Raw genomic sequence first — 61442 nt, 5'->3', positions numbered from 1 at the left:
TGCTACACTGAGAAAATGGTCCTTTCTGCATTTCCAACCTTTTCATTGTATAGGTAACTTTATTTTGAAATTTGGCTCCTTAAAGTCTTACAGAAACAATTTACATACAGTATATCTGTGACATTGGAGATATTGCTTTGTAATATTTAGGCAGAGTAATAAATAGAGGGGAAAAAAATATTGTTTATTTTTTTACCTTTGATTTTAACTTTAACTTGAGAAAAATTTGTTGAATAAAGCAAAATAAAATAAAATAAAAAGTGTTACAAAGTCTGAATGCTTTATCATGTGACTCAGTGGTTAACAACTTTTTTGGTTGATTTCCTCAAAGAAGAAAGTTGGAAAAAATAAACATAATTTTGTGATAAAAACGTGTATTTTGTTGTTCTTTCTATTGAGTAAAACCGAATAATTTGCCACAGAAACCAGCAAAGCAGACAACTTAAGTCTTGGTCCAACTGGAGTTTATTCTGAACATTGAAAGACAACAACGTACATCATCTTCTACAGTGATAATTAACAGCAGGCTGTCTCTATCGCCCCCATAGCGCTCATATATTAACTCTCAGATAGCAGTAGTATTATACACAACCTGGAAGATAGACAGTAAGAACGGGTTCAAACTGGATTAGTTTCAGTACAGTGGGGGAGGGGAGGGGGGGGGGTACTGGAGAACAGTACAGAGGGGGATGTAAGACAAATTCATCATCATTCATCATCATCATCATAGTCATCATCATCATCATCATCGGCTTCAGTCTGGGGAAACACACATTCATACACACCTTCCTCCACAGTCAAGATGCTGCAACTGGCTGAGCCTCGCTGACTCCTGATTGGACAGTGGCTGGTCACTAAGGTAACTATTGGTTGTCTCGGTGGCAATTCTGTAGATCACTGTAACCGTGGCAATAAATGAAAAACGACTGACTAAATTTACTAACTGGCCAAGCTAACTAACATATATACAACTCCGCTGAGCAAACACACTGGAATTTTATCTGTACAACTGGCAAACGCAGCGGCCATTTTGAACACTCAGGTTGGGAAAATCTGCGCGGAAGATTAATGCTGCCTTCAAAGTAACTCCTGAGTTTGTGTTTTTCGACGAAAGAAATCGAGTTAACGATATGCATATAAAATCAAACTGTTAAAATTTGTGACAAAAACTGAAAAACAAAAAGCGATGCCTTATCTCTGCTGTCCTTTTAGAAAAGAGCGAAAAGGCTGTTTTTTGGCACCATTGCGAACAAGCTAACACAACCCCCATGTGAAGGCACCGGAAGTACGCAGCTGTACAAACATTTTATTATTTAAAGAATTTAATATTCTTCTTTCTAAACAAATAAGAAACGATCTGATCTCAACAACTGGAGGAATTACTTAACATTTTGATAACGTAAATATGGAGGTATTGACAGGTGCCAGATTATTGCAGGCTATTGCTAACTAGCTAGCGAATTTCCATGCTAGCAGTCGTAGCTGAGGTCCTTCCTACGGTTTCCAAAACATAATTTTCCAAGTCTTATTTAAAACGTGTTAATCTATGGCTCTGTAATTAGAAGACAACAACAACTACTTATGACTATTACTACAATAACTACTGAAGCCTGATCTAAAAATGCAAATACTGCAGACAACCACAAAGCTGAAGGTAGCTTCCAGTTCGAAGCTTTTGATTCTGCAGTCAAGGGAAACTAAATGACAATAATTTACTGAACGACTGATTATGTTTTTGTTTTTTTTATCATTCAACTGATTGTTGAGAAAGGTGTTAGACAAGCTAAAGCCTTAGATTTGTGGAACTTTTATTCTATTTATGAAAGAAAAAATCGGAGATTTCGCTGCTTTTTCTCCATCATGGAAAGTTTTCAGGTTATGCAGGTTTTCCAGAACACGTGATATTGCGTATTCTCGTGATATTTTATATTTTTTCTTTTTCTCAGCGGCTCTCATTAAACGACCAAAACCAACAAGTATTGTCTGTGTATCCACAGCCTGATATATCTCATTCCTCTGAGCCACAGAGCTCCATCGTTTCCCAAAAACTGTTAAAAACACATCAGTGAGCCTCACTGTTGTGCTGGGTGACAAGTTCCTTCATCACCACGAACACACACATTGAAGTTTATTTTGTATCAGTCACACATACAGTGTCCTGCTGCTCCAAATACTCACTAGAGCACCAAATGTGGATTAATCCGCTGCTGAAAATAGTCCCTGACAAATGCAGTTTCCTCCTATATAAGTTACGTTTGCTCAAAATTACAGTGCTCATTTGTTTTAGGAAATAACTGAGCCTTTTAAAAAAATAAAACTATATATTTGTGAGACATTTTTTTTATATTTATGTCTTTAGTAGGAACCAACGGGCTTGGGATTGACAGCTACAGGCAAGGCTAATACACTGATGGTTTTGGTCTGTCATGGGATTTGCTGACAAAAAGAACAACACTCTTCTTTATTATTAGTCGTCTATGTTACATTTCCTACTTTGACTGTTCAAAATGGCAGCTGTGTGTCATATGTCAGTCGAGTCGTATCCTGCTCTGCTCCGATATCAGCGACAGTGTCTGTTTTAAAAGTGCTGGGAGTGCCGACACACAGTAAAATTATTTCTACGCTGAGTTTTTCTCAGGGTTAGAGTGTGGGAATTGTCTAAAATGCTCTTCCTATAAAATATGTGTCTGTAGTACCTAGCATGTTCAAGGGGCCCCCCAATCAATCCAGCTCTGTGCCCCCCACCCTCCCTGATTCTTTCCTGTTTTTTCCCTCCCTGCATAGTGACGGCCACTGTGACAGCTCCACACAGCAGCAACATAACAACAGAGGTTGGATGTGTGACAAACATCACCTAAAAATAGAAACCCCCATGTGCATTCAACATCAGGAAATAAGAAAAAATTAAGACATTCTTCCTTACAGTACCTCAATTTAAAATAGCTGTTACACCTGTTCCCTGTTTCAGCCATGTTATCATCAGCATTATTATAACTGACACATGTAAAAAGGACATTTTGGCATGTCTCTGATTTATGTACACCGGACACTTGTCATATATTGGGAAGTAAAGTCTTTCTATAGTTTCAGCTTATTAGCATCGTTAGCATTTCTCATTTAACCTGTACATATTTAGCACTTCCTACGACAATGTGGCAAGTGTTCAGTGAAGGTCAAAACAGACCAAAATTCAAAACGTCAAGGTCCCTTTACACGCAGTACCTCAAAGCTGAAAGCCTGAAGAGTTGATCTTAAGACTGTGAGAGAGTTGTAAGACTCGACGTAAAAAAAATTAAAGAAAATGTACACTGAACCGTACCATTAATTAGCCTGTACACCTTGACACTCGTACCATTCATTCAAACCAGCAGACCGTCTCACACACACACACAGACACACACACACACACATACACACACACACACACACACACAGGGGGTTTGGGGGTGTTGGGACAAAGAAGGAGGGCTGGGATTGTCACTGGAGTGTCTGTGAGACTGTCTGATGAAGCAAAGGGAGAGAAAACAGTAAAGACCCAGCTGATCTCCAACAGGACTGGACTAAATACTGCACTGGACCAGACTGAAGGAGGCGAGAAGTGAAGTGGACCGGACTGGACCGGACTGGACTGGACTGGACTGGACTGGACTGGAATAGAAACATGCCGTGGATTTTTCATTCACGCTGGGGATAGTTAAGCTGTTAGAACAAAAGACGTCTTCATCTTTAAAAATCTACCATCACACTTTGGATCTGTTTAACTGGGACAATTTAAGACCAGTAAAACAACATTTAAGACATAAAGACACACTGTGTGTAAGACTTGTGTGGCCTGGAATTTAATTTAATTCTAATTTAAAACATTCAGAACCTGCAGACACGTTGCTTTAGGTTCAATATCAAAATCTTAAATCCTGAGACACTGAAATAATAATCCAAACTTTTTAATTTGTGTATTCGAAGGATTTAGACTGTTGTCTAATTATTATAACTGTCAATATAATTTTAATTGTTGCTCCTTGTCGATGCTGGATTCACCTGTTTACTGTCTGGCCTCAGAAACCAAGAAGCTCAAATTATCTGTGTGTCAGTTAATTGGTGTTAATTTGATGAACTGTAATTTAACAGGCAAATGACAATGACAGATACTTTCTCTCATCTGAACACACCGCCCTCCTAACAGCCTTTAAGCACTAAGAAACTGAAACAGACCAAACTACGAGAATCCAGACCAGTCCAGTCTGATCCAGCCAAGCTGTCAGGTTCTCGTAGTTCCTTTTCAGTCCGGTCCAGTTCGGTCCTGTTCTGGTTTTTATGGTTCTTCAAACAGCTGGAGGTCCAGCCTGACAACAATCTCTCCTGTGGGAACCTCATGGAGCAGCAACCGCTTCGTGATTGGTCCTTTGGAGCCCTGGTCCTTCTTTATTTCAGCCAACCGGATCTCTGTCCTGCCCAGGAAGTCTGGGGAGGGAGTCAAAGAGACAATGTGTGGGATGCAAATGTCTCTTCTTGTAGAGCAGGTAATCTGAGGGAAAATCTCTTAAGCGAGCGTTGGATTATTACTGACCGTCAGGTGAGAACTGGTCTCGCTCGAACACAGTGACACAGAGGACGTCCTGTTCCAGGTCCTTTATAAAAAACTGACAGTTGGAGTTCCACTTAGGATTCAACGTGTCCTACAGAGAGAGAGAGAGAGAGAGCGGAGAGACAACAAGCCACTGAAAGGATCTGATACACATACTGGAGTCATTCACACATTATAATAGACATATGTGAGTTTCTGCACGTGTACAAATGAGTAAATACAACAGTATCCTGTGGATCTTTGTCCTCACTAAATCATAAAACATCACTTCCAGCCAGCTGATGCACTGGTGCTTGTTTCGGAGTTATAACAGCAGACTTGCAGACGATGCAGAACCAGGATAAAGAATAAAAACAATGTTTCATCAGTGTTTATATTATAGTTTTAAACGTGCAGTTAACATCTTTACTATTTAAAAATTTAAACAAGAAAAATGTGAAAACAAGAATGGAAAAAAAATGGCCGAATGTTAGCAGGAATTAAGGGGGAAGTCCATTGAGTTCTTACACCATTTTCCTCTCATTAGTGTCTAAAGGAGGATGGAGGAGGAACATGAATGAATCTATACAAAATTCTCTTAATATCTACTCAATAACGTAACAATGTAAAATAAAAACCACACATGCCGAGGCCATGGTCATACCTGTAATGTTTTTGTGATATGGCACTGGGAACCCATGGTCACCTCACAGTATGGGTTACTTTTTCCTGGAAATACAAGACAAACTTTATCTTTATTAGTGTTTTCTGTTTTCTTTTATCGTGTTTTGAGGCGCAGGAGAAAAAAACTAAAGTAATTTCATGCACTTTCTAGTAGAAAAGAATCACTGCACATATTGAACTGTGTGCGTACGTACCATGAGAGCGACAGGGTTTCAGCTCGATTCCCTCCACGATGTTGACCATCAGTCGACCGATACCTGTGGCCCTCTGAGAACGAACTGAGAGACAACGTGGAAATTAGACGCTGTTATTGAAAATCATAAAGTTTGATTTTTATTCATTTAGAAGTATTTTTCTATTGGCTTCAGCGTGGAGCGAAGAAAAGGAGAGATACCTAGATACGCCTTCTCTCTCTTCTTCTTCTCTGTCTCAATGAAGAGCTCTGAAGCCGCCTTAATTTTCTGAACCCACGCCGTCCTGCATGAACACACACACACACACACACACACACACACACACACACACACACACACACAAAATCACATGGTTTAATATCTAAAAATAAGCACAGACATTTTAAGCCAACTTCTGTTTGTTATTTCAAGATCTCAGCAGTGAAGTCGGAGAGTAAAAAGTGATTGTAACCAACAGGAAAGACGGTCAAGACCATAAACATGAGACATGGGATTGTGAAATATGCAAAAACGTATCTGTGTGTATTGTATGTGTGTATTACCTTTCGTTGATGCTCTCGGCTCTGAGTGTGTAAACTCTGTCTATGTGAGAGATGTGGAAGAGAGGCTCATCTCCTGACGGGTCCGTTGGCAGCTTCACTAACACTTCATTTAGGAAGATTGGCTGAAGGAGAAGAGAAGAATAAAACACAGAGGTCACACAAGACAAAATGGACACAGACTTGGAAAGCTAAACCAAGTCTGGGTGTCACTTCAGACAAGGTAACCAAGACAGTTTTCTTACCTCCCGTTTTTTAACTCGACAAAATGCTGAGAAGTTGATTCATGCTTTTATTTCTGCTGCTAGACTTTTAACAAAAACAAGGAGGAGAGAGCAGATCACTCCTGTTCTGGCCGCACCACATCGGATCCCTGGATCTTTTAGAATCGATTTTTAAAGTCCTTTACTTACTTGTATGCAAAGCTCTTAACGGATTGGCTCTAACATCACTGATTGTCTGTCATTATCTGTCCCTCCACGAGCTCTTAGATCGTCTACAGCAGGGCCTCTAAATGTCCCAAATGTCCCACTAAATAAAACTGGGGAAGCCCTTCACCCACTATGCACCTAAACAGTCGAACACCCTACCAAGAAATATTAGAGGGGCGGATGCAGAGGACGTTTTTAACGACGACTGAAAACATACCTGTTCAATTTAGCTTTTAATTAGATCTTTGAGTTTTAGTTTTTTATTTATTTTTTTATGTTTTTGTCTTAAATGTTTTCCCTGTTTTTTTTTAATGATTTCCTTGTTTTAACTTCCTTTCTCTTTTATATTTGTCAAAACACTTTGAGCTGCATCCCGTGCATGAAAAGTGCTGTATAAATAAAGTTTATTATTATTATTATAATTATTATTACTGAGCAATTAATGACTGGTCACTATTTTGTTCATACAGCAGTAAAGACAGAGTGTGTGTGTGTCGTCTCACCGTCTTGTACATGCGGTACTGCAGGTGTGTTTTCGAGGAGAAGACTTTGTCCGAGCCAGACGAGCCCAGAGGTTTGGTCACCTGCGAGAGGGACGGAGAGAAAGATTTAGAAATAACTTCCAGCGACACACAGAGCCACTGCGAGGAGGCAGAGTAACGTCACACTCACCTGCGTCAGCAGCAGGAAGTCATTGAACAGGAAGCCGTAGAGCTCTTTGCTGCTCTTGGCTTTAAATAGTTTCCCGCTGTGGAGGAACTTCCTGGGACCCAGACAGTTGGTGACAGAGTTAAACACCAGTTGCTGAAGGACAGAGAGGGAAAGAAAATGTTTTTCTTCTATTGATGAATTCATCATTTAGTGTATAAAATGTCAAACATGACAATAATATAATAAAAGATTGAAATCACAAGTTACGAGAATCTAAAGTGACGTCTTCAAATGGACTTCTGTCTGTTTCGTTTGGAGCATGAATACTCACACAAACTACCCTGGATAGATTAGGGTTAAATATGAGGACAAATCAATAAAAACTAACAATATATATTATAAATCATCATTAGCTGCAGGAGCCTCCTGGTTAACTGGAAGTCGGTCAGATGAGATCAGAGCAGATTTCTGATGAAATACTGCAGATACTTATTAATTATCCTTTAACTCTGTCTGGATAACCACAGGTTTCTGCTGTTCAGTGTTTGGCAAGATGATGCACGTGTGTGTTGCAGTCACCTCAGACAGGCCTTCACACTGAACATGAGCCTGAATCCACTCCAGACGATCCGAGTTTTCCTTCTCCCTCACGCCCTCGTTCACCTAAAAACACGCAAACGCACGGAAGATCAAAAGACACACACGGTGAATTCCTGTGTCGCCAGAAGTTAAAAACAAACGCTTAATAACAAGGAAACAAAGCCGAGACATTTAATGTGTGTGTGTGTGTGTGTGTGTGTGTGTGTGTGTGTTCACCTGTGAACACAGCTCCTCTGCTTTCTCCAGGGCAGCTTTCAGGTGGCTGTGGTCTGGATGTGACTCTGGAGTATTTTCTAAGGTCTGGAATTAAGAACAACAGAAAAACAAGAAAGAACCAGGAAGTGAAGTGAGCTGCTATGATGTAAAGAGTTTTTGAGATTAAATTCCTTGGGGTTGTGATTGATCATAAACTAACATGGAAACAACATATTGATTATAGCAAATTCTATATAAAGCTAGGAAGCACAGAAGTGTTTAAAACAAGTATAAATTCAATAGGTTCACCACAAAAACGAGCCAGACATATTATTATATGATCACACCAATTAATTGTTTCTAAATTCTCAAACTATGAAAATTTATTGATTTAGTTTATTATGAAAGTTTTTTTTTTTAATACAGGAGAGTAAATATGATCTGAAAGGTGTTTGTAAGTTTATGGTACAAAAAGATAAAAAAGGGATTAAAAGGAATGTGTCTCTATAGTTGGTGTCAAATTATAGAACAACGCCAAAATAAAATTTTAAAATGTGTAATGATGCTTGATCTATAAAGTTATTTTTGAAGGTTACAAATGTGAATGATTTTTCTTTCCTTAATTTATGGAACAATAGAAATATGAATAAAATTTTTTTTAAAAAGTGTAATATCCTTTTGTTTTTGTTTTGTTTATATTTAATGTGTGTGTGTGTGTGTGTGTGTGTGTGTGTGTGTGTGTGTGTGTGTGTGTGTGTGTGTGTGAAACATACATTCTTGATGATGAGCGGGTAGCGTGTGACTCTCTGCATGGGTTTGAGCAGGAAACTGGACAGAGGCATTCCCTTACACCTGGGGTCCATGGCCAACCTCTGACAGAGAGACAGTGAGGGGGAGGGAGAGAGAGGGAGAGAGAGAGAGAGAGAGAGAGAGAGAGAGAGAGAGAGAGAGAGCATTACAACAGCTGCTACATCAATATGTGAATGACAGTGTACTTTAAAATTAAGTTTTTCTGCAAAGACTATCGGCTGAAATCATTAACATTTGACAGTGTTAAACGGCTGCAGTGATGCTTAATGCACAATGTTTAATTATTAGATCTGTTTGCATTATAATATCAAATTATAATACAGTAATTATGATTATAATTGTTCTAGATTAACCAAAGTTCCTGGGGGATTTACTGTGAAACTTGCCTTTTAATCAAAAGTTAACATCTTTACGTACATCGCTTATTTATTTCTTCTGAATGACTCAAATTAAAATGCAGAAATGCTCGACTTTAATGAGGCACCTTGAGGAAATCTTTGATCTCAGGATTGTCGTCGGTTTTCTGCTGAATCAGCGTGGCTCCGTTGAGCTGACACGAACAGAACCTGAGCAACGGGATGGATCAAAGGAGCGGGAGATGTTAGTGACGGTTCAGTTCCCGGCTGATCAAAGTCGAGATGAAACATTAGATCAGAGCAGAGACAGAACCTGATGTAGGGCTGCATGTGAGGCAGCTGGTTGGTCAGGATGTCACCAATCATCTTCACCGGCATCCGATCTCCTGACATCTTCTTCCTCACTCGCAGAGCCCTGTCGGGGGGGAAACGGGGGGATGATGGGAAGTTTGGTCTTCTGTGTCATTAGAGCTAAAAGATAAAAGCTGTATATATATTTAACTGTATGACACAAATGAGCCATGAGAAAAAAAAAACCTATATGTTGATATAAACCCAGAGATTTTTGGGGTTTCCAGCTGTGCCAGATGTGCGTCAGTGCCAAACCTCACTGACTTTTATGTAAATTTGGGAAAAGGCAGTGAAGAGAGAAAACAGGACCTGTTAGTAGCCTCATTAAAAGCAGCTGAACTTTACAATGCAAAGCTGCGTTCGGGGCCGATGTTATCTTTAAAATTCAAATGAAGGCCGCTGTGTTGCGCGTCAGATGCAAATATCTGCACGAGACGTAAAACCACGATCCCGCGCCGCGTGGGAACGAGTGTGTGGCGCTTTACTTGAGCAGTTTGATGTTGCACATGATGAGCTCCTTCCAGTTGACGAAGATCATGGCCACCTCCTTCTCCGTCAGCAGCTCGCACTCCAGCAGAGGTTTGTGGAAAATCTAAACACACACACACACACACACACACACACACACACACGGAGAAAAGTGCATTTTTAACATTAGGTACTTTACTTAAAAGTTAGTTTGTTACTTCAAATCTCACTACGGGAAATCAGTCAGTACTGTCCGAGGATGTTACAGCTTCTTTCATGTGGGACGTGTGTTTTTAATCTTCACTTTAACCATTTAAATGCCTCAAAATTAAAAGTATTTATTGTTTTTTCTGCTCAGGTTAATTCTCAGTAATGTGGCAAAACGAGAACACAAGAACCTAAAAGGAAGAATTTGCAATATTGAGAGTAAATTAAACGTCTTTGGTAAATGTTTTGAGTGTTATACAGTGTTTGAGCCCAGGTGATCACAGGTGTGTATGCGTTCTCTACCTCTGTGACGAGCTGCAGGTCGTTGACGTAGTTCTCCTCGGTGACGATGAGCTCGTGGATGTATCCCTGCCTCTTCCTCTCCATGGGACTCAGCATGTCCAGCAGATGGAGGTCAGCACACCCTGAAACACACACACAGCTGTCAATCAAACATCCTCGAGCACGGAGGGAGTGAAAAATCCTATTATCACCTGTGTTAATACATTACCAGCAACATACATACCTGAGATAAACAAAGAGGGTAACTGTGGTGCGCTCTGGAGGAGTGACTGACCCAAGAGTTTGTCGGTTTTTTAATTTAATGTGAGTCTGTGTTGTGATCAGTGTGTTACTGTGATTGTGCGTCTCACAATCAGATCTCCAACATATGTGTATTGGCATTTGTGTGAGTGTGTAGAGATTAAAGAGTGACGTACATTTGTGAAGCTTCCTATTAATGGCTTCCGCTGGATTCAGATTTGACTTTAAACTTTTAAATACATTTTTACTAGACTAAAAAGTTATTTAGCAAATGCTTGAATTTATTGACACTGGATAAGAAGCAGAAAATGGTTGGGTGGATTAACTAATAAGAAATATAATAAGATTAATAATAATGATAATGATTCTTAATTAATGTATTCATTTTTCATACAGTTTTAGCTTTGGTTGTGCTGACTTTAAAGCTGCATCAATCTGTTTTTGGCCACTAGGGGGCAGAAGAACTGCATAACAAACTGAGAAACACAGAAAATGATGCTATTATTGCATTATAAAATGAACTATTTATACAGCCTCTCTCTTAATCTCTTAGATTAAGTCATTTAATTAAGTGTTCATATAAAATTACTGCAGCTTTTAGCTTTATAACTCACTAATGATAAACTTAATGAAGTTAAAAATGCTGGCGTATTTTTTAAATATGTCTTTAGAAACAGGACCAGAAGTGTAAAAGTGAATGTTTTATCTATAATTGCCAATTTAACAGGAAGCTTCCTAAGGTTTAAAGCAGTTGTGTGTGTGTGTGTGTGTGTGTGTGTGTGTGTGAGAGAGAGAGTGAGAGAGTAACGAGGCCAGTCGACTGCAGTCTGTCTCAGAGCGTTTAATCATCAGGACCAGTCAGATTCACCGCTTCATCAAAATCTCCACCAATAAAACCTCAGGACATTTTTACTATCAACGCTACGCTAACATTCTGTACATTTCATTCACTCCGTCACTCATTCATCCATTCATGTATCCTTTTTATTCCTTTGTGTATCCATCTGACCATTCATGTCCATAAAATTGCTCATTCATGCTTTACTTTCACTCGCTCACTCACTCACTCACTGTTCATTCATGCTCGCATTGACACCAAGTGCAGTCTGGTTACATTTGGCTTGGCTGTTAATCCATTCGTCCATTCATCAGAGTTGCTATTTATATTTCACATGAAGCATCAACCGTTACCATTCATCAGATTAAGCATAGACCATACACAGCTTTTATTTTTTTCTAAACAAACCAGACTAGACCAGAGCCATGCCTCAGAGCATAGATGAGCAAAAAAGTGTGTGTTTTTGTTAAAAATAAAAATGTTAAAATTTTTCTAAATGCAAAGTATGTGCTGCTTCCACCTGAACCGTTCTGAGTCCCCAGATGATTTAAGATTAATGCTAACAGGGACAAAGGTGGCTGCAGATGGGAGCGTTAGCATGTAGTAACAGGAGGAGGTACATTACCAGCACGGCTCTGGTTTAGCTGGGTCTTTGTTCTAATCTAAAATACTCACTCTGACTGTGAGGAGTCTCGACCATCTGTTACCAAACTGACAAAGACTTAATCTCTGATGCTGAAAACCAGGATATGAATTTAAAAAAAAACAAACAAAAACAAAACAAAAAAATGCTCCCAAAACTAACGACCCAGTCTGGGCCTCCAGCCTCAGTTTGTCAACCAACAGATGGTCTTTGACTCATCAGCCAATCAGAGCGCTTCACCTCCAATACTGACATACTGAGGAGCCAATGGGACCCAAGCAAGTTAATAATAATAATAATAGTAATCATAATAATCATAATATCTCTATTGCTCGTAGTATAAAAAGTTGCGTAGTTCCATAATCGTTTCATCCGTTGTTTGTGTTTCTGAGGGTAAACATTAAAATCACAATACTGTCATCTGGATAAACAGAAAATAAAACAATACAAATCTGATATGGCAACCACTATAACACTAGTCTGTTGCTATGGGAACAAAGAGAAGTGTGGCTCTGTTGCTGTAGGAGAGTGGCAAAGATACACCAGGGGGGTGTATGTTACCATGGTAACCGGTGATATACAGTATATATTCTGTTTGAAAGTGAGGCTGTGCTGTTTGTGTCTGTATGTGAGAGTCCGTCTGTCTCTGTCCCTCAACACAGACTTTAAGTCGGTTAAACGATATGAGTGTAATATGATACTTGATGTTTTAAGGACTTGGTACAGCTCTGTGAAGATGTGGCTGCTTTTTTGGGAACACACTGTTAAAAATGTTCAATATGAGGCGCAGGAAAATTGAGGCTGCAAAATCGGATTTGGAAAAACAGCTAGAGTCAGTCTCTTCTCGCTTTTATGTCTAGTCGTCCAGTCCTGCGCCTCAGTAACTACTTCTTCCTGAAGATTTCGTAGGGGTGGAATGATTTTGATATGTTTTGATACAGTAGTTTTGCAGTGCAGGGGGAACTTAAAATCAGCTGTTCTGTGCATGAAGTATGGTGACAATGACTTAAGACACATTCAAATGTGCATCACAGTGTGGAAAATTCAAGGAGGTAAAATTACTTAAAAGTGTCACTGGTTTGTAAAATTAAGCCACAAATAGAAACAGCTGAGCGATTTAAATCAGATGAGAGGATCTATATAAATATAGCTTGAGCCTGGAGTTCATTAGCTTAGCTTAGCTTAGCATGAAACTGGAAGCAAGAGGGAAACAAAAAATACATAAACCAACACCTGTAAAGCTCAATAACAAACACGGTGGATTTTCTGTGTACAAACAGAAAAGTAAAAAAGTCAAGTTGTGGTGTTACGGGGTTATTCGCTGGATTTAAAAGGCATATTTTTAAATTATTTTGAATCACCTCTTGGTTCTAGCTTCATATTTAACATACAGACGTGAGATCGGTGCCAATCTTCCCGTCTAACTCTCGGCAAGAAAGACAATAAATGGATTTCCCCAAAAACTCTTTGTTTAACTGGAATGATCAAATCGTTCCACCCCTACGTATTTAGTACCAAATCTGTCTGTGTCATGTCAGTGTCTAGCCTTCAACAGTGTGACAGCGTCTCATCATCATAGCAACAGACAAAACAATAAACATGTAAACAAACAAAAAAGGAAAAAACAACAACAGAACATAAAACGGTTCATTTAAAGTTAATACATATTCAGAATGTTAAACTACTACGGATAAAAACATTATCACTGTGTCTGAGGGTGTGTGTGTGTGTGTGTGTGTGTGTGTGAAATCTGTTTAAGGTCACGTGCAGACTCCAAACTCTGTACCATGTTGTATTTTGTGTGTGCGTGACATTTGGTTAGCTCGTATGCTCAGCAGTTACAGCATGGCTTTCCATTTTAGCCCTGAGCTACGGGCTGAGTCCCATATCAGCTGCTCGCTCCCTTCTACGCCTCCTTGCCTCCTTTCCTAGCACAGAAAGAGAGGTGGGGAGGAACTAACAGACTAACTGGGAAAACCATAGAGGGTAGCAGCAGTGTGGGTTGAAACTTAGCCTTTAACTGCTGTGGGACGCGTCTCAATACTGCCACATTTTCTCTCCTCTCCTTTCCTTCATCTCCTTATAATGAGGGGGGGCGGGGGGGTGTAAGAAGGGAAGAGGAGGAAAGGAAGCGCGAAGGAGGAGGGAGGAGTCTTTGGCATTGAGGAGAGAAGAGAGGTGAGGAGAGGTGAAGAGAGGAGAGTAAAAGACTTTAACATTGAGACTTGTCCTCCAGCAGATAGTGGGTCTTTCTGTGAAGCTGTGGGAGGGGAGGGGTTAGTGAGGGTTGGGGCGGGCTGGGCTGGGGGGTGGAGCCAGCGCTTGTGACTGACAGGTGAATGAAGCTGCTGAACCAATGGGAGCAAGGTTAAAAAATAGAAATTAAAATAAAATAAAAAGGAGGAGGGAGGGGGGATGAGCTGAGCTACTGATTCTAATGACACATTCTCCCATGAAGCCACAAAATGACCCACTATCCACTTTACCGCACTAAGATAGGGCTGTGTGTGTGTGTGTGTGTGTGTGTGTGTGTGTGTGTGTGTGTGTGTGTGGATATATGTGTGTGTGTATGTGTGTGTGTGTGTGCGTGTATACAGTCGCTGTGATCCAGTCAAAAACATGTTCATCAGTCCAATCTGGGAGAAAGGAGCTCAATAGTCTCGTCTCCTCTTTTGCTCTCCTTTTATCTCCTCCCCTCCTTTCCCTTCTTAGCTAAACACCTTCCGACTGAAAGAGAAGGGGAGCGAGAAAAAGTGGGGAGGAGGAGGAGAAGAGAGGGAGAGGAGGAGAAGAGGAAAGCTGGAGAGGAGTCCTGACTATTGATCTCCCTCCTGTTGAACAGTGCTGTTTGGAGCCAGAGCCTTAGATAAACAGAGTTTGGCCAAGTCCAGTCAGAGCCATGCATAGACAGAGTTCTAACGTTACAGTCTGTCTGTCTGTCTGTCTGTCTGTCTCTCTCTCTCTCTCTCTCTCTCTCTCTCTGGCTTCTATTGGTGGAGAGTCGCCATTTCCGGGTCATGTGACCTCTTGGTGCTGTCCCATTGGTTGAGTGGCCTAGTGGGCGTGGCCTAGTGGGTCTCTTTGAGGGCTTTGAGGAGAGGGGGGTTCTGGGTAATGATATGATCCTAGAGAGAGGACGACAACAACAACATCAACAAAAACAACTAAACAAAACAACAACAACAACAACAACAACAACCAATCGGGTGCTAGGTGGGTGGAGCGTGCAGCAAGACAGAGAGTGTGGAGGTGTGGTCTAACCTAGCATAGAAATAGAGGGTCTAGAGCAGGCAGTGACAGAGCTGGTGTCTGTAGAGATGGTTCGTCACAGTGAAGTGACGTAAGAACGCGGCTGTTAATTGAAACCAGTTAGCTGCGGCCGCCATTCCTTTCTTGTAATATTTAAAAATGAACCGCCAACAAAGAAAGAAAAAAAAAGGCATTTACTGTGAAGACTACAGCTTGTTGCCATGATACAACAACAGGTAGACCCACGTTTAAAGTGTCTGCCTGTAAATTGTGCAGAATTATTAGATTTAAACAATCTCGAAGCGACAGTCAGAGCCGGAGCAACATTTCCTTATGAGTGAAGTACCACTTCATTTATTCATATTATGGCCAAAACATCTTAATTAATCTAACAGATCTAAGTTGATGATTAAGTCTAGCAAAAAATTAATTTGCTGCTTTTCTTTGTTTTATATCATAATAAGTTAAAAGCCTTTGGATTTCAGTCGGTTGGTCAAACATGAATCTGAAGACGTTGTGACAGGCTGCTTTTTAAATTCTTTTTTTTGACATTTTACAGACTAAATGATTGATTAAAAAAACAATCAAATCAAATAACAGATTAATCAAAATGAAAATTTGTTTAAGCTGCAGCCCAAATGTATTAATCTGACACATGATTCAAATTACTACAGTTATATTACAGTACTTAAAATGTTTTGTAGCCAAGTCGAAACTAATATCAAGAATATTTTTCCTCATATCATGCAGAAAATATTTAACTTGATTTTCAACTCAATGACCTGTGTCCTGCTGGAACTTCAGGAACTTATTGTGCAGGAACACACTGTAGCTCCGTGGTGCCTAAAAATACCCACAATTCTGTTCACAGTTATATCAGTTACTGCCGGTGTCTCAGTGCTCTGCTCTAGAAACTCTAAGTCTATGGTGGATCATGCTGAGGGAACACATGCAGGAAGAGGGGGAAACACCTTTGCACTAATGCGTGCATATACACACACACACACACACACACACGCATGCACATACACACCATACAAACACACACAAACACCACCCAGAGATGGTGCATGACTGGGAGGTTTATCAAAGAGGCCCAAAGGAGTGTCAAGGTGAAAGGTCAGAGGTCAAACCAACTCGGGGGTCAAAGACTGAGAGAGGGACAGCATCTCCACACCTGGCTCTGGGGTGTGTGTGTGTGTGCATGTGTGTGTGTGTGTGTGTGTGTATGTGAGGGAGTGAGTGTGTTTCAGTGTGTGAGTGTTACATTGAGAGTTTGTTCATTTTAGTAGATTGTGTGTGTGTTCTGTGATTCACGTTAGATTGTGCGCGTGTGTGTGTGTGTGTGTTTGTGTGCACTCACACTGCGTGCTCGGGTCAGTGTCCGTGGTGAGTTTGACGTAGTTGCTGGGAAACAGACCCTCCCTCCCGTTGAGCTCGCCTTTCCACCAATCACAGTCGTCCTTGTTGAGCACTGTGATCACCTGACCCTTCTGGAAGGCCAACTCGTCATCGTTCTGGGCCACGTAGTCGTACATGCCGATCACCTGACACAGAGCTTCAACACCACAGACAGATGTGATGGAAAAGATGTTAATATTTCCAGCTTTAAGGTCACATGTGACAGTGACGTGCTCTTTTATCACCGACTAACAGAAACAGACATATTTACACACCTAAGAACATATAAAGCTTTTACTAGTGTTGATCAGATCTCATTCAAATGTCAAAATTGATAATGTAATGAAGTAAAAGCAACATTATATGTCAACTTTCATTTTCATGACATCAAATAAACCAATTTTTGTCTCTTAAAGTTTTATCAAAGTTCAAACTTTCTAAAAGAAAGAGGAAAGACAGGAAAACATGTCTGCTTTTCTGAAAAGTGAATAACAAGTGTACACGACGTTTTTAATTTATTTAGCTTTAACTGCATAGGGTGTAAGCAAAGAAAAATGAGTGTGAAGGAACTATGATGTAACATTTTGTTGATTTTTGAAGTGAGGCAAAGAAATATTAAAATTTCTTCACCTTGAAAATCAACAAAATATGTACTTTGTTCTTTTTGTGCACAGCTGTATTTGCAGTCCACCCCGCGTGTGCGTACCTGTGCTCGCAGGGGCCAGTTTAGGAGGCGTGGGCTCGGTGGGCGTCGTCTTGCTGGTGCTGGGACTGAGCAGCTTCACGTAGTTTGCTGGAAACCAACCTATCTGGCGTTTTTTGCCCCGAGCCTGAACCAGCCAGAACACAGAACGCCATTAGTCATGAAACACAACGAGCGTCTGCATGTATGTAGATAAATATATAGAAGTAAATACAAGCTGCTGGTTCTGCCTTAAAATTCAATGTGCTATGTTTAGTGTTATTAAGCTGGAGTCATCAGACTTGACAATTTCATGAGGTCACTGGCTTTGTGGAGTTTAGGGAGATTTTCTTTCACTCCCTCTCATTTCTTTCTATTAACAGTCAAAGTAATCTTCGCATATATTAGAATAGAATAGAATAGAGTTTGTGCTTGTGTACCTGGAGCTCCCCCTCCCACCAGCCCCCTGGGTTCTTTTTCCTGATGAGGATGAGCTGTCCGGGAGCTAACGTCAGCTGCTCTGCTCCTGTAGCACTGTAGGGGGCGATCACCTGAGCAATCTCTGAGGGAGGAGAGTACAGGAAGAGGAAGATGGAGAGGGTGTGGTTAGTTCTGATCCTGCAGCACCTGAAACCTGGGCTGCGGTTCAAAAGTCAAAGTAATCTTCTTTTGTGAAATGTTGAAATAAGATAACATGAAAGAAAAATAGAAACGGAGAAAAATGAGCCATTTAAACTAAAATTTAAAAGAAATAAGGAACTGAGCAAGAGATTAGCATAAATTATATTCAGACATAAGTTTACAAGAGGCACTTTTGACATTTTTATGTAATTGTTAAGTAAAGAAAATTCATTTTTAGTGCTTTACACAATGGGAGGGGATTCAGTGAAACAACATTTATGTATAGGCTATAGTATTTTGTTATGATGATGATATTGTTAGCTAGAAATTCAACATGCTCGTTCTTTATGACGACTCCTAACTGGACAGATCTGAGAGAGAAGAGATCTATATTTGTGGATTTCAGTTTCCTTTGCTAAAGGAGATAAGATAGGAAACACTGAAGCTCCTTTCCTTATCATTTAGAGAATTGGACCAGCTCTTATCATGGCTGCTGCTCAGACACTTCGGGGTCATTTCACTCAGTTTGAACCTTCCTCAACAAAGAAAGACTTTTCCACTGCAGCCCTGCTCTGTGGGAAAATAAGAGAAAGCTCACCTGGTTTCTTTCCCAGGCTGCCTGTCTTCCCTGCTGATCCCAGTGACTAAAAATAGAAACAGAGTTTAGAGTAACAATCACCTCAAACATTTCTCTCACCCCATGTGAAAACATGAAACACACACTTGCCACCCTAATTTGTTCTGAATAATCTCTTACGTCTGAAGATGAGTCTCGAGGTTTGACATAATTGGACGGGAAGACTCCGGTCTTGCCCGCGACCATGCCCGTCCACCAATCCCCTTCTTTCCTGGTCACCATGACGATATCACCTTGCTGAAAACTCAGGTCCCCTTGTTCACTGCTCTCATATGTGTACATGGCCACGTACTCTGTACAGATGCACACAGACAAGTGAATAGAGTCAGTATTAACTACCCACCTATCTTTCAAAATAAAACATACATGTACATGTTTGCATGTGCTACCTTCTCCAGAGTCAGAGGGTTTTGTCGGGGAAGGGGAGGGTCGTTTTCCATTGGGGGGGCTTTCTGAGACTCCAGACTCACTAGAGGAGAAAGAAAACAAAGAAATGTAAATAAACTGAGCTTTTTTTTTTGTGTGCCAGGTTTAGAATATAAAATTAGGTTTTTAATTTCTAAAAATCAAGTTTGGTATGAAGACCCACAATATGCCATAAAAATATGAAATCATGAAATCTGCCACAGAATCATCCTTCAGGCAACTTCTTTAAAAAGGGGATTTTGTCTCTCCACAATCAACTGACTAAGCCATTTACCAAGATTTTAATTCTTCAAGTTGCTGCTCTTCACACAGCTCTGTCAGTTGGTTTCGGCTCAGTCCAAACTCAGTCGGTGGATATGTAGCTACACTCCCACTAATGAGGGATTAAATGATGTGAGACGTGGTAAAAAATGAGACCTCGAAAGCTGATAAAGTAGAGAAAGAAATCTAACGCAGGTTTATTCAGACGTCCTGCTTGCTCTGTAGTTTGAGAAGGGAAACCATGTGAAATGAAAGTGCAAAGATCTTGACTTGATGCAACGTTTGAACCTACCTAGCGTTTTTGCTGCGTGCTGCGACGGCACCAGCGGCAGGGGCCGTCATGGTGGCGGAGATGAGCTTGACATAACTTTTGGGGAACCAGCCTCTCTGCCCAGTCTGCAGTTCACCTAACCACCACATGTCCTGCTGCTCCAACACTGTGATTATCTATATTAACAAAAACAATTATACCATTGGTTCTATTCAGTTGAACAAATTATTCCCACCACACAGGATATCTGGTTAGCACAAAATGATTACAATAAAAACATATATGTATCATAATTTAATAAAAACACACAATAAAAAAGAGGGGAGATTGGAAAATGCTTTACTACCTCATTTTTATTGAAGTTGAGGTGGTTGTCCTTCTTCGCTCTCCAGGGATACAAAGCCTGAGCCTGAAGACCTTCGACCTTCTCCCCCTGACAAGAAGAATTACAGCCACAAATACCACTCAGTTCACAAGTCCACGTAGCGAATCACTACCACCAAGAACAAGCTGGGTCGGCTGGGAAGAGGATCTTTGGGAGACATTTGTACAATTAAGGTCCAGGACAAAAGAAGCCAAAGAGACTTGTTACCTGCCCCAGCACGGGTGACGGAGAGGAGCCTGTTGTCATGGTAGCAGGTGTGAAGGCGGAGCGTTGCCGTAGCTGCGCCGATGGAACACTGAGCGATGGATTCTGACTGGTCGAAGAGGTCGGCCATGCGTCCCACCCCTCGCTGTCTGATTGGCTAGCTGTATTTGAGGGCCAACTGCAAATATACGCCCACATGATGCACATGTATTATCAATACTGCAGGTTGAAGTGTGTTTAATGTGTCTGGGAGATTTACATCTATCCATCGATCTATCTATCTATCATGTAGCTGTAAGCAGACGTAAGTGTTTATTAATGTATTTGTTAACTGATAATATCGCCATCGGCAGGACTCACGTGGTGCTGAAGTCGGCCCAGTTACTGTTGGCGGAGGATGTGGAGGAGGAGGTGTGTCCGGGTGCTGGAGGAGGCGTGCTTATCGGCTGCTGGGCGGAGGTGGGAGTCGCTGAGGCTGTGGCGCGCAAGCTGATTGGTGCTTCGTTGTCAGGTATCCGTTCTGCGTAATTGGCTGGAAACCAACCGGTCCTCCCCCTGAGCTCTCCTCCCAGCCAGCCGGGTTCACCTGTTTGTGACTCGTCCACCTGTCAGAGCAGAGGATAAAACTGAAGCATACAAGCAGACACAGAGACACTGGTTCACAGAGATGTGTGTGTTCAGATTCATGGTAGAACAGAGCAGTGGTGTAAACAACAATGCCCATGAGCAGCAGCTGTTTAGAGTTGAATTCCAGGAAGTAGAATTACCAAATCAGTGGATAATCAAGTGGGAGAAATAACATAAACTTGATAACTCAATATGTTTAACTGTTAATGTTGTGCTATGGCTCCAGGGCTGTAAAATGAACAGAGACCCTTTCAAGTTATAAATAACTTGATGATAGAAACCGGCGGCTGCCCTCTTCACCACTAATTAATATATTTTCTTTTAGTCCATCATGTAGCTGTCCATGACACTTTCTGTTGCTATATTTACTCTTTTGTGTTGGACTACTGATGGATTCTTTTTGAAGCAAAATCTGGACGAGCCTCATCTCACTCCAATTGATGTCGAAATAGAGGTTACAACACAACACATTGTTTGGCAGGTTTTGAATGTAATCCTGCCAAGTGAGGGGAGTGACTGGGCCGTGGGTTGGAATAATGCAATGTGTTTAAAGAAAATGGAAAACCCGCCAACTGGACAGTTTTATTCATGAGGATGTTAATCTATGGAAACATTAATGGTAATAAAATATATTTTTTTATGTTTTTTTGTTTGTTTGTTTTTTCCGCAGAGGTCAGACTGTGAAGGTTTGTATTTCTTTGGTTCACAGTTAAACATCAATCATTAAATTTTCACATTAACCGTGAAAACAAAAACAACCTTTACAGACATTGACAAATCTGTTTACAATGACTTGGTTAAATAAAAAATAAATATTTAAATAAAAAAAAAAGCCAGACACATTCATCCACTGGCAAAATGAATGAACATGGAGACGACATGAGGTGACAGCAAAAAGTTCAAATGAGTGCTGGCTTATGATTGGTGGAGGCACAACACTGGGCAGGGGGGGGGCAAGAACTTACCCATTCCCCCTTCACCTTCAGTTCGCACAGCAGAGGAGAGAGGACACAGTTAATACACACACCGTGCTGTCATTCACACTCACACTCACTCACACACACACACACACACACACACACACACACACACACACACACACGGGAGGCTTTAATACAAACACACACATATAAATACAAAAGAGGCAATAAAATATGTGCTCACACACATACACACACATATTACTGTAAATCTGTCACAGTGGCAGCTGCACACTCACACGTCCTTCAGTCTGCACCGTCATCATCCTGTGTTCGCATGTTTTTGTAGCAAAGTTGATGGCTGAAGGTATGAATACTACCATTTGGGAGTATATACTACCTACCATGATTACATCTCCGGGAGCGATACTGATCTCATCATGGCTGCGAGCATCAAACGGATAGAGAGCCCTGTAGTAGACCACCTTCACCGGCTGCTGCTGCTGCTGGTCGAAGCTGCTGGCTGCTGCCTTCTGGTCGAACAGACTGGGTACTGGAGCCTTTTCCACTGGAAATAAACAAGGAAACACAGATATTATTATCCTGCCTAAACTGTGGGAAAAGCGTCAGAAATTCTGGAAATAAGTCAAGATGCCACACTGGGTACATCGATGTTGTTCCATGAATAAAAGTCACTGATGACATCAAACACAGGCGACCACCACACACCAGTCCCTGTTTTTTGCTGTCTGTTTTTCATGCATGCATAAACTGTAACAGACATAACACACCTGATGAAGCCCAGGGATCTGCCTGCTGGCTGAACAGCTTGTTTAATTTATCTTGCATGTCCTTCTTGCCTCTTCCCTCATCCTCCTTCTCTTCTACTGATCCTGCTCGCTTCCGGCCCTCTTCTTCTTCCTCCATCCCTCTCTTCTTCCTCTCCTCCTCTTCCTGAGTCACTCTGTTTAGCCAGGCATCAGGTGCCGACACTGAGACCGGGCTAGGAGCTTTAGGGGCAGAGCTTACTGCTTCGTCCCTCCAGGCCACACTCTCTTCTGATGACAACCTGCGGCATGACAGGGAAAGATGAACCTCCTTAAAGTCAACGCAAAAGTTTTTCATGGCATGTACTGAAAACAATACTTTCCATTCTAATGTAATAGCTTGGATAAAATCCAAGACCTCTGAAATTCTCAAGTGTATTTGGATCTCACCTGCTCTCCTGCAGCTCGGCAGACTTTCTCTCACTCGGGGTGTGTATGTGAGAGTGTGTGTGTGTCAGTGTGTGTGTGTCTCCCTCCATCTCCTTCTGTTTCTGTCTCTGCTGCCGGCTGTGGATCTCCCGCAACTCCTGCAAAGCATCATGGGATACAGGAAGGAACAGCGGTGAGGAGGAAGTGGGATCAGTGGGGCTGGTTGCTACGGGTTACCATCGACAACAAACAAGAACAACAACAGCAGCAGCAGCAGCAGCAGCAGCAAGTACGTATTAGTCAGGTGATCAAGGCAAGCTCCGCCCCTTCACTGAGGTGATGACACATCACGGCCGGTAACCATGGCAAATACTTGAATGTCATCCTGTTTTTAGTGATGATGTCGAAACTGACCAGAGCAAGAGACCAATGGTAAACAGGTTATTTCTGTCTTCTGTATACATGACATCGAACGCACATCTGTGCTTCCTCATCTGCCTCTCTTCCTGATGTTTCTTCCTTTTTTGGTCATTAAAAGGATTTTTTTTGGGAGTTTTATCAAACATAGAAGGTGTTTGCTGTACAAATTGTAAAGTCCTTGCAGGCGAAACTTTGCTTTAGCTTACAGCAAACTGCAAAAAAAGCAAAAACAAAACAAAAATATGAAGTGTCGGATTGGTAGATTTGTCACGATAATGCGTTGAGGTGACACATCTTAGGAGAAATGTTTATGATCTCCACGTACGGTAATGTGCAAAGGTTTAGACTCTCATCCATCAGGGAGGCGTCTGACCGTTCCCAAATTCATTCTGCAGCATGACAACGACCCCGAACATTCAGCCAGAGTCATAATGAACTCAGATGCTGCTGCATTTTTTAGTTGTGAGATAAACAAACTTCTCGGGAGAAGAATAGAGGGCAGCCAATGAGTGACGAGGGATCCATTAAAACCGTCTGTATCCCCACCTACTTTCCTCCCTCTCTATCTCTGACGTGTGCAGTGCAGCTCGTTTCTCTGTCTGAGCAGGGCTGACACTGTGGATTGCTCCCAACTCTTGAGCTGCTCAAGCTAGTGTGGACACCAGAAAAAGAGACATCCAGGCTTCTGCTCACAGGACTTTCAAAGCCCGTGAGAATGCATCCAAGTTTATTTTACCCTTATTTTTGGGGTCATTTACCAAGAAAAGATCTCCCAGCAACTAATTAGCAAACTGTCATGTACCAATCACGTCTGGTGGGGAGCAGATATAATTGTTAATTTATCCATATTGAAGCTTGGGGATTGTTAAAAACTAAATCATATATAAATCTTCAAGTGGGAGGGGACGTCACTGGGAGGGGGCTTCATCACCACTGGAGGTTGGCACGGACGCGGCCCAAAACACAGTGCCCCGGACACGGTGGTGGGGCGGAGCTTGCACAAGGCACAGTATGTTTGAGGGAGGGGTTAGAAGTAAACAAAAAAACAAAAACAAAACAAAAAAGGTAGGTGGGTGGGTGGTGGGAGGGTATGTGGTAGGGAAGGGGGGGGGGCAGTTCTGTGTAGTCATGACAACCAGCTGTGCCATTAGAACACACTCTGTTACTATAACAACGCAAGGCAGCTGTCGTGTTTCAGCCAAACAACCAACGTGAGGAAACCTTCAGAAACAAGCAAACCAATCAGAGATGAGAGACTGACGGAGAAGTAAAACTACAACTCTGGAGAGACAGAACTCCAAGTCACCCGAAACAGGAAGTGGAGGACTTAAAAGACAACACAGCATGCCTAGCATACACTCCTGTACACACACACACACGCACACACACGCACACACGCACGCACGCACGCACGCGCGCACACACACACACACACACACACACACACACACACACACACACACACACACACACAAATAAAGTTTATCAGCATATTAGCCTGGTGCTAGCTTCTGCTTGTGTGGCTGAAACATCCTCTGGGAGCGTACGGGTAGTAGCATTACAGTACAGTGTAGTAATCTAGTGAGATAACCTAGTTAATCACCTAATCTAGTACACCTGCTAACCTAGCATGATTGCTAGTTTAGCATTAACAATGACAGCACTGTTAGCCAGCTGGCTAAGTTGTGAACTAACACCAGCCAGACGATGGAAAGAGGAAGAAGATAAAAGAGGACAGAGGAGGAATAAGAAGAGTTCAAAAGAAATGCAGAAAAGGTGATTTGAAAAAAGAGTCTTTGATGGAAGAGCCGTAAATGAAGATACAAAAGATGAAAAGGAGCGGAAATAAAGAAACAGAGAGAAGTGCAGGGGGTGGGTGGGGTAGGCTGGGTTGTTGTGTGGACCTTTATAACGTAGTCTAGCCGAGCCAGACACACCCTGACGGCTGACACACACTCCTGTAGCTGTCCCTGCTCCTGGCACTGAAACACACATATACATATATACATACGCACACAGAGTGTCAGCCATTCTGTAGACAGAGACACACACTCACAGACAGTTAAGGTCAGTTATGTTTTGCTGGGTAAGTTTAAATGTTTTTTTGTTTTTTTTATTGAGCATTCAACTGTACTTTCATGCAGATTTAACATATATAACAATAAATCCAAGAGATTACCTCTTAGGTAATTAGAATTTAGACATCTGATATTTGCTTTTCCAATTTATTTCTAGCTGTTTTTCATTTTAGCTGGGTGAATATTTTAAATCCCTGATGCAAGTGTGATGATTTTCTTCAGTGGAGATTAAAGTGCCTTGACTCATAGAAGGAGAGGCTCTTATGACTCACTGTGTTGAGTAATGTGCTGGCATTACAGCCCAGTTGTCAGTTTACAACAACTGATTTGTTTTAATAACCTGTCTACACTGGAAGTATTTTTTTTTTTAAAAGTATTTACTACATAGTTTTGGAGTCAGTAATGAGGCTGATACACTGTTCACATTTGCTGTTTCTGGCAACCGACTCCAGGTACATGAACTTATCTTCTAATAAACCCTGTGTATAAATATCTCTTTTTTACTCATTCATGTTATTCTTTACCTTCATTTGCAGTTCTACGTTTTGCACTGTTTTTAATGAGTTACAAATGTTGAGCTTTGATATAAATGCATGTATTTGCTTTGGATTAGTGTATATTTAGTACTGTGTGCTTTACTGACACTGACCTGTGAGATTAGAAAAAAAAAAACAGCACACCAGAATCAGTAGTGTCTGAGTGTCAGTAGTCACACCACTCACAGCTTGACTATTATAGTCAAGCTTCAACTGGCTGCAGTATATCCAGCTGCCTGGCAGTGGCAGCACAGTGTAGAACACATGTTAAGCAGGAATGTCTGCACAAACCAGTCATTTTAAAAGTCTGGTTTGAAGGTGTTAAAGATCACAAAGGTGACTGAAGTACTTGAAGCTTGCAGGTTAGTGGTCTGAAAAGAGGGTGTACAGCGTTTCACTTGTAACGCTCTCTGTAATTTTCAGCCAAATCAGACCGTGCAGGTCCAATTCAAATGCAAAAACTGCTCTATGCTCCAGGTCTGCGATCAGAGTCAGAATGGTCATTATATAATTTGACAGTATTTAATGTTACAAATTGCATCCCAGCTGCAGTACCACCCCAGTCCAGCAGTGGCAGTGTGCTCTACCTGTCTCCCTCTCTGTTCCTCCTGAAGCTGGCGTCGCAGGGCTTCTATCCTGGCACAGTGGTTGGCATAGAACTCACACAGAGACTGGCATGGGCAAAGGAGCAAAACGCCAGTGTAGGAGATAAATAAAAGGAGTAGAAAATATAGAAGGAAGGGTTTATTATGAGGATTAAACAAAGAATATAATAGGGATAAAAATGAAGGCAAGAGGTGAAGAAATACAGGTTTAAAAAGCCGGAATGAAACAGAGAGGAGGACAGTGAGTTGAAGCAGAATTGGCAGGAGGAGCGTTGAAGAGTCCCAGTGGGCACAGAGGACAGAGGAGGCACAGCAGTATGACAAGAGATTTTGGGGAGAGGAAGTGGTGTAGAAAGGAAGGCGGAGGGTAGTATAGTCAAACATAGTTCACATCTCAGTGGTCTATGCACTGAGACATGGCTGCACCTTACTCTGGAGAACACTGGTATCCAACACTGCTGGCTTTGTTTGTTCACAAAGGCTTTGCAACACTTTCCCAAATCACTGTGTTATGTTCTCTACACTGAATAAAACTGAGAAACATCTCCATTAGATTAGCCATTTACAAAAAAATCAATTTATTGTTGCTAGTACTGTCTCTGCTTTTCTTCTCATCCTCCTCGCTGGCACAGACCACATGACTAATTCCCCTCTCTTTGACCTGACTCTGTGTTCTGGAAGAAAATAAAAATATACAGGGACAAAAGGTGGTCTACGAAACATAAACAGGCTGCTGTGCTTAAATACTAATGAATAAAATAAGAAACAATCCCTCCATCTTCCTCTCTCAACAGTAAATTGTTGATGAAAGCTACATAAAGCAGCTGACTGAAACCGCTAAGTGTTCTAGCACACAGCTAGCTCTCTCCAAAAACATCAATATTAATACACACAATAACACATCGCCATAAAGACAAACACAGATAAACTACATAAATATAAATATCAAACCTTTAACACATCAGAAAACTTGAACACTGTGACTATACTAAACTAGTTTGAGGATGAGGTTATGAGAGATAGGACAGGACATGATTTAAAGCTACATTCACAACACCAATCCAATGTTTTGAACATGGACAATGCTTCATTTAGAAAAACAATTACTGGGTTAGCAAGCTAGGTAATCAGTTAATTGACTGTTTAGTAAAATAGATTTATTTGAATTAATGAAGAACAACACAAGCAATATATCAAAGTATAACTAAATGTTTTTAATGGTTTAATTAAAGTGTTACTAAATTTATTAGGATATCCCACTACTACAGTTTCATGTTATATTTTGGATGAGGTGTTAACCTTAGTGTCAGGAGTTGTATTTGAGTTATTGTTCAAATTGTTGAGGGTTTTCCCACAAATATAACACATCAGACACCTTCAACAGAAGTCAGTGGAGTGAAGGAGTAGAGTGTGATTTTAATACAGGAGATCATCTATGAAAAACTGGAAGAAACAAGCTGTAAAATACCATGAATGCATTTGCCTTGTGATTTCCTGACACAAATAAACAAATACTAAAATATGTCAAGAGTAGGTCAGTTTTACAAGCTCATTGCCATCCTTCAACATAACCCTATTTTAGATTTATACCTGATATTTACTGCTATTCTTCATAGCTTGATTAAATACTTAAAGTTGCGTCATGACAGTATGTATCTCTAGTAGCTAGAATAACTCATCAATCCACTGCATCTATTCTGTTAAGTTATTTCATTAACTATTTAGTTTAATAATGGAAATTATATAGTTATATGACCATGTATTGAGCTGGTGTAGCCATGGCTTTTCTCTCCTGTCCTGTATTAACGCTTTGGTTTTACCTTTAGCTGGGTGTTGAACGCATCTATTTCCAGCAGTTTGGCCCTCGTCTCCCTCTCCACAGCATCCAGCTGCTCTCTGAGCTGCTGTCTGCTGGTCTCCTTCTGCTCCACAGCCTTCTGCAGGGACGACAGACTGTCACCTAAACACACACACACACACAGACAGCGTGATATCAGGTCAGGTTAATTAGTGACAGACATACTCATACTCAGTTTATGTAAAAAGAAAAAAAAATTAAATCAAGAGCAGTCTCCGACATCATGGCAAGAATAGGCTCAGTATGTAACGTGCAGTACATGTGAGTGTGTGTTACGTGTATGTGGTACTCACGGTGCAGGCTGTTCTGTTGAACCTGTTTCAACTGGTCGTTGAGACTCTGTTTATCAGGAATTAGCCTCCCGAGCCACTGCTGAGAGTCCTGAACAGTAATGTCCAAAAAAAACACCCAAAATCATTAATCACATATTCATAAATTATTTTTGACCAATTCATTTTTTGTTTCATACAAGCTGACAGTTGTTCTACATGACCTACAAATCAACGTGACACCAGTCTGTCTGTTTGTGTTTATTTGCTGATGGTTTACATGTGTTTTTTGTACCTGCAGCTGCTGTTGTAGCAGGGTGATTTCAGCAATGCGCGTTTCTCTGGTCTGATTCGTCTGCTCCACCTCTTTCCGCTGAGCTGACAGACGAAACCGAACATCCTTCAGTTTGCCCTCCAGCTGGGTCTTCTTATCGTTCTAGAGAATGGGAAATGAATATACTATCAAGTTTCTGCAGAGGCATGAACAGAGTGTTGGGTGATAGAAAGTATTCATTTTCAGCTGTTCTGTTCTTACTATTAGCACTATCTATATATCCAACTATATCTAATTGCTTTTGGTTTATATTTGAAGAAACTTTCAAGCCCATCATTGCCACAAAAATCAACGTGTCCTCTGTCAGTGTGAGGAGTAACTCTCTGTAACAGAGTGACTTGGTTGAGTTGGTAACGGGAGCACAAGTACTTACAGTCACCTTGGTTAGCTCATAGAAGCTTACAAAAACTAGCAGTGCTGACATCCTGAGTGGGTGTCTCTCTTTGCAGCATTTCCTCAGCTTACAGCAATCTGCTATGACTCTAAACATCTGCCATTAATTTTGGCATGTTGTCAGCTTTCACAATGCGACTCCCTTTGATTGACAAGCATGTTTGATTATGCTATGGCTTGGTGTGTTTGTGTGTGTGCCTGTGTTTGATTACCAGGGCCTCCAGTTCAAACTCCAGGGTCTTCTTCCTGGCTTTGAGCAGGACTATACTCTCCTGCTCTCTGTTTCTTTGAGTTAGAAGCTCCTGTCGACGTTGACGCTCCCACTCCAGCTGACGCTGGCGCTCTAACTCACGCTTAGCAGCCTGGACAGATGAAACACACACACAGCAAAGAGTTTTGTTTATTTTCACAATATTACACTTCAAAGAACTGCAAGGTTGGATATTACAAGACATCACATTATATACTTATATTACACACTTCATTATACACGAACAAGCCATCTGCTGCAGGAGTGTGAATGAGGCTCTTACTGTAAGAGCTGAGATGTAAAGAGGGCGGTGGTGAGCTGTGAAAGGCCTCTAAGTTGTCTGCAACAGATGTAATTACACGTCTGCAGCAGCTGAACGTCAACTCAACCATAACTCTTCAATTAAAATGCAGATACTTGGTAATCATTTCCCCTTCTCCTTGCTGCCTCTCTTCTTACCTCTCTTCTCTCTATCTCTTTGCGTCGCTCTTCTTCTCTCAGCCTCTCCAGCTCTCTCTGTTTCTCCAGCTGTTTTTCTAATTCCTGTTGTCGTCTCCTCTCCTGCTCCAGACGTTCCCGCTCCTGAAAGACAAACAGAAAAGTGAGCTGGCAGAACAAACAGCTCTATTATGTAGTTACCGGTCACCATAATTCATTTTCAGTTCCTACTCGCTTCAACACCTGTTATAAACTCAAATGAGCTTTTTGAAAGAGATGGGACATTGTGGCTGGTACAGTGACAACACCGTGGCTACTATCGCAGCAGAAATTTTATGGCCTTATATACAAGCGATAAACCATGATCAATTCAAATTCTGACTCCAGTGTGGAAAAGATGAATCAGTAGTCGACCTTTCTCTCCTGTTCCTCTCTCTCCAGTGCAGCCAGTCTCTCCTGTTCTTTCCTCTGCTGCTCCTGCAGAGCCTGACGTCTCTTCTCCAACTCCAAGTTTCCTCGCTCAAAGTTCTCCCTCTTCTTATCCTCGAATGTCACTGCGTACAGACAAAAGGAGATAATATAAAGAATATACAGTGGCTATGACGTAGGTCTTCGGGCTAACACAGCCCATTCGTTAAGAAGGCTGAGACAAGATCTAGTCCCAGTTTGGACAGTAACATGATGGTGTCCAAATGCAATGATGGCGAGGACCAAACCTGGTAGCTTCTTTTCTTGGCTGCTTTCAGTCTCCTCCTCCATCTCCTCCTGGACGCTCTTCTGGTCCGACTGAACACTGTCGCTCCGCACACGCCTTTAACACACGGACAAACACAGAAATAACAATACAGACCATCAACACCCATTTGCTTGATATGCTCACCCCACACATCTGGGGGACACATTGTATTAACTTCCATTTATGTTCACTGTTTAAAATAACCAGTGCAATATAAATATTGACTTATAAAAACATTTTGCATTCATCATGTTTATAACGTTTCTTTGTAAAACATAAAAAGGTAAAAACTGGTTTAATGTAGTTCACCCCTAGTTTAACCCGACACTGTACAAAACACCAACTGCTGCAAGTATTTATGGCAACTATTGCGTAACTATGCACATATCTAACATTCTGCTGTCAGTTCAGTCGTATAATGTGGCATTTGGTTACAGTGTTTACCTGAATGTGGGTGGGAGGTAATCTGGTGGTAACACAGGGGGTAGCGGTAACCCTGACATTGCCATATCTATGAGGTGCATGGCCAAGATAAACTCCTCAGCTGTTAGCTTCCCATCCTGGTCGATATCTGATAGACTCCTGGAGGAGAAAAAGATGAAACAAGTTCCCATTGAAGCACTAACGTCTTTGAAATGTGTCTCCTGTTCTGATAAAGATTAAATGATTGAATTTCAGGTGATTATTTAATGTACTGACCATATTGTGGCCAGCTGGCCTTGAGGAAGACTAGACTGCATCAGGATTGTGCGAGCCTGGGGACCTGGAACACGTGCACACACACACACACATTGAAATGCTGTAGCAAACCTGAAAGACATATTATCATACATTATGTTTGTGTGTGTGTGTGTGTGTGTACCTGTGAGGTGTCCACTCATCATCTTGTCATGAGAGTTAAAAAGCTGTCTGTACTTCAGCCTTGAGGACTGAGGAACGGCCCAATCAGAGGGGGGCTGACTACTGGGACAGGTAACACGAGAATAGAAAAACAGAGTGCAGTGAAGTCACAGCAAAAAGAGAAGCAATGAAAAGGCACACCCATAAATTACCACAGAGCAAGGCAAAAGCTAAAGTAATATCTACTCTAGGTTGCACAATCAGCTCCGAAGCTCCTCGAGTGGTTTAAGTCTACAGCCTAAATTTATATCAACTTGGAACTCGGCCAAATTACAGAATTCAGTAAGTTAGCCGACGACCGAGCTAACAGCCTGTCAAGATACTGGAGAAAAGATGTGACAATTTTCTACCATAAATTTTCTCATTTTAGTAGGTTGTTAATAAGCAAAATAGCGCTAACATTTCAGATCATTTGACCTACCTAGCAGCATCGAAGGACGACACTTTCTGCAACTTCGCACTGGATCGATTAAACGACGAAGACTTGTTGACAGATGGAGCTGAGAGAGACATGAAAGAGGACATTTCAGTCTGAGGCTGTGGTCAAATGCTTAATGACAAGCAGCGTATACGTTTTGTGAAGCATTTCATTTCATAATTCTTTTACAGTGTGACACTAAAACTCGGCTCGCAGCAAGATTTGCTGTCTCATCACAAAGTATCTATCTTCACTAAAACACAGTGACTTTTTACTTAGATCAGTTCAGAGTGTATACGGACACTGACCATCACCTGACCGTCCACAATGTAAATATGAAAGTCTACATTATGCGTAAATACAGAAGCTTAAAACCGAGACCTTTGCCCACACCGACAATTGCTACACAAACATTTCAACACTCCCTTCCCCACTGCTGTTATCTTACCTCCTGGGTGGGAGAAGCCTGAGATGGGCTGCATCATGCCTGTGGGGGGAGCTCCGTTGGCGATGGGCTGGGGGAGGGGAGGCGGGGCAGACGAGACCAGAGGGGGAGACACCCCGACGGGGAGAGGGGGCAGGGGGAGCGGGGGCACGCCTGGCAGAGGAGCTGGGATGGGAGTCGGGAGGGGAGCCATGGGGGGCATGCCTGAAGATAAACAGACACACAGTACGTGATTATCAGATAAACACATGTCGGTCAAACGCTGCACAAAGCTTTAGAGAAAACTGCAATCGATATTTCTTTGCTGCTGAATTTAACATTATATATTTATACTAAATGGGGTGTGAGAGCCACAGAGTGTTATTACTGTATACTTTTTGCATTATAACTTTATCGATCAGCACTTGTGCAATAGGCGAGAGTGAGAGCAAATATTTTCTATATGACCTCTGGAGAAGACAGACTCATCCTTATCAAATACATCTGCAGTGTTTTAGCAGGTCAGCTTTACCACCGCCTTTTTTCAAGGGCAACAAGACAAAAAAAAAAAAAAAAAAAGCTGTTTGTCACGTAAGCCGCGACAGATTACATCTATGTTATGACATCAAACTGTGAGCCGTGTTTCCTCCAGTTATCAACTGTAAGCAGCAGCACACCACCACAGCAAAAACAATTACCACCACTGCAGAAGAAAAATGACATTTAAATGATCATTTCAATAACTTAGTCTTACAATCATCTAAAAGTGCACGTAGGGCAAATGTTTTGGAGGCAACCTTTTCAAACAAAACAATGTGGGTTGTCAGCTGCTGTAAATATAAACATTTCAGATTCGTGTCTTACCAAAGCCGGTCTGGGGGGGTAAAGGCAGTGGAGGTTGTTTCATACTAGGAGGAAGTGAAGGTGGCAGAGGGTGACCCTGGAGTTTCAGTTTGATGAGTTTCATGGCAATAGAGAACTCGTGGATATCCATACGGCCATCACTGTTCATGTCAGCCAGAGCCCTGCCGGTACACAGAGAACACATTATTTCACCAGTGTACAAGAACAAAATGATGCACTGCTGGACAGAAACCACTAAATAATGAACTGGATGAACTGGCTACTTAATATTTATTAGCCTGTGAGCTAGTCGCAGCTTCCTGGCTATGTGACTCACCAGATTTGGGCCAGGATAGGAGGGGGCAGTCCTGATTGAAGGAAGAAGTTCCTGGCCTGGTCACCTGACAGACAAACAGAAACAGGACGTGAGATCACAGCACTGATCTAATAAGAGAGGCCACTGCAGACCGTGGCTGAATCCAAATGTCTGGACTTCATTGCGCTGGCAGACTTCCTGCGAGTGCGCCTCCGCAAGTGCCGAGGGCCGTCCAGATCCACAATTCATCAAGTCCACAAGGGGCCTTAATCAGACCTGCTGTGGACTTCCAGAGAGCCCACTTAGAACCCAATTATACTCCCTTACAGACGTGCAAATGCGCAGCTGCGGACACCGTGGACACAGTTGTTATTATACTTCTTTCTCATCCACTTGGGAGTCCACTCAGAGGAGCGCATGCCCAGTTGGTGCCACACAAACACAATAAATTGGAGGGTACATGAAACATCCGCAAAAAGTCTCGGGCGCACCCTCTGAGGACAAAATTTACATCACACGGGCGCTAGCATACTGGCGGATTCGGAAAGTATAGCACTCGCTTTACTGTATGTGTGGTGTGTAGATGAGAAGGAGGGAGGGACAGAGAGAGAGAGAAAGAGAGAGAGAGACTGTTACCTGTGATGTAACCCCCGGCAGTCGGAGAGAGGCTGTGAAACTGCTGATCATGTTTGGCTCTCTCATCCACCGAGATCAGAAACACATCTGGACCTATCACACCCACAAAAATAACACACACACGATGACAGATTAGATACCAAACCCGAAGGCCAAGACAAAGCCCTGCACAGACAGAGGCTGAAGGGGGAGGCATGAGAGGAATGTGTCAGTCATGAATTTCAGTTCCTGTTAGAGGTTTCCTATGAAGTAACACTTAAGAACGAGTGTCAACCCAGAGATGAGGAGAGAAAACGAGGATGAATGGATGAGGGACTGAGAATCAGAGATTGTTGTCTTTCCTTAGAAAGCTCAGTACATGACAAGTCAGTGCATGAGTCACTAATGTAATTTGATAGATTCATCACTTGCTGACACTGATTATATTGGTGCGTCATCAATAACTGTGGATGGGTGTCACCCAGTGTCTAACCATCATCTTAACAGTAACAATGTAAAGAACTTTATAATTCTCCGTTTCTGGTTTGACAGTAAAGGGATCCCCATGAGCCAGTAAAACACTGACTGCAGTCAGATTTACCAGTCTGTCACTGGCTTTACTCAATTACTAGTCTTGTTGCCTCTCTGCTCTGCTAATAGCTCAGTTTCCACTTTGTTGCATTTTTCTTCACATAAATTATATGCCAGATCAGAGTTAGTTAGGAACCTAGCTACTCCGAGCAGAGGTTCCCTGTAGTTCCAACTGACAGCTCCATCCCGTCCCATTTACTGACAATTTACATACTTAGTGAAACATGCTGACTCATTACTGCTGACAGAAACAGCATTTCCCTTTGCTCCCTTTGTTAACAGTTGAAGGAAAGCATGCTTATTCAGTTGTCTTCACACATACACCCTGGAGCACACATTGTAATCGTGTCATTGTAATTTATATTTTCTGGATACAGTAACTGTCCAAATGGCAATTTTTATCGATACCTGTCCAATACTTTATATTGATGATATCAACATTTTGATGTAAGACTAGATGTAATGTGGAATTTCAGTTATGCTTTAATTTTCCATCTTCAGCCTCAGTTGTTTCTCTTAGATTATAAACAGTGTTTCGGGTGGCTGGTCCTCATTCAGCCCAGAGACAAGTACGCAATATGTTCTATGTTACAGTTACAAATCTCAAAGCATTTGGAGTCGGTTTGTCTTTGTCTCCATCTGTTTGTCCTTATCTTGATGGCAGATCTGTCAGTCTGCCTCCAGGCTCTCTTTCATACCAATTTTGGCAAATTTTCTCTGATAGTTGCCAGATCTACTCGTGTCTTCATGTATGACGTTTTTTTTTTTACTTATTTGTAAACTGATTCTGGGAGATTACTGATTCGTTAAGACTTTTGATGTCGCCTTGATTCGTCTTGTTGTCGTGTGTCTCCGCCTTTAATCTCTCCTGAAGTGATACTATGTACTTGTGAGATTTTTAAAATCTGAATGTTAAAATGACTGAGGAAAATCAGAGTGGATTTATGAGAAGCTGCGGGTTGTCTTCTAATGAACTTGTGGAATATTATGGTGAATTCATGGAGTAATGTGCTGCCATTTTGGTTATAAGACTCTTCACTGACAACCCTGAGAGGGAAATACAAACATCAACTTTCATTATACCTCTGGTTCAAGTCACACACACACACACACACACACACACACACACACACACACACACACACACACACACACACACACACACTGACCTGTGAATGTGGTGGGGAACTGTGCCATGGTTCACTCAGTCGTCTGCAGCTACACAACACCTGAAACACATTTAGAAAAACAGAAGATGAATCCATCTGATCAGTATCATCCCACCTCGCTGAGCAGTTCACCGCTCAATAATGCAGTAATGTAACCACTTCACCCTTTCACTGGTGAACCACAAAAATGCTTTCACAGTGCAGGGGCTATCTTTTGTCAGCAAGGTCGGAAATCCAACTGGATGCTTAACGGCACGTTAAAGGGGCCGAATAATGTCTGGTCACCTGCCAAAGGTGCTGATACAGTAGACAAACTCAGCCAGAGGAAACGATTTTCCAGCACAAGTCTGGAGTTCATTTTCCACTCTGCTGTCCTTCACTGCTGAAGTTGTGAATTTCTATTTGGTCTCCAGCCCATCGAGCCTTATAGGATTACGGTTTTTGTACCTTGAAAGTTTGATTTGATGTAAGGGTATATGCACAAACAAAAACACAAAGCAAATAAGTACTTCTCAATGAGGCATATGCAGTCACATGTTTTTAAATCCTACAATTTGGTTTAGTCTTTTTTAAAAGGGGGAAAAACATGAAGAAATCTGCATCAATCTGCTGTTGTCACCCAGTGTTCAGACTAGTGCCAGGTCCACAGGAGACTGGACTGTGTGTCAGCCATGCTTGTGCATGTCAACAGGGCAGCAAACCTTTATTTATGCAGGGCAGGCTGCCTGAGCATACTCGCTTGTTTTCAGAACCACTCTGCTTCACGCTCACTCATTTACACACATTCTCACTTGGGAGCTGACCACAGTCAACACCAGTTTTCTAGTGTTGGTCTGTAAAAAGCTCCACTGGAGTCTTTTTAGAGTCAGCATTTCTTACAGGCAATACAAACTGGAAAGTTACAAACTAAAAGGCACCAAAAAAAAACAGGGAAATGGATTTGATGATGGATTTTTCTGAGAATATGCTGTTTGTTGGAAAAAAAAAACTTGTCTACAGACAGAACACCCACTCACCCAAGAAAGTTACATAAAAATTGCTGCAATAATCAAAAAACTCAACCGAATTTACTGTTGTGATGGACAAGTCAACAGCAGTGATTTGCAAAAACTTTACAGAATCTTTTTAAATTGTTTCCAGAAATTCTTTCAGAAGCAGAAGACATCATATTCAAGGTTAATATAAAAACAGTGAATAAAGCAGTGCCCTGCGCCCTCACAATAACACATCCATAAATGTGTGTGTGACATACCTCTGTCCTAGTAGAGGCATGTTAATCAGATCCAGACCTGCTCCCCTCCCCTGTATCTGTGTGACCAGCAGACAACCCACAATAATGATTTGACACACATTGCAATAGACAAGGACTTAATGAGGGTGTGTGAGTGTATATGTGGGTTGCTGACTTTTTTCCAAGTGTGAAGTAAATAAACATTTACCTTTCTTACAGTGGGATGAAGAGCAAACAGTTAAAAGGGCCAGTTCAAACAAATCACGAAAATGCTTTTCTCATTTATCCCTCGTGATATCTAACCAAGTAGCAACGGTTTTATTTGATGAAGTACAAAGACATCCACATCTCAGACTTTTGCCACATCCACAATATAATGCAGGTGGATGGAATTTAGTCTGCAGTGCTCACGCCACCAAAAAAAAATCTATTGCAACATCTTTCCAGAAACAGTTACTCACACATCACCGTGGACATTTTCACTAAGACTATTTCTTCAGTTGAAAATTGTCATTGGCCTATTGTGCAGCACAGTGTGTGTGTGTGTGTTAGTGTGTGTGTGTGTCCCATTATCATCAGAGTGGGAGGACAAAGTAACCAGCTTAACTAGGTCAGAGGAACAAAGCCCACCCTACGCAAACACACACAGGCACACACTTTCGCAGCTGCCACTTACAGAATACTGAAGCAGTTCAACAAATACAGTGCATTTTCCGAAACTTAACTAGTAATGGGAGAGATTGAACTGCTTGTCAACTCTGTTAAAGCATGTTAGCTTAGTCACAATATGATCTGAACTGACTTAGAAATAACCTGAAATTATAAGAACTTACAGAAGATATGTATTACAGCTGGTCATAGTTGGAAAGCTTGGTTAAATTTCTTTTTTTTTATCTTCTTAGGTTCTTAACCAGAATGAAAACAAAGCAAGTACATTGCAGCAGAGAGCATACTGACATCCTTAGGTGAGGTTACAGGTATTGGAAAAAACAATCACTTTTACTAAAATCTAGTGAGATATCAGGTTGCCAAAAGCTGCCAAAATGTTGATTCACAACTGAAAAGCTGTGAATTAAAATTACTTTTATCTATAAGCATCACAACAAATACCTGAGGACAAAGCCAACTAACAGCAACAATCACCAAACCCTATGGTACCCCCAAAGGTTTTAGTATGTTAACCAATGACATCTTTTGCATTTATCATAGTCTCACCTTGACTTAGCCGAGTTGCATGTCTCAGAACTACTGATGAAAAGAACATAATGCGCCTATTTCCTTTGTCATCAGTGTGTAGTTGAGGATTTTATTCTCTGTTCTCCCTGTGTACATGTATTGTATTTGTGGGATTAGTCTGTATAATTAGAGCATTGGGATGTAACTGGAGTGTTGGTCTGTTATCAAGGCTTGTGGCAGATGCCTGTTTAAGCCCCTCACATAAACACACACACACATATAGACACACACACACACACACACACACACACACACACACAGTCTAGGCAGCTTCAGAACATGACACAGATTAGGGTTCAGATTCTCTGCTCTCTTTTTCCCTCCCCTTCATTTTCCTGATGACCCCTCCAACATTCCTCTTTCCCGTCTTCCATGAATGAATTTGGGAAAACTACACACCAGCTGACATTACAATGCTAGATACTCCAACATACAAACTCTAATATTCTTATAATATCTGATATCCTTGGTCCGGGTTGTATTCCAGAAAAAAAAAAAAGGTGTTTATGTTTTTGGTGCTTCCAATTTCTCCCAAGCAGTCTTAGTTAGATTTCCATCTGTGTAACAGTGAATTATTGGCTCCTCCAGCTAGTTCTGCTTTCAGTCCACTGTGTCTTTAAACACAAAAAAAAACACTTTAAAAAACACCAAACATCAAAATGTGCCCAGAGATGCAAGATACGCCACAAAATGACTTTTCATTTAGCTCAATGTGCTGACTAAAACCCTAAATCCTCATGCATCTGATCCTCCATTGTTCTAGTTCGAAACAGAGCAGAAATCATGGGTCAATTAATCAATCTAGATGATTGACAAAGAATTAATCATTGATTGATTTAGCAAGTAATACGTGAAGATTTGCTTGGTTTCCTTCATTCGATATCACTGCCGATTAAACTATTCAAGTTTTGAAGAAACTGAAAATACCACTTGTGAGTTTGTTTTTAAAAATGTTTTTCTGGCTGTTTTTTAAGCAAAATTCTCAAATATTTGATGTTTCAAGCTTCTGAAATATGAGGATTTAATGCTTTTGTCACACATGATAGTAAACGGAACACCTTTGGATTTTGGACTGTTCGTCAAACCAAATAAGACATCTGACACCTTGGTCTGTGGGAAATGATTTACAATCATATTATAGACAAAATGATTCACTGATAAAAAAAATAATAAAAATAATCATAAGTTGACTTTATCTTGTATGGATGGTTAAACCATGATGGTGTTGGTACTAATAACTGCAGCCTCTTCACATCAGCCTTCTCACAGCCTACCTACCCCCCCCCCCCCCCCTCACAACACAACACACACTCTTCCATAGTCCTCTCTTCTATCACCACTAAAGACACACCCACTTTCAACACACCCTCTGACACTGACCCTAAGCTCTGCGTCTCTCTTTCTCCAACACACACTACAACATTATTATCACACTGCTGTCAAGTGGTGAGGCCTGAGAGATGGCAGGACCCCAACCCGCCCAGCACACGTACACAGACACACAGGATTACCACTGCAGTCTCTCCATGAGCTCCTCCTGCATCACTCCATCCTTCCCTCAGGCTCCCTCCTCCCATCCCTCCTCACCAACATGCTCAGCAGCCTCCACAGCTAGCTAATGTTAGCACTATCACACTGTACAATGCCATGGATGGTAACAAGCACAACTGAAGTGCAGCGCTGTGAAATGTTCGGGTCATGAAGTCATCTTTAGCTCATACTACAAGGAAAACGCCAATACAACATAAATTTACTATGTGACTTTCTTATTTAACTCTGAACATGCCTACCGTAGAAAAAATGTCTATTCATGACTTAAGGGTAAAAAAAAAATATCAAGCAAAGAACCAAAAGCAGCCGACCAATTAATCATCTATGTTGTAGGGAAGGAAAGCGTACTTTAACAGTCAGCACAAACAAATTATGTAAGAATCCTGCACCGCCTTTACATTTCTTCTATTGTGAATAAACACATCCACTGAGAGTTGGCCCAATCACACAAAATCACACCAAATCTTCTTCAAATGGTATGACTGACTATATGAAAGGGTTGTTAAGTTTCCTTATTATGATTTTGACACAAAATATAAGTGTGTAATTTGGATCAAGCCCCCTGATCAATGTGGCAACCACACACACCACTTTTGTTTTTGGTGGATAAGATTATGAATTGTGACCTTTGACGCTGTTAGACTTCAATGAAAGAAGCAAGTCACTGTGTTGAATGCAGTCCTGGGATATGTTAGAACAAACTGTATTATGCTGTCCTGATTCATAGGTCATTTGAAGCAGGAACATAAAGTCACCTTCCTGAACGCAGCTGAACTCGCTCAACCCTGACTGAACCTTGTTTACTGCTGATAGAGTAACTTTTGAACTGTTGAACTGTTAAAAAAATGTGTGTGATTATACTGGCAGTCTAATCTTTTTCAGAAAATCAGGATCTTGGGAACATAAAACATCACTGATAAGAGAACTTTTAACAACAATTAATTAAATTCCCGTTAGTGTGAAATCATGTACCTACGCTGCCAAATATGTGCCTCTAACTAACTATATGAATAAAACTGGATGCATAAGATGTGTCACACACACCTAAGCTGGAAAAGTTTTAGTGGGGGAATCACATCAATTTATGCCATGAAGCAACATTCAGATGGAGGTTATCCACATTGACAGCTCACCATATGCTGTAAGAAATTCTGTCTAGGGACAAAAGCTGATGAGGCTGCTAAGCAAGACCAAGTACAAATCATCACAGACAATAAGAGGCAAACCCTTAAACTGAAGAAAACTGAACCAGCTGTTTGGCATTTTTGCTAGAAAAATTACTCACACAGAATAAATCTTCACATTTTAGAGGCTCCAACCACAGAATAATTGTTACTTTTGTCAGTTTAAACAACTGTAACGATTAATCCATTGTCAAAACTGTTTCAGTTTAATTCACTATTTATCAACTAAACAATAAATCAATTGTTTCAATTCTGATCCACATAAACCCATCACAGAATGAAAGTCAGCAACACTGCATTTAACCTGTGTCATGCAAAACTGCAAAACCTTTTTGTGGAAGTGTATTATTCAAGTACTGTACTTATTTTTACTTATTTTAAAGTTTGCACTGTTGTTTGGACAAAGCAACTGTTGGGCTTATGTGGAATTTTGAGAGCATTTGTCACTTATATATTAACTTTTACAAACTAAAAATAAAATCAACCGATTTATCGAAAAATAATCAGCAGATAAATAAATAATGAAAATAATTATTAGTTACAGTCCTATACAGAATATTTTTTAATTATCTTCACCTCAAACAACAGCAATAAAATGCTGCTTCATCATTAAGGCATGAGTTACAGTAATCTAATGATGTGATATATCATAGTTATAACAGGGCACATTTTCCTTTTTATATTACATATTTTAGTGACATTCTAAAGCAGGACTTTTGGACTGGTGTTATCTACAGGAGGTGCTCATGAAAAACAGGAAATGCATGCAAATGTGCCTTTGCACTTTAAAACCAATATCTTGGAGTTTTTAAAGCATTCAAAACAGTATACTAATAATATATATATTAATAATCATGCTGGATATGGCTAAACTGAGTATTAACAACATGGTAGTCAAACAAAACTTAGCACCGTATGAACTTTAACTCACTTGGCATGGTGTTTTCATCTGCAATTCCCCCACCTTTAAGAGGACCTGTAGGTAAGCATCCACGTTACCATGGGAACCTCACTGGTCCTCACTGACGGTAACTTTTGTTAGCCAAAACCGCTGAAAGTTCATCTGACCTCAAGCAAGATAAGTGTGCTAACTTCTCTTAAAGGAAAGGTCTGTTTGACAATCCACCCTCACTTCCTGCATCATTTCCTCGGAATCGCCTCTGATGAAGTGCTTCGCTCAACAACCACAGCCATTCTTTCTGATTTCAAACAGATACTACGGTACCCTGAAGGTGTTTTGACTGGACAGGTAACTGGGTGGGCAGCTGTGACTATCATTGGGTTTCATGTTAGCAAACGCCAGGCTTTCTGAGAAGACCTCCACCCTGGAAGTCGCTACCTGCTCTAGCGCTGTCAGCGACCTTGTTGATTCATCATTTTAGTCTCAACCGACCCCCGGCTATTAGCGAGGCTAAGGTTAACCACAGTTAACACCAGTCCGTGTTAACGATATGTCACAGATGCTGTGATTTAATATGAGCGTACTGGCTAGCTGTTAGTGATAGCTGGATTGCATCGTCTTCCAATTCCTTGTCGCTCTGGTCTTGTTCCACAGACCAATATTAGACAGCTCTCAAACATGTTAACAGGACAGTTAGAAGCTGACATTAGTCAGCTGCACCCGGTAAAAACGACCAACTAGCCGCGTTAGCGCATATATCAACGCAAGCTAGCAAGCAGGCTAACCAGTGAGAAGCTAACGTCTTTTTCATATTACTCATACTAAACTCTGTCCTTACCTCATAGTTCAGCCTCCATGGTGAAATACTGAATAAAGTAGCTCGCTGTGTGTTTATGTGGCCATATAATGTGGTATATTCTCCTAAAGTGAGCCGTTTTATCACCAAAACCCTTTCCGGTGATTCTCCTGTGGTTCCGAAATCCCGACCGACTGAGGGACAGCTGGAAAATGGGGTAACGCCGCTGACATATCGCGAGATGTCATGGTATCTATAAGGAGTTGATGTGCAATCCCGCGAGATTTTATGAGCTGTTGGCTTGCCTGGATCACAGGGACGCTGTGAGGTAAAAGGATTAGTAGCGCTCCTGCTGGATGCTGTTTACTAGGGGGGAAAATCAGTTTGTTGATAAAATATATCAAAAACCCAAAATATGCAAGCAACAAAGATGTAAGGTGAATAAAATAAAGCTATGAGAGGTGTTTTTTTGTGGAGTTTTCAACCATCATGTAAAAGGAGCACAGTAGATATGGCATATCTGTATGAGAGTGACACATAATTGATTCCACATGAATGATTGATTGAAGTTTTAATAAAGATATATTTTGGTATATTTACATTGAATATTGTATAGGTGCGTGGTACTTTTAAGATGTGGTAATCCATAACATCCAGTAGTAGGCGGTGTTGTGATAATATATTAATACCACCAGCCAAACATGGAAAGATAGACGAAGAAGAAGAAGAACAGGTCAGCTGATTTCAAGCTAGTTAGTGTAGCAGGCAAAATAGCAGGAGAAAATAAATGAATAGAGTTATTGCTAATCAAATTTGATTATCTTGAGATCCTCTGTCTGTCTGTCTGTCTGTATGAATTAACGGTGTAACAGCATGAAAGGTTTATACTGCCGAGCTGCTGGGAGTGATGCTGAGCCCAAGTTCGTTATTCAGGAAACGGTGAGTTTGTGTTTTTATTTCCAGGCTGATTGAACGATACCTGATCAGGAAAAGTCAATAAAGTGAAACCATGGCTGCACCTGCAGTCATGAGTCATCTGCTGCCGAATAGTAGCTACCAGAGCTAAATCTTAATTTGGCACATTGTTAATATTGGTTAGATTTATGCTATTTTTTATAGACTTGAAATTGAAAACCAATCAGTCTCTAATTACTTGTTCATTTTTCCAAATGAATTGCAAACCATGATGTGTTGTAGGTTTATTAGACAGAGAATTGATAGCACTGTTGTGATGAATTGCAAGGCATCCATAATGTATGACTTAAAATCTGTTTTTGTGTCTCTGTCTCTTTATTAAAACCTCTACTTGTGTTATTAAATAGACTGTGTTTGCCTTTTGCCTGTGCAGCTGATGTTAACCCAGACTGACAGCTTGTGTCTTTCTGTTTCTCTCCAGAGCCTCCCAGAGGTGTTAGGCAGCCATCAGGTCCGAGTTCAGGTGAAGGCATGTGGACTCAGCCCGCTGGACCTCAAGGTACTTAAATCACACACAGTTTATGTGGATATAACTTTCTTGACTTTCGTGCCGGTAAAGGTCACTGAATTGAATTGAAATCATTTGGTTAAATACATCAGCTCTTGCCTGACTGTAGCGATCCCTGCTGACTCCTCTCTGCTCGTCTGTCCCGTGCTCCAGTTGCTCGGTGACGTCGGGATCCAGAGAGATTTAATTCCTGTTGGCAGAGAGGTGGCCGGGGTCGTCCAGCAAGGTCGTACACACACACACACACACTTTTACATTTTTGTTACATGATAGTTATATAATAATGATAATAATAATGACTATGATAATGAATTTTAAAGAGGAATACATTTAATTTATAGTGTCCTTGCTGTGTGAGCAATAGTTTCACTGCTGTGTTTGTCTGTTTTTTCCTGCAGTGGGCCCCAAGGTCTCCTTCTTCCAGCCTGAGGACGAGGTTGTAGGTAAAAAAAACATTTCTATATCTGAGGATTAACAAGTTTAACCATAGTGGTTATTAATCATTAATATTGTAACATACGTGTTATTGCCATCTTATTGGTGTCCATATTGTCCGATACCCAGTATACATTACACCCACAGGTGTACTTGAGTGTACAGTACATTCTCACATCTTCTCTTCCCAGGTATTCTTCCCCTGGACTCTCCCTGCTCTGGACTCTGTGATGTCATTGACATAGATGAACACTATTTAGGTAGCATACTGCGCACGCACACACACACACACACACACACACAAATGCAGGTTGTGTAATATGCTTCTGTAGCAATTCTTTCCGACTTCATCTTGATGCCTCAACATTACAAAATCCTACTATACGACAGTCCAGCTCACTCTCTTCTAAAAGGTCAAGGTTCTCAGCTGCTCCACTCTGCCCTAAAAAAACACTTGTGATGCAGCGGTTTTTTAGAAGTGGTTTTTCTTTTTCCACCTTGCATCTGCACCTCATATACTTTAAAAAGAGGAAGCGGTGCTGGGAGTTTGAAAGCAGCAGAAAAGTGTAAAAAGTGCACACATCGCCCCCTCTTTCACAAGTACAGAAAGAAAATGATTTCTCTGTTCTTTTTGATGTTTAAAGAATCATTTGATAAAGTATCAACGCCATCATAAAACATTTAAAACATTTTTATTTCTCACATATCAACCAGCTCTCTCAAAGCTAGAAACTGTGATGTCATGAAAACATAATGAAATCCTATGAAACCGATTCAGTAAATGTATGAGTGTGTGTGTGTTTTCTGTTTTCCAGTTCAGAAGCCAGAGAAGCTCAGCTCAGTGTGTGTTGCGGCAGCGCTGCGCGATGGCCTCTGCGCTTACACTGCTCTACACACTCATGCTCGCATGGCAGCCGGACAGACGGTCCTGGTCCTGGATGGAGCCAGTGTACGTAAAAAAACACAAAACACAGAAGAATCAAACATCTTGGTAACGTCTCATAATGTAAAATGCATCAGTAGACCTTTGCTGTGTCTTCTCCTTCCCGTTTAAACTTTTGAATAAATGCCAAAAAAAAACCAAAAGATTTTCAGATTTTCATACATTTCCTAACAAGCCCATCTCCTCTCCCGCCTCAGTGTTTCGGCCTGATGTGCATCCAGCTGGCCTCTTACCACGGAGCGAAGGTTCTGACGACGTCACATTCGCCACAGAAACACACATTCCTGGAGCAGCTCCGGCCCAGCGTAGGTCCGTGCGGGCCAGTGCTGTGATCTGTAGGAAACTTGTACAGGCTTTTAAAGCTTTGAACCCAAACTCCGCCAAGTGTCTGTGAACGGTTAAAGCTGCACTTTCTACAAAATCACAGCAGTTATATAAGGAACGGAGAACTACTCTTGTCTGATCATTTCATCCTCTTTTACTCCGCTTTCATCTTTAATTCCTTTTCCTTTCTCTCTCTTCACCTTCATATTTTCCTCAGGCGTTCAGGATCCTTTAGTAGGTGAGATCTTTTCTTTCTGTCTTTCTGACTGACTTGCTTCCTTGTTGGGTTTCTAATTCTTATAATAAATCGTTGTTGTTTAACTTGTAATTGTCAGTAAGATGTGTGTCTCTCATCTGTCTGAAGCCAGGATTATTGTAGTCTACAGCAAATCATAACAGTTAATTTTAGTTGTACTATTTGTCTTTTTATTTATTTTATTTTTTAATATTTTGCAGTTTATTTGTTGTTTATATCATGTGTAATTTAATTAATTTGACCAAAAGGAGTAGTTTAAAAGGGAGACAGAGTGGAAAAAAACATTTTATGTCTAAAATCTGCTGCCACCATGTGGAGAACATGAAAAACTGCAACAGTTCAACTTGAATGAGCTTTGGATGAGATGTTTGGTGTAGTTTTATAGTCGGTTTTTCTGTTTTAAATGTGAAGGAAAGTGACTCATGATTTCATGTGGCTGTGTCTGTGTGTTTGAAGCCAGGGTGATTCAAGTCTATAACGGCTCATCAGACCTGCTGCCACTGGTCTTGGAGGAGACAGGAGGACTGGGAGTGGATATAGTCATAGACTCTGGAGGTAAAAACACATATTCACCGTTAACACTGATGCACATGTGTGATTGTAAAAATCACACATGTGCATCTAAATCTGTGTGTGTGTGTGTGTGTGTGTGTGTGTGTGTGTGTAGTTCGTCTGCAGGAAGACAAGGAACCAGAGGAGACGAAACTACTTCCACACAAACATGACATCATCAGTGTGCTGGGAGTCGGGGGGCACTGGGTCACATCCCAACAGGAACTGCAGGTGAGTCAGATATAACAGCTGCAATTTACACCGATTACTTCACAGCGATTAATTAATTCAATATTGATTATTAGAAAACATATTGCATTTTAAATTTATTCACAATTTAACAATATTTGAATGAACAAATGAGCATTTCTGTCAGTTTATCAGGCTAAAATCGAGATTACCCCCAAAAAGCCACACAGGTACGATGACAGATCAGTTATGTGCCAACAACAAGATACAGAAACAGAAAAAAAGGGCTAATCAAACCATTTTGAACAGCAATTTGCAAATTCAGTCGAATTCAAGAATCACACTGTCAGACAAAGCTGAGTTTAGCCTTTTTAGAAAGCATCTTCATTCTCAGTCAGCATATAGTTCTCGTGGCTTTAAAGTGTTCGAGTAGTCGAGTGAATATTAAAAGTGAAAGTAAACCTGCTCCGTCTTTAACAGCGTTTTTTTTATCACCTCTCTGTTTTGTTTTTTTACAGTTGGATCCTCCAGATTGCAGATTATTGCATTTAAAATCAGCCTCTGTGTCGTTCCTCAACCCTGAAGTCTGGACCGCTTCATCAGCTCAGCAAGGGAGATACCTCCGTATCCTTTTCCCACAAGTGTGAAATCTAAAACACATGCAACATGATCGGGCACATACAGTACACGGTCTCCTTTAAGGTCTTTGTGAGTCCTTAACAGCCTTTTACAGATATTCTGAAGGACATTGTGGAGAAGATGTCAGCTGGAGTACTCAGGTAACTTATAAAACACCTCAATCATACTGTGGGGTTGAAAGGTCCGTCACGTTAAAGCCCTGGTGTGTAAGATTTCCTGCAGACTTATGGGTAGATTCATAATACTGAATACCAATTCAGCTTCCCCAGTGACATTTAACAGGATGAGCAGTTCATAAAGTGGATGGATATGTAAATTAAATTAGATCGAAGCTGGATCTTCATACAATTTTAATATATAAAGTTATCTGAATCTTATTATCCAGACAGGGGAATGTCACATGACATGATTTCTGGTCATTTTAGAAGTCGCCTGGTGCAGCTTTAAATATATTGGAGGTATGAAACTGAACAGAGCTCACAGTTGAGTTTACAGTTTTAAGACCGCTGTAAACGTGTCACTGCAGACATTTTTTCTTGACACCGTCATGTGACCTTCAGCCAAAACTGCCAGAGCAATAAAAGGATTGACAGCCCACTTTTTTCTCAAGATGCACTCGCTACAATCCGACCTAATCAAATCCAATCTGTCTGTCTGGTTCCAATCTGCCTCTCCAGGCCTCAGCCCGAGGAGGCGGTCCCTCTCTATGAAGCGACGGTTGCCATGGAGACCGTGCAGCGTCACCAAAAGAAAAAAGCCGTTGTTCAACTCTGACCAAAAATAATCACATTCTGCTGCGACGTGAGACAAACACGGCCCACGGTTCAACAGGATCAGGGCTTAAACTGTTTAATGCAGCCAGTGAACATGTACAAACAGTTGTTGTTTTCACTCGTTAAATTGTTTATCACAACATGCGTCATGTGGGAGACGGGGAGATAGACCTGATGCATTTCCATTAATTGGGCTAATACTGAGAAACAGACACATTAACACCTATAATCAGCGTCTCTGAACCTTTTTTTTTTACTTTAAACCACAGGAAGAAACCGTTCTAACCGCGGAGTCAGTGGGTTTCCTTCAAATACACACTCAGCCTCTGGATCTGTGTGACTTCACGTGAGACTACAACCCCACACCAAAGCCTCTGTGGTCGCTTTAGATATCTTAAAGAATCCATGCACCTCCGTTTGACTCAATAAATACTGATTTTATTTTTTTTAAAAAGACAACAGTTCTGGTGATTTAATGAAAGAGTTGATTTTGATGTAAATAAAAAGTTTTGTGTGAAGAACTTTGTAATTACTTGAAAAAAATCCTCTTGAGTGGAAGTGATAAGAGAATTTTTGTTTTTTTTTAATTACTGTGCCATTTAATCAGAAAAGAAATAAAACAACACGAGAGCTGGAAGTGCCTCTTTCTGACAGATCTGCCGCTGTGTTTTCTTCTTACATGAGTCCAGAAGGCTGCAGGAGTCATTTCAGTGCTCTGTATCAAATGATGGTGGTGACGAGACCTTCATCGTCTTACTTAGTGTCATCATAACAGGGCAGATGCTCTTGCAACATACCTGGAATCAAACCTGGTTCCAGGACGTCGGGCAGTTCTGCTGCCGTGGTCAGACCTAATGGTCGACAAGCAGAACAAGAACATGGAGGCTGTCCAGCGTCACCAGTTCGGCCAATAACCTCGCTTCTTGTTGCGACTGGCAGAGACCAGAGCGCCAATCGGATGTCAGCTCACAGTATCGACACCAGGTTGGCATGACAACGGTTCGTCTGGTTGTCTCATCATGCCTTGCAGCACCTCAAGACAGCGCCCCAGGATGCACCTCTCCTCCCGTCGCAGTGACCTGACCACGCCTAGCTGCTCCCTGACTGACTGGTCACACCGCTGCATGAGGTCCGCGATCTAAACACACACACACACACACAGCATGTAGAAAAACAGGTTGTGCTGCATCACTGGAAAATAGTTAAGAGTGTGTGTGTACACACACCTTGTCCAGAGCTGTGTGTGTGTCTTGCAGCAGTCGCTGACAGAGAGTCTGTGCTGTGTGGACGCTCCACTCCTCCCTCTCCTCACACACCGCCTGGCCAAGCAACACTGCCTTCCACTGGTGACTGTGGAAATATACACACACACATGCTGACAGCAGAACGAGCAACTGGACCTTATCTTTTATGTTGTGCAATTCTGCGTGTGTGTGTGTGTGTGAAGACTTACTACAGTGTTTGTGGCATGGACAACAGTCTGAGAGCCGTCATCAGCCTCCAGCTGGGGCCGTCGCTGGATACGGTGAGGTTTCTGACAGCGAGGAAGAGCGTCACATTTCAGATTTATTTTTAAATTTTATTTCAACTCTGAGGGTTATTCAGCCAACGGATGAAAAAGGACAGTGACTTAGTTTACAGCCTTTGAGTAAAGACATTTAACATGAGAGAAAACATGTTTCAAAAATGGAAACCTGTCCAACACGACACGACACGACACGACACGACACGAACCAATAGAACAATGACATGGGAAAAGGACTCACTGAAGGAGGCTGTTCTCCTTGAGGAACTTGATCTTCCGGTTCAAACTCACGTCGCCTCTTAAAACATCACAAAGAAGATCTGAGGGTTCGGGGTCAAACGTACAGGTACAAAGTTAAACATGTAAAAATGACTGTGTCACCTGAATCTTTTGGAAAACACAACAAGGTAGTGTGTGTTGTATTCAACTGGTGTCAGCAATATCTTATACAGTGTGAAAAAACCACTAGAATATCAACAACCTATGTCTACATAGACAACACTGTGGGGGTTGCCGGGGGCGACAAAGCCGTACTCCAACAACAGCCGCTGGTTATCGTGGGAACCGTAGTTTATGAAGGCCTGCTGGAAGCGCGCTGTCCCAGAAACGCTCCTGATTTCATAACATCTCGTCACGTCGTTGAAACTCGCTTTTACCTGAGAAAAACGTATTTTATGATATTTGTGAAAAGTCGAGGAACGTCACAGATTCTGTATATGAAGAGAAACACACCCTCAATAATTTAGACAGATACACGACATCTTGTGTACAGGTAAGTGTAATGTTTACCTGCACGTCGGGCTGGTGGTTGAGCAGGTCCAGGAAAGGAGCTAAAGCATAAACATCCTGTCCGGACAGGAAGTTGTTGGATGGGTGGGACATGAAGACAGAGCGTGTGTTGACACTACACCATGCCCACCTGGAGGAAGATGAGTGGGGGGGGTAACAGCTTAATAACCTGACAGGTGAACAGTCCAACAGATTTTAGTCTTGAAACATTTTCATCTCAGAAACTGTTCATTCAGAGATCTATCGTTACTAAACGTTAACGACAGATACTAAAATAAATAAAGCACAGCTCTTTGCTTTAGACTGGCGTGTGTGTGTGTGTGTGTGTGTGTGTGTGTGTGTATGCACTTGTGAATACCTCAAGGCTTCATACGTCAACACCTCCTCCACAGGCTGATTCAGGATTGGCTGCAGGGATCTGGATCAAAAATAAAGCTTGGTATGTTTTTTGACGTTGTTCTAATAAGGACGACTGCACTCTTCTGCAGAATTACATGTTTTATATGTGTACAGACACGTTGCTGTATGTGTTGCAAGGATTTGATGGTAGTATGACGTCGCCTTGACACCTATAAAACCACAACACCATATTAAATAAAATGCAAAATACAGTTTCAAAGAGGTTAGAAGAGTCATCTAAATACCAAAGACACTACTAATCAAACACTGTTTTGATTTAATTTGGATTCTTGTCTCAACACGCTCGCACACATAACCTGAACGACCTGCTTCAGTGACCTGTGCGCCGGACTCACCTGAAAAAGTCCTGATTGGAGGAATGGATTTCTCGTACCGCCTCCCTCTGCTCCAAGGCCCGCCTCCGCACACAGGCGGGCAGAGCGGTCACGACGTCGTCGGTGAAATAGGCGGGGCAGGTGTAAGTGGTGGGCAGCACGTCGATGTAGGGGAGCCAATCAGACGCCTCCCCTTGGTGCCGCTCACACACCAGGAAGACGCAGAGCGCCAACAGGGGAGAGAGGCGGCGTTTCCAGCTGCGGAGGGAAAAATTGTGTCAGTTTGGTTCATTCTTGTTCTGGCTCCTCCACCCTCAGCCTCTCCACTCCACCTCCACCTCTACCTCCACCTCCACCTCCACCTCCACCTGTGCTTTCGTGTGTAGAGCAGCAGGAAGTACAAGTGAACTATAAAACAGCAAGTCTGAAAAGGTGCTGACTGACAAATGAAATCCCACAGGACAAAGAATGAAGGATCTGATTGTACAGTTATTACTGGGCCACTGAAAAGATCATATTTGCATCTCAGTATTTTATATTGTTTTTACTCAGGTGTGTTTCTGTGTTTACCTCTTGATGTACTGTCCCAGGTAGCTGTCCAGAACAGTTGAGGTTGTGAGGAGACAGGACTCTGGTAGAGAAATGAGCAGCTGGCCAGGCTGACAGAAGAACAGAGTCAGACAAAGAGATTTAAACACTCTACTATCGCACGACGACAGAACCGCTGACACATTTCTACTCTGCTGATGCACAACACTTCATCCACAGATCAATATCTGTACGAAGCGTCAAACATCGAAGCTCTCAACAAAACTCATCAACCCAAAAGTCAAAAGTCATTTAGATCTCAAGCAGTTAAGCTTGAATGATATTTACTTTATAAATAACTTGGTAAATCAACTCATTAAACATATAAACAGTGTCCATGAGTGTAATTATTGCTGATTTAATACATGACTCTTTCTTTAAAATCAAAAGTAAAAACAGCAAAAACAAAATGAATATACAAATTTATGAATGTATAACTTACAACAGACTAAGTGATAAATTAAGCTTGAAAATTGAGATTCTTCAAAGAAGATTTTGCCTAAAGTTCATTTCTATAAAAGCACATGTAGGTGCAAAATATGTCCCGGTAAAATATAAAAACAAAAAAAGCATAAATATTGTTGTTGGTTGCTTGGTTCTTTATGACATTCATTACAGTTTATGTAAGTAACCTGCATTACCTACAGAATGTAGCAACCTATTTAATCAATACACATCAGTCTGTATCAGCTGTCTTACCTTTATAGCTCTGAGAGTCTGCAGTCCTCTGCCTGTGTCTGCATGGAGAAGGGGAGGACATATACACACACACACACACACACACACACACACACACACACACACACCCACACACACACACACACACACACACTCTGAAACTTTAACAGAGTTTTTGCGGTTATTAATCAAGTTCGACTGAAAACATTTTAAGACATCTTTAACACAGCACGGAATAAATTCAATACCATTTTCAGCTGCATATAACAATAATTCCCAGCAATATAATTAATCAATTAGTATAACCTGCAGCCATACATGGATTACTGTGCAGGACTGCAGGGCACAGTGTATGAAGTGACTGTTAATACTTTAAGTTAAAAGACTACAAAGATAAAATTATCCTAAAGAGATGCAAAAAAGCTACAAAGAGACGCAAAATGACTACGAATGAGACGGCCGCGTCTCTTTCAGTCTGGAAGACCTATGTAGGAAGGGTGGGGTGGGGTGGGGGGTTAACTCGCCTATGTCCAGGGGCCCATTGTCTCATACTCCTTCCAGGCCTGGACACACATAAGCACCATTTAAGACTTTAATACCTTCTAATGCCTTTTTTTTTTAAAAATGGAAGTGGATTCAGTGTTTTTTAAAGACGTGTGACGACCCGCAGACATCCCGTTTACGTTCTACAACAACTAACCAACAACTAACATCTAACGAGTAAACAAACCTACTGAGGTTTTATGTACAGGACATAAACGTATATAGGACCAACTAGGACACCAGAGCCGTACCGGTGAAGAGGGCTGGCTGCAGCAGTGTCGAGGTGAATCCTCGCTGGTGAAGAAACTTCATCAGCTTCACATACTGCAGCTGGTGACACAGAGAGACTGAAGAAACAGACAGAGACAGACTGGTGATGAAAGAGACCAGCATGGACAGCATGGAAGGGAGTGAAACACAAGTAACATTACAGCAGTAAACTTGTTTATACCCGACTGGACAGTGCTTTCACTTTTCTGCCTCCTCTTCCTCGCAGCTCGTCCAGCCCGACGGCCGCCACCCCTCATGACCCAACCTGAGCCCGTGGACCCCTGTGGTGGTCAAACACAGATACACACAATAAACACACCTTAAAAAAGTCGACCAAACCAACTCTACAACTTTCGGAAGCTATAAAGCTCAAACTAATATCCCCACTTATCTTCAGATCACTATCAGCAAACTGTAATAAATGATCCAAACTGTTGCACATGCCTCAATTACTGTTGACTTTTTTTGTTTCTATTTCTAGGTTTATGAAGTAAAACATACATAAAACTATAATTTAAAGTAGGAAAAGAACACAGTTTCTTATGGCTAAAAGACGCCAAACGGCTGCAGTGTGGTATCCACAAGCCTGACATAGGACATACAGCACCTGGCCTAAACTGAATGTCCTCTACAGGACAGGAAGCATCTCTAGAGTAGATTTTGAAACACTGGGTCACATGACATGGAAGCTGTTACAAAAATATTTGTATTGAAAGTGATCAATAAATAAAGTTTCAATTGTGGTTGAAGGGGTGAGCACTCTGCAGGATATGTAGCCACACCTAATGATAACATTTCCCTTAAAATATTCCTTATACATAGACAAAATACTAATTTACCATGAACCATGTATTGATTAAAAAATGATCCGCGGGGGCAGGTGAGGTCCTGGGCTGGGGACAGCGATCACCAGACACCGGTCGGTTGCTTCGAGGTCTTTTTTTTTTTTTTTTTAAAGTGAATATCTAAAGTAACTTCAAACTAATTCCACTGCGAATCACCCCAAACCTTCACTGGTGCAGTAACCAAACCCTGACTCCCCTGCATACATCACACCCATCATGCACCGCGCCGAGAGCAAAAGTCTATCAATCAGCCTAGATACTGTGGATGCAATACAATGAAAATCCAAGTACAATACCTATAAAATGTTCATGTTAAATCTTCATCCTGCACTGCGGCACCATGAGTGCTTCTTAAACCCACGTGGTCAGTGTGTTTTGTTTCCGGGTATGCGCAGTGACAATGCGCGAAACTCCCTCCGGCCATCCTCTCTCTTTCTTTCCCGTCGTTGTCTCACAGCGCTTCACTCCTCTCTGCAGCTCCACCACCGCAGCTTCACCCAGCACCACGACACCAGATCACAGTAAGAAGCGTCCGCCTCACTTCAGAGTTAGTTAGCTAGTTAGTAAGCTACTACAAATATAGTAAATAAAATATAAATATATATCGCTGGAAAACGCTGGAAAACGCTCGGATCAGCCAGTCAGCGTTATGCAACTGAAATCAGGCGAAAGGTCCTCTCTTAAAGCTGACAATGCGTCATGAAACAGGCGACTCTTGATATTTCCTTTTGTCTTCAAATGCAACGAAAGTAACGTTTACTTTCACACCCCTATTTGCAGTAATAATCCTGTATAAATCCTTGCACCACCGGTTCTCATGGAAGTTTGCATCAGGACCCAGGGTCATATAACAGTTGCCCCAGTGTTGATAGTATGACTGTGCACTTTTTTACTTTTTAAAGTAATTTGTTTATAATTAATTGTCATTTTCAGGTTGAAATCATGGATATTTTGTTGGTTCTAGACCCACCTTGGACAACTTTTAATTCTGTTTTGACATAAAATGTATAAACTGAGACATTTAGCTTCCACTTTTAATACCTAAATTAAAGCCACAGTTGCTTTATTCCAGTTTTCTCAGATTATTACACAGTTATATTTGGATTTCTCACTGTTTTCTCCCTGCAACTGTCACCATGACTCAGCAAATCTTATCTCTTTTTCAATCAGCTCTCCTCCATGTCTGATAACTGAGTCAGAGTTTATTTGGACAGAGTTGAGGAAGTCTCTTGGCTGATAACTGTGTGTGCGTGTGTGTGTGTGTGTGTGTGTGTGTGTGTGTGTGTGTATATGTGTATATGTGTATATCTACTTTTGTGAGAGTGCATTTTTCTCCTGTGTTTAATATGTGAGTTAATACACTGACGTCTCTCTATTTGGACAGACATGGCCACCAAGGTTGCCGTGGTAACGGGCAGTAACAAGGGCATCGGACTGGCCATCGTCCGGGCGCTCTGCAAGCAGTTCCAAGGAGACATTTACCTCACCGCCAGAGACGTGTAGGTATCTCACCTGGAAACACCTGGGCCAGGATGATGTGTAGGTCACGTGCATAATATCTTAGCTCTGTTTTTCTTTTTGACGTGACTTTTTCGTTGTCGCTGCAGCGGCCGTGGTCAGGAGGCCGTGCAGTCTCTGGCCTCAGAGGGACTGAAGCCCATGTTTCACCAGCTGGACATCAACGACCTGAACAGCATCACCACCGCCGCTGCTTACTTCAAGGACAAGTACGGAGGAGTGGACGTCCTCGTCAACAATGCCGGGATCGCATTCAAAAGTAGGTGTGATATATGGATATAATGTACGTTATAATACACTGGAGTCATACGTGCAAAAATGCTACATACAGATACGAGATTAGCACCAGCAGCATCAACCTTTAGTCTTATACCAGTAATAGCATTCAAAACATACAGTATCTCAATGTCAGCCATAATTACAATTAGTATTAGTAGGAGTATTAGTATTATTATTAGTTGGGTTGCACAATTATGGCTATAATGACAATCACCTGCATCTATATTTAAATCTATATAAACTGAATATATATTATCATTATGTAAGACCTAATCTGAAATTTACATTTATTTCAATCACAATTTCCTTTATTCATACGGAATCTATTGTTCTTTTATTGAGCTAAAACTAAAAACATGCTCAGTAGTAACAATACGAAAATGCCACCAAACCATTAAACTAAATATCAGGAATTTAGCTCTACTTGATAACTTTGATTATTTGCCTGAATAATGAAACAGCTTTGAAGGGAAAGAGTAATCACAGGGTAAAAAACCAATGAACGCGTTTGTTCAAACTCTGAAAAAGCAGCACTTGACTTGATGCAATTCAGTCGGCACTCTAAATGCAAAGCAATCAATCAGCGCTGCATCCAAGCACTGCAGTTAATTATATATCTTGTATTTGAGTTTTAGAATATGTTTGAACCAGGGGGCTTTAATTTGTGCCCAGGAAGTGACAATTACATCATGTTAATGCTCTCTCTCGCTCTCCCCAGTGGCAGACGACGCTCCTTTTGCCGTCCAGGCGGAGGTGACGCTCAAGACGAACTTCTTCGCCACCAGAGACATGTTGACTCACTTCCTGCCGCTCATCAAAGCAGGAGGTAAAGACGCAGACCTGGACCAAGCCTGACTTTCTTTGACTGAGAATATGAAGTGTAAACAGAAATACAGATTTTGCAGATGTTTGTAATAACGTTTGTGTTTTTTTAAGGTCGCGTGGTGAACGTCTCCAGCTTCGTCGGCTCCCGTACTTTAAACCAGTGCAGCCCGGCCCTGCAGCAGCGTTTCCGTAGCGAGGACATCTCCGAGGACGAGCTGGTGGGACTGATGCAGCAATTCGTCGACAAGACCAAGAAGGGCGAGCACAAGGAGGGCGGCTGGCCTGAGACGGCGTACGGAGTGTCCAAGACTGGACTGACGGTACGATCGATCAGTCTGTCTGCAGAGTTTTGATCAGTTGTCTCACCTGCTGAGGCTTTAAAATAGATTCATATCGACCTCTAGAGTCACTGGTCTGAACCACGGCGCCAAAGATTTGAGAGACTGATTGAAAGAAGACATTGATTACACACATATATGTGTCTCTGTGTGTGTGTGTTTCAGACGCTGTCTATGATCCAGGCTCGACGTTTGTCCAAGGAGCGACCGAATGACGGGGTAAACACTGAAATACAACGACTTTAAATCAAACAACAAACAGAAACCAACCACTAAAAAGTCGTATAAATAATGTTAATGGGACTTTATATGCTTTCATATGTTTTTATGATTTAACGTGTGCAATGAATCACTTTTGTGGCTCTGTGTCACTGCTGACATAAATGTTCATCATGTGGATTGTTATTATTATTATTTATTTTTTTTTTACAGATCTTGCTGAATGCCTGCTGCCCAGGATGGGTGCGCACCGACATGGCTGGTCCCAAAGCACCCAAGTCACCAGACGAGGGCGCTGTCACCCCGGTTTACCTGGCCCTGCTGCCGCCCGGAGCCACAGAGCCTCACGGAAAGTTTGTCTCTGAAAAAGAGGTTCAGCCGTGGTGAAAGGGTTAAAGCTGTGTGTGTGTGTGTGTGTGTGTGTGTGTGTGTGTGTGTGTGAGTAAATGAAATAGTGCCAGTGTTTGTACCAAAACAGTAATTTGCCAAAAACTCAGAATAGATTCAATCTTTCCAAAAAGAATCATATTCACCATTAAAAAAATATACGACAAGCATAACATGATCTGGAATCTGCGTGTGTGCGTGTGTGTGTGTGTGTGTGTGCGTGCGTGTGTGGATGTGTGTGTGCGTGTGTGTGTGTGTGTGTGTGACTGATGGGTTACTTACAACAGTAACCATGCAGTGCTGGCTAATCACTGGTGTTGATGAATCTCAATTTTTGCTTTTGTTTCACTTTGCCTTCAGTTTTATAAACATTTAAATATTTTTTACAAGGAAAGAAGAAACTTTGTCTTAAATGGATGAAAATTAAATGTTCTGAAGTCAAAGAATATAAAATGCTTTTCTTGCAAAAATGCTTTTCAGTGCTTTTTCATTGAGATATTTCATTGCCAATAAAGAAACTTACCAACAAATGAACTTTAAAATCCAGAATACTACTTTTTTAGACAAATAATATATACAACATATAACATACGTTCTGCACCCTTCATGTATTAGCTATGCTGATATAACAGGTTGTACCTGCGCACATATGCACACATCATCAAACAAACACTCGTGGTGTCCTTTTAGATTTTATATTACTGACATTGTTACATTGAAAGAGAAAAACACAAAATGATCAGGTGTGTTCAGTTTCCACAGGTACAATATAAAGGTCAAGTCACATGTAGGTTTCATTTAACCATATAACTCCACCTAGTAATTCTACTTTATAGACACATTTATGGACATTATTTATGAGCCACATGTGGGTGTGGGATGTTTAGCTGTAGAGCTGGAGAAGCACAAAAAAACCCCAGATTCATCCGATCTGAGATCAGCTGTCATGTTGTTATAGGCCCAGTCTCTCTCGACGTTATGGTCTAACGGTTGTCTCTTTTATTTTAAGTAGCTAATTCTTTTTTTTTTTGTCTGAAATCTGCCAAATTGCCAATTTTTTAAAATATTTTTTAGCTTTAGAAGATCCAACAAGTGTCTAATCTAAAAGACGGTAAACTCCTGTAGCCCAAAGACGTGACGCTGGTGTCCTCAGCTGCAGCTGTGGTCCTGCTTTTATTATTGTTATGTCTTTGCAGGCTCAAATTGTTAGAGGAGGGAAAACAAAAGGCCATTTTTACCAATATCATTTATTTCACTGTAGCCAAATGTAATTTTGACTTTGCCCTGAAGTGTTTTGTATCTTTATTCATCTCCAAAATGTGTTAGATACATAAGCCTGGGTTTTTATATCTTTCTCCACCACACCGAATGAAATCCAAACGCCCAGAGGCCTTGTTAATGCCAAGTGCAAAGAAGGTCAGGGAAGGAAATCTCTTTCATATTGTTTTTGAGTGATAAGAGCATGATTTGTACAAAAATGTTCCCAGATTTTTCTGCTTTATCTCTCGTGCTTCCCTCTTTGTCCGTTTTAATTCTCGAGTCAATAACAGAGTATAGACTGTGTAGAGCTTATATATTCTGTGTGTGTGTGACGGTGGGAGTTGTAGTCCTGTCAGACGGGAGTAAAGCCCCGATTACCTTGTAGATAATACAAATCCACACGGCGAGAGAGAGACGGAGAGAGAGAGAGAGAGAGAGATGATAATCCTCTAATCCCTGCTGCCTGCCAAGGGAAACCCCATCACACGCTTGCTTTGATAATCACAGTGACCATGGTTATCATTGGCTGTAATTGCCGCATGAGCATTATAATTACTTTATTGATCCTGTGGTGGGGAATTCCCCCGGAGCTGAAACCCAACAAGTGATGCAATATACACAGTGATCGATACCAACGCTGTCCACATGTAGCACATAATAAGATCTGAGGGGAACCGCTTTTACTGATGACTGGTTCTAATTGATCTGAACTTCAGCAGCCACTAGGTATTTAGCATAATTGACATTTTGTGTGATGTTAAATAGGTTTAAATTTCTCCATTTTTAAGACAAAATGGAAATGGACAAATGCTCATGGGATTTATAAGTTATTGGGTGTTTTTAATTTAACAGTCTTTTCAAAGAATAACTAATAATCTTGACCAGATCACCTTTCCCTATCGTTTTGTATTTAACCTTATTTTATTCTTTCTATTCTTTCCACTCCCTCATAATAATTTCATTCACTCTATTTGAGTTGTACCCCCTTTGCTCCAGCTGGGTTTTTCTGCCCCCCCCCCCTGCAGGGAGCTCAGCATGAAGGACGAGTCTGCAGAAAAACTCACCTTAATGAATATAGAGAAAATAAAAATCTAAAAGTTCTAAGTGCATTTACTTGCTGCAGTTCTGACTGTGAGTGTGAAACACGTTCAGGCCGGTAAAAGTGAAGTCAACTTCAAAGTCGCACCACGCAGACTAAATTAATCCAGCAATCATGCTCAGAGTCAGCCTTCATCTTCTGATGGACGTGCTAATGAAGCTGATGTTCTCCATCTGAACTCCATATGTACGCTAATTATTCTCCGTGTTAGGACTTGATTCATGAGCAGGTTAGAAACTCTGTCATATCGGCTGGAAGCAACACCCACTGGCTGATATTTGACATATAAATCTAATTAAAACACATCGTATAAAACCTGGGTTTACTATCGAACTTCTCAAACAAGCTGATGTGACCCGATGACTGTTTCTGATCACCTGATGTGGCTGAAAATACCAATCCTCCCGTGTTGCTTTAACATTTTTTGACTCAGTTGGGTACCACTGTCTGATAAATCACCCTTTAATTAATGGCTTTGCTTTATCGAGCATTTACAAGCCAATAAAAAAAGAATAACTTGGGTTTCCAGGTCGTGGAAAATCCTCCTCCAGCATCACATTTTTCTTTTTCTGGGTGTGGCAACAATACGCTTCAGTACAAAATGAATGGATTAATGTAAAAGAATCTTTTATTGATGATTTATTAGTCTTTACTTTCCGTTAAGTTATAACTGTTAGTAAGTCATTAATAAAAACACCATGAGTTTCTCGCCTCTAAACCCCGAGTATACGGAGACTTATCAGAGAGTGGTACTCCACGAAGACATGAACTCGTCATGACTCCGGTTCAGTGGCTGCAGAATAATCACAATAGTTGCTGTGACTTTTCTAATAATCCTTTCGCAGCCTGCTGTTGTCCTCTTTTGATCAGTTCTCCAGGCTGCATCTGAGGACGCAGCCACAGCC

General features: G+C 41.3%; 4 protein-coding genes across 7 annotated transcripts; 2 read left to right on the top strand and 2 right to left on the bottom strand.

Moving 5' to 3' along the window:
- Positions 1–4156: 4156 nt before the first annotated feature.
- Positions 4157–43256, bottom strand: itsn1 (intersectin 1). 2 transcript variants are annotated; one of them, XM_022748143.1, is made up of 46 exons: positions 43089–43256; positions 36148–36207; positions 34409–34501; positions 33794–33857; positions 33478–33638; positions 32638–32838; positions 32193–32271; positions 31734–31834; positions 31571–31634; positions 31316–31453; positions 30852–30946; positions 30550–30689; positions 30157–30279; positions 29660–29809; positions 29016–29156; positions 28745–28832; positions 28414–28553; positions 22976–23112; positions 22550–22827; positions 22163–22326; positions 21804–21818; positions 20572–20816; positions 20215–20389; positions 19969–20055; positions 19644–19798; positions 19054–19133; positions 18785–18957; positions 18626–18671; positions 17847–17968; positions 17431–17554; positions 16687–16881; positions 10354–10475; positions 9861–9967; positions 9338–9439; positions 9153–9234; positions 8632–8730; positions 7880–7963; positions 7643–7726; positions 7085–7216; positions 6916–6996; positions 5985–6106; positions 5643–5725; positions 5443–5526; positions 5229–5293; positions 4568–4676; positions 4157–4461 (listed from the first exon to the last, which is right to left on the bottom strand). In XM_022748143.1, exons 2-46 carry the CDS (start codon positions 36173–36175, stop codon positions 4313–4315), a joined length of 5307 nt encoding a protein of 1768 aa, XP_022603864.1. In that variant the 5' UTR covers positions 36176–36207; positions 43089–43256; the 3' UTR covers positions 4157–4312. The 2 variants fall into 2 exon arrangements, with proteins under 2 accessions (XP_022603864.1, XP_022603865.1); XM_022748144.1 differs by lacking the exons at positions 4157–4461; positions 4568–4676; positions 5229–5293; ... (10 more) ...; positions 9861–9967; positions 10354–10475 and adding an exon at positions 14418–15199.
- Positions 42514–49293, top strand: cryzl1 (crystallin zeta like 1). 2 transcript variants are annotated; one of them, XM_022748147.1, is made up of 14 exons: positions 42514–42598; positions 43919–43985; positions 44443–44520; positions 44683–44755; positions 44928–44972; positions 45156–45224; positions 45780–45913; positions 46105–46216; positions 46449–46469; positions 46944–47042; positions 47155–47270; positions 47747–47852; positions 47962–48007; positions 48545–49293. In XM_022748147.1, exons 2-14 carry the CDS (start codon positions 43920–43922, stop codon positions 48639–48641), a joined length of 1062 nt encoding a protein of 353 aa, XP_022603868.1. In that variant the 5' UTR covers positions 42514–42598; position 43919; the 3' UTR covers positions 48642–49293. The 2 variants fall into 2 exon arrangements, with proteins under 2 accessions (XP_022603868.1, XP_022603869.1); XM_022748148.1 differs by lacking the exons at positions 42514–42598; positions 46449–46469 and having other exon boundaries at positions 43747–43985.
- An 87-nt stretch (positions 49294–49380) lies between these two features.
- On the bottom strand, positions 49381–55025 carry setd4 (SET domain containing 4). 2 transcript variants are annotated; one of them, XM_022748146.1, is made up of 13 exons: positions 54909–55025; positions 53949–54048; positions 53749–53844; positions 52976–53013; positions 52259–52347; positions 51710–51946; positions 51313–51372; positions 50955–51084; positions 50647–50821; positions 50407–50485; positions 50094–50174; positions 49867–49990; positions 49381–49778 (listed from the first exon to the last, which is right to left on the bottom strand). In XM_022748146.1, the coding sequence occupies exons 2-13, from the start codon at positions 54022–54024 to the stop codon at positions 49602–49604; spliced, it is 1362 nt and encodes a 453-aa protein (XP_022603867.1). In that variant the 5' UTR covers positions 54025–54048; positions 54909–55025; the 3' UTR covers positions 49381–49601. The 2 variants fall into 2 exon arrangements, with proteins under 2 accessions (XP_022603867.1, XP_022603866.1); XM_022748145.1 differs by lacking the exon at positions 54909–55025 and adding an exon at positions 54607–54681.
- An 8-nt stretch (positions 55026–55033) lies between these two features.
- cbr1 (carbonyl reductase 1) lies at positions 55034–58712 on the top strand. Its single transcript, XM_022748149.1, has 7 exons — positions 55034–55133; positions 55997–56111; positions 56220–56389; positions 57128–57235; positions 57346–57554; positions 57738–57791; positions 58005–58712. The coding sequence occupies exons 2-7, from the start codon at positions 55999–56001 to the stop codon at positions 58176–58178; spliced, it is 828 nt and encodes a 275-aa protein (XP_022603870.1). The 5' UTR covers positions 55034–55133; positions 55997–55998; the 3' UTR covers positions 58179–58712.
- Positions 58713–61442: the final 2730 nt, after the last annotated feature.

The sequence above is a fragment of the Seriola dumerili genome, unplaced genomic scaffold (assembly GCF_002260705.1).
Source record: "Seriola dumerili isolate Sdu_G_001 unplaced genomic scaffold, Sdu_1.0 BDQW01000120.1, whole genome shotgun sequence".
NCBI classification, from domain to species: Eukaryota; Metazoa; Chordata; class Actinopteri; order Carangiformes; family Carangidae; genus Seriola; species Seriola dumerili.
This window is presented reverse-complemented; position numbering and strand designations above follow the sequence as displayed.

Excerpts from the sequence above, each read along its gene's own strand:
- cryzl1 (XM_022748147.1), top strand. The coding sequence starts at position 43,920 with ATGAAAGGTTTATACTGCCGAGCTGCTGGGAGTGATGCTGAGCCCAAG. Across the intron at positions 44,973-45,155 it reads GCCTGAGGACGAGGTTGTAG|GTATTCTTCCCCTGGACTCT; the intron begins GTAAAAAAAACA and ends TTCTCTTCCCAG. Across the intron at positions 47,043-47,154 it reads TATAGTCATAGACTCTGGAG|TTCGTCTGCAGGAAGACAAG; the intron begins GTAAAAACACAT and ends GTGTGTGTGTAG.
- setd4 (XM_022748145.1), bottom strand. Across the intron at positions 51,085-51,312 it reads TTGACGTATGAAGCCTTGAG|GTGGGCATGGTGTAGTGTCA; the intron begins GTATTCACAAGT and ends ATCTTCCTCCAG. Across the intron at positions 50,175-50,406 it reads AAGGAGAACAGCCTCCTTCA|AAACCTCACCGTATCCAGCG; the intron begins GTGAGTCCTTTT and ends CCTCGCTGTCAG.
- itsn1 (XM_022748143.1), bottom strand. The coding sequence starts at position 36,175 with ATGGCACAGTTCCCCACCACATTCACAG. Across the intron at positions 22,327-22,549 it reads AGATCCCTGGGCTTCATCAG|TGGAAAAGGCTCCAGTACCC; the intron begins GTGTGTTATGTC and ends GTTTATTTCCAG. Across the intron at positions 10,476-16,686 it reads CACTGACCCGAGCACGCAGT|GGTGTGCTGACCTCCATCTG; the intron begins GTGAGTGCACAC and ends TGTGTGTTTCAG.
- cbr1 (XM_022748149.1), top strand. The coding sequence starts at position 55,999 with ATGGCCACCAAGGTTGCCGTGGTAACGGGCAGTAACAAGGGCATCGGA. Across the intron at positions 57,236-57,345 it reads GCCGCTCATCAAAGCAGGAG|GTCGCGTGGTGAACGTCTCC; the intron begins GTAAAGACGCAG and ends TGTTTTTTTAAG. Across the intron at positions 57,555-57,737 it reads TGTCCAAGACTGGACTGACG|ACGCTGTCTATGATCCAGGC; the intron begins GTACGATCGATC and ends TGTGTGTTTCAG.